Here is a 72089-nt window from a genome sequence, read left to right as displayed (position 1 = left end):
TCACCCTCTCAAAAAGCATTAATAATAGCTTTTAAAAAGTTCTTAAGTAGTTTACTTAAATACATTAAATACAATCAACCCCGGCACTTTAACATATCTTACTCCTGGCGGTTAAATTGTAAAGCCGAATGGCATTGGGGAGTATTGATCTCTTCATCCTGTCTGAGGAGCATTGCATCGATAGCAACCTGTCGCTGAAACTGCTTCTCTGTCTCTGGATGGTGCTATGTAGAGGATGTTCAGGGTTTTCCATAATTGACCGTAGCCTACTCAGCGCCCTACTCAGCCTACTATTAGAAGCTAACACACTGTTTTATAGTATATAATAGTTCTAATTTGTTTTGTATTTCTTTTAAATAGATAATTTGTTACTTAGTTAAACAATAGTTAGTCTTTTTTATACTTTTTTTAAATCTATTTCCATGACACTTCAGCAATTTAGGTCAGTAACTTAATTGGGCCAAATATACTGGTCCTGATGTGCCCCAATTAACCAAAATCAATTGTATTGGATTTGACACTTAGAACTACTGAATATTGCAAAAAAATCTTTCAAACTAATTCTACTACTGTGTGATGTGCAGAGAATTATTGGTAGAAGCGTTTTCATTATGCTTTAATGGGCTTTGATGTAATCAATGCACTTCTGAATGTTTATAAAATCATGAGCAAGTCTTCTGTGTCATGTTCCCTCTGTAAGGTAAAGTGTGTGCGGTTGGATTGCGAAAGCTAATCCACCATATGCTATTTTGTCAAACTGGTCTTTCCGCTTAAGGTCATGCATTATACTGGCTGTGATTACAAATCACTGAAGATTCGGTTCTATCGATGAGGAACATCTCAGATCAATTGATGTTTATAAATTTCTAGCTCTAGGTCACAGGAACAACGGGAAATGACATTTTAATGTTCTGAAGTGAGGTAGCTGTATATTTTCACAGATTTTTTTCATAGCTTTGGGAATTTTCGGATGAGGGGTACTGTCACAGTGTTAATTCAGTAAGTTATCTGGACTGTACCTTTAAGGTACACTGGTTTCAGATATTTCCTGTAGGAAACTACTCTAAATAAGTTCTAAGGTCCAACATTGTTAGGAAAGGAAGTTTGCATATTGATGGCATCATTCCAACCTTCTCTAAACAATTGAAATTCATCTATATTTAAACTATGCAAATATGACTCCCTTTCCTTTTTATATCTTTGACATTTTGGAATCTGGTTCTTGGTAAGGTGACCAGTCTGATTTATAAGTAAAGTCTCCTGCCTTTAATGTGAGAATTAAAAGATGGATTTCAAAATTACTGGCATAAAGGATGGAATGCCAACAGGATTGACCAAATAGTTGCAGGTTCTATCCCTGATTTCTGCTGGATGGATGTACTCACTGAGTTAAAACTAGAGAAATTTATCAGGGATGTCGTAACTGATTACAAATCAAAAACACCCCTTCCTCTTTCCTCTGCTCAAATGGAAATGCTCCTACGGATGATATAGATCTGTACAATGTTCACCAGCATCAAATAGCTTATTGTGGGCAAAACAACAGATATATTCCTCTGTAAAATTCTGGTAAAAGGTCGTTAGAACAAATCATTGACTTCAGTTCTCTCGTAGATGCTGCCTGCCCTGCTGAGTGTTTCTGGCATTTGCTGTTTATGTTTTCGATTTTCAGCATTTACGATCCTTTGCCTCAAAGGATAAATGACATGTGCAATGTAACTAAGCAGGAAAAAAACCCTTTCCTTATAAGGGGATTTTATGATTTTCAGCCAATCGAGAGCTGGCATTCATTTTCAGAGTTTAGGTGAGTCATTAGCCTCCAGAACAGAATCATCTGTTGAGAAATGAGAACGGCTCAGAGGTTAAAGTATTTCCCTCCAAGTCCTTTTCTTAAGACAATGCTTCCCCAGCAATGAATTGAGCATGAATTTGGTGTGTCATATTATTTACCATGTCAAATTCCTCAAAATTTTTATTATTCAATTTTTTTCATTTGGAATGACTAAAATAATTCGACCCATGACTTACTACAGCAGTCAAAGGCAGTTTCCTATGGTCACACATGTTTTGATTTTGTAATATTCAAACTGAATAATGAAGCAACGTCTTTCTTTGCACTTTATAGAGAGTTTGGGAATTTACCTTGACTTGCTGCCAATGGAGGTGGAGGCTGTGTGAAAATGAGTATATCTTCCAAGAACATGGGAAGCCAGTGTGGAAAATAACTGTACGGACATTATTTTGACGTTGCATGTCATCTCTAAAATTAGCGTAACTTCAGTGACTTGATATACCACTTCCAAGACGCAAAGAGAATTGTTAATTACCACAATGGCTGGCTTTGGCTGAAGAGATGGAAAAGGAAACGTGGCAGGAAAAAGAAGCACTTGAAGCCTGGGCAGGAAACGCCAATGAATGTTTTAAAATGGCAAACTGTTTTCTGCAATAACATGACTGACTTTTCCCTTACAAGAGATAATCTGCAGATGCTGGAAATCCGAGCAACACACGCAAAATGCTGGAGGAACTCAGCAGGCCAGGCAGCGTCTATGGGAAAGTGGACAGTCGACGTTTCGGGCCGAAATCCTTCAGCAGGAGTGTTCCCTTGATAGGCGTATGATACCATTAATTTCCCAAACATTTGTAATGTGGTTTTGGCAAGAGGGTAGGTGTGGTCACCACAGTAGTGGAGCGGTTAGCGCGACGCTATTACAGCTTGGGGCGTTGGAGTTCAGCGTCCAGTTCTGGCGACCTCTGTAAGAAAGTTTGCTTTTTCTTCCCGTGTGCATGTGGATTTCCTCTGGGCGCAATGGTTTCCTCCCGCAGTTAAGTAGGTTAATTGATCATCATAAATCGTCCCGTGCTTAGGCTCGGGTTAAATAACTGGTTTGTTAGTTGGCACCACTCAGTGAGCCAAGAGGGCCTGTTCTACACTGTATCTCTAAATGAAATAGAACTAAATTGAAAAGAGAACTGAGTATGCCTTGAACCAGGAACAACTTGGCATTGACTACAGATCACATTGATTAGGGTCATACAATTGAGGAACATGTGGGATGCCCATTACCCTCCTGCCTGCTCTAAAATGCAGGAATTCAAACACCAATGCATTGTTCATTTGGTGCCTAAACTAATCAGTGATAACGATAGTTGAACACAAGGAGAAACAAAACATTAAAATACTGCTGATACAAACACTCAGAAAATGATGAAATTAAGATCAGTTTCGTATGTGGTTTACTTATCAGCTTCTACTTTGCAGGGGAGGCTTGTCATTGGAGCAGTTGTTAATGAGTGGGATGGTATTTGTCCTTGACTGAGCACACAAAGATCATCAGCCACTCCCAGCCCAGAACTCTGCTGATTGTGGAGAAGTGCACTCACAGAGCCAAGTCCACGGAATAAAGAGCTGACAGTAAAATAGGTTTGAAACAAATTGCTTCAAATGGAATTTTACAGCCCATTTGATTAATAGTAGAACATAGAACATTAGAGCACGGTTCTATGTTCTACTTTCCTATGATTAGTCAATGGGTTGGTAGGTTAATTCCTCATTGTAAATGGTCCCTTGATTTGGCTCAGATTAAAGCGGGGGGACGCTGGGAGTGTGGCTCCAATGGCTGGAAAGGCCTAGTTTGCATGGTACCTCAATAAATAAATAAGATCCGTATTACCTACTATCCTTTGAAAACTAGACGCTTCTTTTTCATCAATCCTCTGCTGGGAATTTCTAGCCATAAAACCTCAGACTTTTTTAATTCATTCTTCTGTGTTCCTTCTGTCTCCCCACATACTGAGGAGTGTGGTCGTTTGAACACCTTATCAAATAGATCTTCTTGGCCACCACAGTGCATAGAAGCTGTTTCTCTCTTCCTAATAACCAAGGCTGCCATCTCCTGAACAGTTTTATGATAAATGTGACTATAAATAAAAGACTTGAGACATGTGCAAGTTATTGTAGCTTTGCATAATAATTGGAAGTTGGAGAGTAGTAATAATTAATAGAGCATTTTCCATACATATATTGTAGTTCTTTATAATGGTATAAAGTGCAAACATTAAAATAAAATATACAATTAAAATTACCATGAAAATAAAAGACAAAAAGATGTTTGTTAAAAGCGAGGTTAAATAAATAGATTTTGAGCTGGTGTTCAAAAATGTCAACTCAGTCTGAATCTCATAGTTTTAGGAGTCCCACAGTTTAGAAGCATAATTCAAAGTTCAAAGTAAGTTTATTATTAAGGTAGATATCTGACACCATATGCAAACCTAAGATCTGTTTTCTTACAGGCATACTCAGTAAATCCAAGAACCACAAGAGAATTAAGACCACCCACAAAAGGGTAAGGCGGACAACAAAAACAAGATACAAAAGACACCAAATGATGCAAATAGAAAAGAAAAGAAGAAATAGTACTAATAAATAAATAACAATAACTATCGAGAATGTGAGCTGAAGAGTCCTTGAAAGTGAGTTTATAGGTGGTGGGAACAGTTCAGTGATGGAGCAAGAACCTGGTGGTTGAAGGGTAGTAACTGTTCTTGAATCTGACGGTGAGAGTCCTGAGGCTCCTGTACCTTCTTACTGATGGCAGCAGTGAAAAGATAGCATGGCTTGGTTGGAGGGGAGGGGTCACTGATGTTGGATGCTGCTTTCCTGTGACAGCGCTCCAAGTAGATGTGCTCAATGGTGGGGAGGACTTTACTCATGATGGACTAGGCCGTATCCACTACTTTTTGTAAGATTTTCTATTCAAGGGCATTGGTGTTTCCATTCCAGACTGTGATGCAACCAGTCAATATATTCTCCACCATACATATGTTTGTCAAAGTTTTAGATGTCATGTCAAATCTTTGCAACTTCTGAGAATGTGGAAGCGTTGCTCGTCTCTCTTTGTAATTGTACTTAAGTGCTGGACCCAGGACAAGTATTCTGAAATGATAACGTTGGGAACTTTAAAATTGCTGACCTCCTCCACCTCTGGTCCCCTAAGGTGGACCTGCTTATGACCCTCTGGTTTGAAGTCTATAATCAGCTCCCCGGTCTTGCTGATATTCGGAGAGAGGTTGCTGTTGTGGGACCACCCAGCCTGATTTTCAATGTTCCTCCCTCAAAAAAAAAAGACCTGCCAATTACCTTTCAAGGAAGATGGTTTAAATTTAAGAGGCCACCAGAAGAAGACCTGAGAGCTCATACAAGGGTTATAAAACAAAAATATTTCTGTGATGTACTCTAGTCCCAGAACATTAAGAGCTTTAAAAACAAGTAAGAGAACTTTAAACTCAATTCTAAAAGATACAGGAAGCCAACGCAGAGTAGCTAGTATAGGAATGATATGTTTCTTCATCCTGGTCTAGGTTAAAAGTCTAGCAGTGGCGTTCTGAATGAGTTGAAGTTTGTAAATACATTGCTTTGCAAGGCCAGTAAAAAGTGCATTTCAGTAATCTAGTCTATTCGATATAGAGGTGTGAAGTTTTTGTTTGGTATCATTACATGTCAGAAATAAACGTGCCTTTGCAATATTTCTTAAGTATACAAATGCTGCTCTGAACATTTTCTTTATGTGGGGTTTAAAGTTCAAAACGGAATCAAGGAAAACACGAAGGCTAGTTCTGATTTTACAAGGGGAGCCAAGTTCCCAAGTTTACCTAGAAGTTTATCTCATTTCGCTTTGGGACCAACCAGAAGTATTTCAGTTTTATCTTCATTTAGTTCTAGATAATTATTGCTCATCTATATATTTATTGCAGCTCCACCAGAAGTCAGGGGAGATAGTGTGTTATCATCACCAGGATCAACTAAGATATACGTTATGCGTCATCTGCATAACTGTGGAAATCAACTTTATACTCTTTAATGATGTCTCCTAATGAAAGCATGTATAAGGAGTGTAGGGGACCAAGATAGCTTCACTGAGCAACACCAAAATGTACCTGGTATCTATTAAAAATTGGCCTCCAAGACAGACATAAAATTTTTTTGCTCTAAGATATATGAATGAAGCTCATTAAGGGCACTACCAGAGAGGCCAACCCAGCAGTCAAGGCGACCTAGGAGCATGTTGTGACCAATTATGTTGAGGGCAGCACTTAGAACTACTTTGTAGAATTGGAACGGAGATTCTGTTGGAATCAGTGCCAAGCCAAAGGTCACTGACAATTTTGTTAAGGACCATCTCTGTGCTGAGATTCACTCAAGATCCTGACCAAAACTTTTCTAGAATATTATTCTCATTCAGAAAGTTGTTAAGTTGGTTGAAAATGACTTTCTCAAGAATCTTGCCCAGGAAGGTAAGATTTGATATAGGCCTGTGGCTCACTATCAAGTCTTGGCTTTTGTAAGTAGGGCAGTTTGCACGGTATAATTTTCACAGTACTGACAAGATGGTGTTGTTTTCTTTGATACTCAACAGATTAAAGAACTGCTGGTGTTTTAGGAAACAAAATTTGTTGGTTTGAATGGAAACCATTGGATTAAGCACTCACCAAATGCTGCCAAAGCTCTGTAATTCCATTAAAGAGAAATTAGAGATTAGCTTTATTGGTCAGATGTACATGGAAACACTGAAACATGTAGTGAAATGCGTAGTTTGCGTCAGTGATATCACAGACTGGGTACGCAGTAAGAATGGAACATATTAATGGTTGCTGTGTACTGTATAACTCATTATTTTAATAAAATGTAACAGTTTATCTTATCGTATGTCAAATACAGAAAAATGCAGTGAAATTCCTTGCTTTCATACTCACATTAATCATGGTAATAATAAATACTATAAATAGAGTGCTGCAGGTTAACACAAGTAGCTGCTCCATCCAGTAACATCCTCAGCCATGGCTCTGGTCTTCATTTCAGTTTCTGTTGGAACAGATCACCCAGAGGAAGCCCGCATGGTCACAGTAAAGCTCCTGCCCCTCCTTCCCAATCGTACTAGTGAGAAGAGAGAGTGCTCTGGTTGGTAGAGGTCCTTAATGATGGACGCTGCTTTCTTCTGGAGCTTTCTTCCGGGGAGCGATTTTTCTGCGATGAACTGGGCGGTATCCACCATGTTTTGTAGACTTCTCAGTTCTTGTGCATTGATGTTTCCATACCAGGCCGTGCAGCAAAGAGTGAGGATACTCAACACTGTGCTTTCATAGAAGTTTGTCAAAGTGGTAGATGATATGGCACATCTGTGCAAACCTCTAGGAAGGAAGAAGCACTATATGCCTTTACCTTGTGCCTCCTTTGTAACAGCACTTACACGCTGGTCCCGGGATAGATCCTCCGAAATGATAACACTGAGGAATTTAAAGTTACTGCCCTGACCCTCAGATGTAGCAGGTACATCCAGTTGTGTTTTAGGACTATGATTATTCACTGTATAAATTTTCCATCCAATTTAGAATAGGTACTTTTTGCATCAAGTAGACTTTTCTAACTTCGTTTTGGGGATTGTTTTTCACTGTGAGGGTTCCTGCTAATTTGAGGGCTGCTTGCTGCTTTTAATTAGACCACTCCAATTCAGTGTTGAGATTTGCACCCATTCTGTGCTTGACGTAGTTTCCAATCATTGCATTAGATTGATGAGAATTGCAGTCACCAGTTATCCCTGGAATAGCAAATACTATAAGGAATAATGAAATAACAGCACTGCATAACTCAAACTTTGACCTGCTCTTTGTAGTTGCACAATTAGCGTGAATGAGTCAGAATGGCATATTTGACTGTCTAAAACAGAAATAAATCTGCCCCTCCCTATCTTTAGATTACGGCTTCACCCAGAACTGCAAACATTCCTAGCCCTCCTCACAGGTCACTCAGAGGACATTTTTCTATTTTCACTTCATCATGAGCTGATAGTTTCTGATGACTCTCCCAGGTCAGAGTGCAGTGATAAAGAGGAAAGGAATTCAATTATGAGTTATTGAAATTCATCTGCCCATCCATTTGGGTGTAAAGATTGATAAAGAAGTCAATAAAATGCAGAAAAAATCTGGAGAATGGCAACTGCTTGTGAGAAAGTTTTGCTTCCAATTTTCATGCTTGTTACTCACTTTACACTTTGATTGCACGTGACTTGGACTACATACATATGAAGGTCCTTCTCATTATATCTAATGCTACAAATGACTCATACCAACTATTGTTTTATTACAAAGACACAGTGCAAGAAATTCCTTTAGACAACTCTAAAACAATTGTTGCATGGTTGAAAACCATGATAAGATGGCGACATGCTCAGTCGTAGTTGGCTTCTATGGGGCCAATCAAAGGTGTTATTGCCTTTGTGAAACATATTTTTCTTGATTGCAAGTACTGCAGATCTACCCCATCAGTGAGTTACTCATTGGCAGAGAAACTGAAGAAGTAGATTTGGTGCAGACCGTGTTGCTGTCTGCTATGGAGAGCCAGTGCGCAAAAGCGGTTTTGCAGTCTAACAATGTGGGATTGTCTTAGTTGCTTTTCTTGTGATCGCAAGACCCTGACGGACATTGGTAATGTGGAACACTGCGAGTCTGTTTCACTTTTTATTGGTGGGACTGACAGCGTGGTTACTGGATAGCCTCAGTCGTAGCGAGGACCGTAGCAAGCCTCAAGCCACAGCGGCACCTGTTTGCAGACATCCAGGAGAGAGTTGGTCTGGAGTCGGGGTGGCGTGGCATCAATACTGACACCAGTGCTGCTCTCCAGTGTTCGCTCGGTGGAGGCAAACTGTATGGTGTTCATCTGCAGACAGCTGCAACATTCATGGACACAGGGAGTTGGACTATATTTTTTTATGTGACTGTACTTTACTGCTGTCTTATATGTGCTACACGTGCCTTGTGCAATGTCTGACTGTTGGTACTGTGTCTTGCACTTTGGCCCTGGAGTAGTGCTATTTTGTTTGGCTGTATTCATGGGTATTCATGTATGGTCGAATATAAACTTGAAAATCACATTGACAAAGAGTGGCACAAATTCAGTGTGTCTTAGCATCACTTGCTAACATAATGTCCTCAACTTTGTGCTTGCAACCAAATTTTTTGCTGTCAAAATTACTCAGTGGACATCAACAATAGTATAATGCCCAGAAACAACCCACACTGAGATTTCTCTGATAAAACGGACTCTGGATCTCACAATCTACCTTGAACCTTATTGTTTATCTACACTGCATTTTCTCTGTAGCTGGTATGCCTTATTCTGCATTTTGTTACTGTTTTGCCATGTTCTACCGCAATGCACTGTACAATGATCTGATCTATATGAACAGTATGTAAGACAAGCTTTTCACTGTATCTCAGTACATGTAACACTAATAACCCGTCTCCAGTTCCATTCCATAACTCATTAACTTTTCTTATTATTAACTCACTAAATTAACTGAACCCATCAAGTTTTAATTCATTGCCAAATCTTGTCCAGTCATGATTTTTTGTGACATTGGTCAGCAGCAGTCAACATTGTCCTAACAGAGACTTCCCTGGTGACCTTTTACCCACCTCACCTGGAGATGGCCTGGACGGCTTCTGTGGTATGCTTATACACCAATTTTCCTCTCAACGGGTAATTTGTGATTGACTAGCCTCCGTCTCACTGAACATGGGAGGATGCCCCCTATGATCAGGAGACACTGGTGCTGTCATCTGCAAGTGATCAGTAATTGACATTACCGGAAGTGGCTGGGAAAGTGCGTGTGCGCGCCCATATGCCTTTTAAAAGCTGGCTGATGAAGCTGCTTGGCTTAGTGCCATTAGCTGCAAGTTCAACTGCAGCCTTTCAGAGGTATACACTGTTTCCGAAACAGCATGGTCTTACTCAGGCGAGCCTAACAAAACAGTTCAAAATCGTGCTGAGCAACTCTGCAGTTTCCTTAAGAAAGTGCTAGCAAGATCCTCCGTAGCATTTTAACGTCGAAGGTTCAGCACAAATATCAAGTCTGTTGGTTTTATCAGCACTCAGAATTCTGAGGCTTTTGGGAGTGGTGTCATTTGGTTGGTCTGCAAATTATTTGAAACAAAGAAAGGAACGATGAGTAAAAGAACCGAACTTAATTCTGGTGAATAGATCTTAGTCTCAGCTCTGGTCGGAGTGAATATTCTCTTTAGCAATGCTACAATGAGTGCAGCAGATTGGGTGACACAGAATGAGCCAAGTCATCTCAATTAACATGGCGATCTCAGGTGTCCCTTCCACCATTGCAAAAACAATAAAGTCAATGCTGCAGGCACAAACTTTCTGATGACAGTATCTTCCGAATGAATTGAGCCAGTGTCCTTTCAGACTCTGAAGTTCCTATTAGAGGGTGCCAATTGACAGAACTTGAAAAACAATTGATTTATCAGTTACACCCTTATTAAAATATGTAAGAGATTACTATTGCTTTAGATGGGGATAAGCACTTTAAAGGTATCATATCCAATGCTATGGTTTTTCCTTCTCTCTGGTGTCCCTGTCTTTTGTATCTCAAAAACTTCACAAAACTGTAGGGAGTGTGATGCTCTCATCTGACTGTGAAAATAGTTTAGAGGCATGTATCTATAGCACCTAGCGGTTACCAAATGACCAAGGCCTCTAACTTGCAACTTGGTGTTAAGCATGCCACATTCACAAAGTCACCCATTTACCTGGTAGAGCTGTTTTGGCTAACTTCATATTTCATCTTTTCTCCCCATATTGCTTTTTAGTTGCTTCTGTTGTTTTATTTAAAGCTTCTTAATTCTCTACCTTCCCACTAATTTTTGCTATGCTGCATAGCCTCTCTTTTGATTTTATGCAGTCATAGACTTCCCTTGTCAGCCACGGCTACCTCCTCCTCCCTTTAGAATGCTGCTTCTTCTTTGAACATGTCTTTTGATGGAGCTGGCTGAGTTTGCAACCCTCTGCAGATTGTTTTGATCCTGTGCAATGGCTCCTCCATAACAGATGGTGATGCAGCCAGTTAGAATGCTCTTCATGGTACAAACGTACATCTGCAGAAATTTTTTGAAAGTCTTTCATGTCAAGCTAAATGTCTGAATGGAATTCAGCTGCTGTCATGCCTTCTTTGTAATTGCATTAATATGTTGGGCCCAGGATAGTTCTTCATAGCTATTGACACCTAGGATCTTGAAACTGTTCAACAGTTCCACTTCTCATCCCTTCGCGAGGACTGGTGTGTGTTCCCTCAGCTTTCCGAAAGTCCACAATCACTTCCTCGGTCTTAGTGACGTTGAGTGCAAGGTTGTTCTTGCGGCACCACTCAACCAGGCGAACTAACACACTCCTGTGTACCTCCTCGTTGCCATGTGACATTCTGCTGAAAATAATGTGCCATCGGCATATTTGTAGATGGTGCTTGAGCTGTGCCTAGCCAGACAATTGTGGGTGCAGAGAGATTTCTGTGACGAACAACTCGTTCGTCTACAACACGTTGGTATGTCTTTTTAGCTTATAGGAATTGTATCCGTGTTTTGGAAATCCTTTGTGTTTCAGAATTTGTTTGTACTTTGGAAACCCTTTATAATATAGAAACCCTTTGTGAGTTTTTAATGTGTTTTAAGAATTTTATCTAGGGTTAGACATGTATCATTAAAAATAAATGAATTGTTTTTAAACTACTTTGCTGACTGGAAGTATCCCCTTGGTATGGAGGGAGGACCACTACTCAGATAATGGGCATTGGCAGCTAAACTTGCCGTGAGGGGTAAACAGGGAAGTGATCGAACCTTTGAAGAATAGGTGGCTACGGTATAACCTCCCTCTAGTGAGGGTAGCTCTAGCTATCTGTATCAGATAGGGCTCGGATTCATCGTTTGAGTTTAGAACTTCACAGACAGGAAGCACAATACCATCACACTTTCACAATTTAATTTAGTCCCTAGCTGCTTAAATTACCCCAGCAGAACGTTTTCCTTGTTCTTCCTACATTGTTGGCACCACATGGACCACGACAACTGGATCTTTCTCCAGCCACTTCAAATTCCTCGCCAGGTTAACTGAGGTGGCTTGTCTTCAGGCTGCAGGCTGTCAACACAGCTGCCAGGACTTTCTTATCCCCGTGACAGAGAATTCTGGCTTTTCCCTTAACTATACTATTTCTAATTACACCACCATTTCTCTTCTCCCTCTGGAATGGCTCCCTGAACCACTTTCTGGTTGCTCATCCTTACGTAAGAACATAAGAATTAGGAGCAGGAGTTGGCCATCTGGCCCGTCGAGCCTGCCCCACCATTCAATAAGATCATGGCTGATCTGGCCATGGACTCATCTCCACCTACCCACCTTTTCTCCATAACCCTCAATTCCCCCACTATGCAAAAATCTATCCAACCTTGTCTTAAATAGGCAGCCTCCACTGCTTCTTTGAGCAGAGAATTCCACAGATTTGCCACTCTCTGGGAAAAGCAGTTCTTCCTCATCTCTGTCCTAAATCTACTCCCCTGAATCTTGAGGTTATGTCCCCTAGTTCTAGTCTCACCTATCAGTGGAAACAACTTCCCTGCCTCTATTTTTTTTTTATCCGTTTCATAACTTTGTATGTTTCTATAAGTTCTCCTCTCATTCTTCTGAATTCCAGTGAGTACAGTCCCAGGCGACTCAATCTCTTTTCATAGTCTGACCCCTTCATCTCTGGAATCAACCTGGTGAACCTCCTCTGCACTGCCTCCAAAACCAGTCTATCCTTCCTCATGTAAGGAGACCAGACTACACGCAGTACTCCAGCTGTGGCCTCGCCAGTACCCTGTTCAGTTGCAGCATAACCTCCCTGTTCTTAAATTCAATCCCTCTGGCAATGAAGGCCAACATTCCATTTGCCTTCTTGATAGCCTGCTGCACCTGCAAATCAACCTTTTGTGATCCACCCTTCCTACAGCCCCCACTCTCATCCTCACATGCAGCAATAATTTCATCCCGGTTACACAAACTGAGGGCCAAGGCTCCTCCAGTACGACCTCTTGGATCCTGCTACCTGCCTCACTCACAGTTACACCCTTTTGTCCCTGGCCACAGATCAAATTTGAAAAAGTTAATCTAGAGGGTGTGACTGCGTCCGGAAATATAGTGTCCAGGTAACTCTATCCCTCTCTGAAGTATTGCAATGTTTGAAGCTGAGATTCCAGGTCATCACCTTTGAGCCTGAGTTCCTCAAGCAACCAACACTTTGTTGAAGATGTGGTCATTAGGAACCGCAGTGGAGGTCAACAGCTCCCATATCATGTAGCTGCAACATTTCACCAGATCCTGAATCTCTAATCTATTTAGTTAGCTGTAAATTGGTAATTTTTTAGGTAACTACTTTATAGAAAAATCTCCTTACCCATCTTTATGCCTGCTATTCACCTATGCCTCCTTGCTGAAGCCTCTCCAGACAAAGCCCCAGAAATCAGACTCCAACACTGGCCGAATCAAAATGGCCACTCCAAAAAATGGCCTCCGGTACCATGGCCCATTCAGATCATTGTGCCTATATAGGGTCTCTGCAGCAGCAGACTAATTATGCTGCCTCACTCTGTCTCCACTTTTAACCCTCTATTATGTTCTACTTTATGCTCATTTGCTTGTAAAAGAATGCAGTAATCTCAAAGTCATCTTTTTCAATGCACTAACTTTCCTCTCATCCTCTCAGTGCAAATTTTTAATATGTAGTCTTTCAGTGAGTATAAAATTAAATTCAATTCATTCTACCAAGACATCTTATTGTGCTTAAATAAAGAAGCATTTTCATTGTATTTCATAATTGCATTCTTGGATTCTGGGTGCACAAGAAATGTAATGTTCTCATCCTCCCTACACTCCCAGGAGCAAAGAATTTGATTTCCGCTTGACACTTCTATCATAGAGCAAGGCAGAAACAGGAAACTGTGGTCTAGGGAATGCTGCTGAAAATCTCTAGGAGCAAACCTACAATTTTACACTGTAAAAAAAAAGCAGAGTACATCTGGTACAAGAATGCTACAGTTTTTAAGAGGATTTACTAATCCGAGTGACCCCCTCAACAGACCCTCGGTCAAAACTTATCTATGTATAACATATGAATTCATTAGTAATTTCCTATGAATGTGCAACTCAATTAACTCACTCCGTGATTGCACAAACTAGAGAAGAGGCCTTCCTTATTTGGACTTTGTCAGTAGAATATTTGTTCCTGTTCAATGAATCCAGTCAATCTAGTCAAGAATGCAGACAATGAGCCAAATATAACAAAAAAGGCACCACAGAGAGTCAGCTACATTGCCACATTCAATTCAAGAGAGTCAGCAAGTGACAAGATGTGGTGAATAGCTGAAAGAAAGTTTTGCATTGGTCAGACCACACTTGGGGTATTGTGAGCTGTTTTGGGCCACTTGTCCAAGAACAAATGTGGTGGCATTGGAGAGGGTCCAGAGCAGGTTCACAAGAACTATCCCGGGAAAGATAGGGTTAATATACGAAAAGTATTTAATGGCTCTGATCTCATTGAAATGTATCGAATACTGAAAGGCCTAGATAGAGTGGACATGGAGAGGATGCTATAGACACAAGAGATTCTGCAGATGCTGGAAATCCAGAGCAACATGCACAAAATATCGGAGGAACTCAGCAGGTTAGGCAGCATCTATGGAAATGAATAAACAGTCAAGGTTTCGGGCCGTGACCTTCATTGGGACTGGAAAGGAAGGGGGAATTCACCAGAATAAAAAGGCTTGGAGAGGGGAAGGAGGATAGCTAGAAGGTGATAGGTGAAGCCACGAGGGTAGGAAACATAAAGGGCTGGAGAAGAAGGAATCTGATAAGAGAGGAGAGTGGACTATGGGAGAAGGGAAGGAGGCAGGGCACCAGAGGGCTGATAGGCAGGTGAGGATAAGAAGAGGACAGAGTGCGGAAATGAAGAGGGTAGGGGCAGGGAAAAAAATACCTGAAGGAGAAATCAATGTTCATGTCATCAGGTTGGAGGCTACCTAGATGGAATATGAGGTGTTGCTCCTCCACCCTCATTCTGGCAAAAGAGGAGGCCATGGACCATGATGTTGGAATGGGGATAGAAATTAAAATGGTTCGCCACCAGGAAATTCTGCTTTTGGCAGATGGAGTGAAGGTGTTTGACAAAGTGGTCCCCCAACTTATGTCAGGTCCCACCCATGTAGAGTAGGCCACATCAGGACCACCGGATACAATAGATGATCCTAACAGATTCGCAGGTGAAGTTTTGCCTACCTGGAAGGACTGCTTAGGGAATGGGGGTAAGAGGGGAGGTGAATGGGCAGGTGTAGCTTTTCCATCGTTGGCAGGGGTATATGCCAAGAGGGAGATCAGTGGGGAGGGTTGAATGGACAAGGGAATCGTGGAGGGAGTGATCTCTGCAGAAAGCAGAGCGGGAGGAAGGTAAAGATGTGTTTTGTGGTAGGATCCAGTTGAAGACAGTGGAAGTTGCCAAGAATAATGCGTTGGGTATGGAAGCTCATGTGGTAGTAGGTGAGGACACGAGGAAATCTATCCTTGTTAAGGCAAGAGGAAGATGGGGTGAGCACGGATGTTCAGGAAATGGAAGAGATGCGGGTGAGGGCAACATCAATGGAGCAAGGGAACCCCCCCATTCTTTGAAGGAGGAGGATATCTCTGATGTCCTGGAAAGGAAAGCTTCATCCTGGGAACAGATGCAATGGAGACAAAGGAACTGAGAAAAGGGAATAGCATTTTTACAGGAGACAGTGTGAGAAGAGTTGATGGGGGATAGAAGTATATAAGGACTTCTATGAAGTGAAAGTGAGATGGTCAGGATCAGGGAATTGAAAGTTGTTGAGGAGCTCGAGAGTGCGTGAGTGTTGTGGATGGAGGTGGGAAAAGACTAACCAAGGAGGATAGGATGGAGTCAAAGCATCTGGACGAGTTCAATGGGGCTAGAGCAGGCAGAGGCAATAGGCCCACCCAGACTGTCAGATTTGTGGGTCTTGGGTAGAAGTAATAACCAGTAGTGCGAGGTAAGGAAACTATAAGTTCGGTGGCAGTGGATGAAAGTTCTCCAGAGTTGATGTGGTTAGTGATGGTTTTGGAGACGATCTTCTGTTGGTCCGGAGTGGGGTCCTTTTCAAGATGAGGTCTCTGAAAGTTGTCGTCTGGCCTCAGCAAGGTAGAGGTCAGTCCACCACACTACAATAGCACCCCCTTTATCTGCAGGTTTGATGGTAAGGTTGGGATTGGTGTGGAGAGAGTGGAGTGCAGTGCATTCAAGGAGAAAGGAATGCTGAAGTAGAGCTGATGTTTCCTATAGTAAGGGAGTCGTCAACCAGAGGGCCCAGCCTCAAAATAGGAGGAATTTCTTTTGCCAGAGGCTAGTGAACCTTTGGAATTCATTGCCACAGACAGCTGTAGAGGTCAAGTCTTTGGGTATGCTTAAAGCAGAGACTGATAGGCTCTTGATTAGTAAGTTTGTCAAAAGATAATGAGGAGAAAGGTAGAGAATGGAGTTGAGAGGGATAATAATCAGCCATGATGGAATGGCGGAGTAGGATCGATGCTCTGAGTGGCCTAATTCTGCTTCGATGTCTTATGGTCTTATGGAAAGCTATTGGATTCAACGCAACAACCTCTGCATGAAAAAAAATACTAAAGTAATGCTGTTAAATTGATCCACTCTCTCAATTATCTGTGACAGTTTTGTAATGGTTCAGATTACAATCAGGGCAGAGGAGATATGTAGCATGTTGTCTACTTGAGTGGGATACATGGGTGGAAGTTGAATATCTAACTCTTTGGGTTTGCATGGAAATTGCTTAATGCAATAAGGCTCAAGAGCAATTGCTTTTCCATTGTCAAAATTCAAAGTAAACTTACTATCAAAATACATGTATGTTATCATATACAATGTCAAGATTCATTTCCTTGCAGGCATTCACAGTAGATACAAAGAAATACAATAGAATCAATGAAAGACACTACACACAAAAATGGACCATTAGGGTTTCCTCTCAAATATATGCAAACATTACATAATGGTACGATCAGTACAATTTCCTCTCGAATATGGTTGGCTTCGTTTCGGAAGGCAGTTGTCAAAATCATTTCAGTAGAAAGCCGTTGAATTCTTAGGAGGAAGTACTCAAGATCCACATACTCTGTCTAAACAAGTGTGGCCTTGAGTTCATCAATCAGTTCTATAAAGACAAAATATCCTCCATAGCTTATGTGGCTTGGCAGACTGGGGGCAGGGGAATGGCAGTGAGAAGGGTGGGGTGAAGGCTAATGGGCCTTGGGAAGTGCTCGACAGCAGAACTTAACCAGGAAAGTAAAAGCTCACAAAAAGCATGTGATAATGATGAACATGGAAGAAGGCTGCACAGAAATAATGAGACTATTTAGTTACTGATTTATTATTATTTTTATTTTATTTATTATTTTCTTTCTCTGCTTGATTATGCATTGCATTGAACTGCTGCTGCTAAGTTAACAAATTTCACGTCACATGCCGGTGATAATAAACCTGATTCTGATTCCGATTAGAATTTTGTATTAGAACTTCCTTCCTCCTTTGGTCAGGGTCGACCACGGACGGTGCGTCCAAGCTATCTAAGTCAATACACAAGTCAGTATGCAAGCCAGTGAAGTATGATATGGACTGCAAGCTATTGCCCATTCAGCAGGCTCCTTCTCTCCTCACAACAATGGACAAACAATGTAAAAATCAATGACAGGTGAATGAAGAAGATTTTTTTAATTTATCAGGTGTGTCATCTAATTTTACAGGTTGTGAGAGATTCTATCATCTGTAAGAACCATGGCCCTCTAATCATAGTTTTCAGCTGACATCTGGACACCACCTGTTCTTCTGAAGTCTGCAGTAGGCCAGTGTCCTAATACATGAAAAATATAAGCCATCCTTTTTCCGATAGTCTGAGAGTCACAGAAAGATACGTGCTGCTAGCTGAAGTGGTGGATGCGGGTTTGATTTCAACATTTAAGAGAAATTTGTATAGGTACAGTACACGGATGGGAGGGGTATGGAGGGTTATGGTCCAAGTGCAGGTTAATGGCAATAAGCAGGATAATAGTTCAGCATGAAATAGATGGGCAGAAGTGCCTGTATCTGTGCTATAGTGTTCTATGACTCTATACAGCGCAAACACAAGCTCTTTGGATCACCAGTTCTGCACTAACTATAATCCTTCCTTAATTTCATTTTTTATTCTCCCAATATTTTCTTCAATGCACTCTAACCATCCACCTCTCCCCCCCCCCCCACCAGATTCCACCCCTCACCTACACAATAGGTGCAATTTACAGAGGGTAATTAACTTACCAATTTGCACATCATTAGGGTGTGGAAGGAAACTGGAAGGAACCCACAGAGGAAAGAGGTTAGACGCAGTTATTCCCTGTCAACCATTAGGCTCCCTAACCAGTGCGGACAACTTCACTCACCTCGACACTGAACTGATTCCACAACCTACACACTCACTTTCAATGACTCATGTTCTCAGTGCTATTTATTTACCTATTTATTGATTATTGTATTAGACAGTTTGTCTTATTTTTCACGTTGGTTGTTTGTCAGGTTTTGCTTCTGTGTAGTTTTTTCCCCCACTGATTCTATTGTATTTATTTGTTCTACTGTGAATGTGAATCTCAGGGTTGTATATGGTGACATATACCGTACATACTTCACGAATAAATGTACTTTGAACGTTGTTTTTGAGCACAGTTGCAGGAAGAACATACAAATCCCACACAAGCAGCAGCCACGCTCAAGGTTGAAGCTGGGTCTCTGGCACTAAACTTGCTGTGCCACAGAGCTGCTCATCTATGCCTTTTTATTGGGCATAAATGTCCCTATTTAAGGAGGTGGTAGAGTCTGATATATTAAATTTTAATGTATCAGCCTCGACCAGCACCCTCGGTACTGGTCCACTCACCTGCCACTGCCTTTGTTGAAAAAATACAGAGAGTAGTGGATTACTGGTGCCAATTTAAGTCTCCTGTGGAGGGACATTTAAGCAACTCTTAGATAAGCTCATGGGTGAAAGGAAAGTGGAAGGTTATGGTCTGGAAGGATGGAAGAGTTAGATTGGTCTTGGAGTAGGATACAACACTGTGGGCCGAAGGGTTCCATTGTTCCATGTTCATTGCTCTAAAGCATTGGTGCTGATCACGTACCAGCCTCCATTCAACTTGATTCAACATATGGCTTCCAGAACCACATCAACGGAAGATCCTTCACCTAGTGGGTATATAATAAAGAAGAGGGTGCAGAGGAGATTAACCAGGATGCTGTCTGGATTAGAGAGCATGCCTTATGAGAAAAGGTTGAGCGAGGCAGGGCTTTTCACTCTGGAGCGAAGGAGGATGGGGGGGGGGGAGGGGGGGAGTGTCTTGATAGAGATGTATAATATGCTCAGAGACAGCCAGCGACCTTTTCCCAGTGCAGAAGATGCTAATACAAGGGAACACACTTTTAAACTGATTAGGAAAAGAGTAGGAGGATATATTTTTACACAGAGAGTGGTGGCGAGTGGTACCCACTGCCAGGGGTGGTGGTAGAGGGAGGTATGTTAGGGACATTTAAGAGACTCGTGGATAGGCACATGAATGAAAGGAAAATGGAGGACTATGTGGGAAGGACGGGTCAGATTGATATTAAAGTAGATTAAAAGGTTGGTAAAACATTGTGGGCTGAAGGGCCTGTACTGTGCTCTACTGTTCTATGTTCGATGAATCTAGGCACCCACTTCACTATGTACCATTGTAGAGATGGGTGGGGTAGACTTTTTGCATTAGTTGAGGATTGAGGTGAGAAATTGTGGCGAGGGTTTTCACACCAATCAGAGGAGGGCTTGGCTCTCCTGATGTCCACTCAACCTCACCAGGTCAACTGCTTTCTGGTCATTCAACTGGAATAGCAGTTGCAGATTTTAGGCTAAATTATCCAGCCCTGAAATTGTTATTTTTACGTAAGATCTTTCTTTTTCAGGCAAATAAATCATTTTACTAACTTCATCCCAACTCTAGGGCACACTAAAGCATGCCAGACCCACAGCATATCTGCTGTTCCAGTTAATGGATGATAGACAAGTCACTTGTTTGCTATGTGAGGGATCTCTAATCATCGATGGAGCAGTCAGCATTGTCTAAGATTGTAGTGGTGGTTTTCCTCTTCAAGTCATCAACAATCTGTTATACGCAAGATTTTATATCTGCATTTTCAGGCTGACCATGCATCTCACCGGGATGATATTAACAGCATTTCCCAAGAGCCATCTATTACATTTGGTTTCTTTAAAAGGTTTGATTATGGGTTGAGGGTGAAAGGTGAGACGGGGAACATAAGGGGAAGGAAACCTCTTCACTCTAAGAGGGTGGTGAGAGCTGCCAGCTCAAGTGGGGGATGTGAGCTCGATTTCAACGTTTAAGAGTAGTTTGGACAGGTCCATGGATGGGAGAGGTGTGGAGGGCTGTGGTCCCGGTGTAGGGCGATGGGACTTGGCAGTTTTAATGGTTTGGCACGTTCTGGATGAGCTGAAGGGCCCGTTTCAAATGCCGGAATACTACACACTTTTGGTGGGAAGCTAAATGGCCACTTAAAGGACATTTCTTACAACAAGTTAAACCCTATAACCTTGTCTGGTGCTGCTACTAACCTGGTGATGAAACCTTCACCCTTGCCTTTGTTATCTCCTGGCTTAACAATTCTAACCCACTGTTACCTTTTTCTCTTATTTGTAACCCTGAAATCATTGCCACCGGTCTCTTAATTAGAATCAGCTTTAGTTCACTTAACATTGCCTTGCTTGCTGCTCCACACAGGGCAGGATATTGATATTAAAATTCTCATCTCATCCCAGTTTTTTTTAAATTCCTCCACACCCTAACAATCTCCCTAACTCTGGAGAAATCCCTGCCTTAGAAGTCTCTGTTGTAGATTTAATATATCAGCAATATTGTAAATATATTGTTTGATTATAAAAGTGGACCTCCAGTCAAGATGGTGCTAGTAAGCAACAATTCCTTGGACGACATCTTTCAGATAGCAAATCTATCCAATTATTTCTCATTTCTTATGCCTTCTGCTTGTTCTTTTTGTCTTTTTTTGTGTTACAGGAACTGTTGGAGCCAGTGATGTACAGTTTGGTACTCGATCGACGGATCCAGCACTATGTTGTGTCCAGAGAGCTGCCTTGTGAAGATGGGGGGCTGAAAAGGTCTGAGAACACAAGCTGACTCGTGGAAAAGACCAGAGACGAGGTGCAGGGTGATGAACGATTCCATCTCGCAGTGGCGAGGAAGATCGAAGCAACGAGGTGAATTCAGAGGGAGTCAGCGAAGGCTCCCAACTGAGATGGTCAGCAGCTGGTTCAGCACACTTGGCTCCGGGTTGGTGGTATTTGGCCCCGAGTCAGCGGTATTTGGCCTCAGGTCAGCAGTCACCCTTTACTGAAGGCCTGAGTCCGTCTGGCTGCTCTCCTCGTATGCAGATGAAAAGACATTTCCCATATTCTGAGATCTATGCGATTGTTGGACTTTCTATCGGTTTACTTCAGCTTTCTGATGTTTTCTTTCTTGGTGGGTGGGCGATCTGTTAATGTTTATGTGTAAGAGCTGGGGTTGGGGGTTTGGTGCTACTGTCGATGTTCCTTTCTGTGAGTCAGGAGGTTGGGGATTGTTATGTGTAGGGGTTGGTGAGCGTTATTGTGGCTGTTTTTTGCTGCAGGGAAGGGGGAATTTTGGGGTCAGCAAGTTTTGTTTTTCATGCAGGGGGACTTGATGTCTTTTTTTTTCCATCAATACCCATGGTTTTTCTGTACTTAATGGCTATCTGTTGTAGACAAATATCAGAGTTGTATTGTACATGCATACTTTGACAATAAAAAGAACCTTTGATTAAGCATTCTTTGTTAAAATAATTAATGATGGTACTATGTATTCATCATGATGTTACCACATCATATGCACACACACTGCTTTAAGTAAAAAATGTAGTTAGAATCACATTTCTGACTCCCGTCTTTTCCTTTTAATTATTGTAATGTTTTGGTGTTGGAAAATATAACAGTGGTAACGAGGAGGTTTAAACAAACCCAAGATGACTACCTACCTGAAGCGCAGCAAGACGTCCAAATTTTAAAAATGCACAAGAAACAGTTGAGTTTAAAAATCAGTCCAGTAGGTCTCTTCGACAAAGCAGACAGTCATGGTTGACTTAAGAAAAGGGAGAAAACAGAATAATTCACAGGTTCACATACAGTGGGTGATAACATCATAAAGAAGAGTAGAAATGGCTGGCCACATGGGAAAGATTGGCACATTTGATTACATAACAGAAAACTAGATATTATATTTTAGATAAGCAGTATTTTAAAACAAATGAAATAGCCAATGAAAAGCCAGTGCCAGCTTTACTTAAGTGCATTGGATTTAAAGGCATGCAGTTTACTTCAAAATTGGCCTGTTCCAATTAAACTAGCCAAAATGAGCTTTGCTAATATCATGAAAGCATGCAAGAACATTTAGAAACAAAACCATTGTTGATTGCAGAACAATTTAGGTTTCATTAGTGGAATCAAAAGCATACTTGCCTGAATTGAAGAGATTATCTGAGTACTGTCAGTTCCATGATGGGTTTAATGATGCACTGAAAAAATGGTTTAGTTCGTGGAATCTTACAAGAAAGCACTCAAAAACTGCTCTTAACTGAAGCGCAACTCACATTTAACAGAGTAGTTGAAATAGATGTTTCAATAGAAACAGCAGACAGAGATGCAATTGAGTTACAGTCGGGAATGAAAGTGAGTGTGGACAAAATTGCAATGTCTAAGCAAAAACCAGCCCAGCTGAGCAAATTGTGTTACCATTGGGGCAAGGGCTCAAATGCACCAGACCAATGCAGATTTAAAGGTGAAACCTGCGGAAAATGAAACAAAGTCGGACACATACAAAGACCACGTTGGGCAGACAAAAATAAAGACGGACAGCACAGGGAAGGAAAAAGGCTAAAAAGTCAAGTTGCAGTTACAAAGGGAGCACTAATCTGCATGCTGTTGATGAAAATTCTGTTAATGATGAGGGTGACACAGGACTGGGTGGCCTTGAGATTTACAATATGAAAATTAACCAGAGACAAGCAAAATGGCTTATCCCAGAAGTGAATTTATTAAACTGGAATTGGACAGTGGCTCAGCTGTTTCAGTCATTCCACAAAATCAGTTTGAATGCCAGTTCAAAGATACTGAACTCAAGTCTGCACTTATCTAATTAAAAACTTATACTGGAGGAAAGATAATTCCTGTGGGAATGAAATTTGTAACAGTGAAATACAACAACCAACTAGCCACATTAGGTTCCTATGTGGTAAAAACAGGAGGACCAACATTGTGGGGACATGATTGGTGGAGATAACTACAACTTTATTGGAGATCCATCCATCTCTATGCCACATCCTCTCTAATAGAGTCAACTGAAAGTGAATTAAGAAAGTTAGTGGTTGATGTCTCCATGCGGTGCACCATGAACCATTGCCCAACAGGTGTTGGTGCCAACCTCTGTGCCTCTGGTTGGAAAGCTTGTTGGACCAAGAGAGGGCCATGCCACTCAGAAGAACTGTGAAAGTGACAAAAGCAGTTGTCTGACTACAACAACTTTTGTAGGCAACATATCTGAGAAAGTTTTTGATATGTTAATCAGGCAGTTACTTACAAAGGAAGAGAGTTCAAGGACCTTCAGGAAAGTTGCAAGTATTCCACTTTTCTGAGCATAATAACTGGAATCTACTCTGAGCTATTTACACAAACTTCAAGTGCAAGACTAAAAGCTACTTGTAAAAGTTGATGCACAGACCAAAGGCCAGTTAGATAAATGAAAGGCCAAAAAGAAAGGAGTCAATGAAGATATGAAAAAAATATTCATCAGATGATGTTGTGGATGGGGAAATGAAGAGGAGAGATCAGATCGCAAAGGGAACAACAGAAGGATTAATAACAGAAAGTTTGTGTAGGGGAGCTTTTTGCATCCAGTGACCACAATGCCATTAGTTTTGAAGTAAATATACAAAAAGATAGGCCAGGTCCATGGGTTGAGATTCTAACTTGGAGAAGAGCCAATTTTCTGGTATCAGAAATAATCTGGCAAATGTGGATTGGGACTGGCTGTTTTCTGGCAAAGGTGTACTTGGTAAGTACCAGGGCTTCAAAAATGAAATTTTGAGAGTACAAAACTTGTATGTGCCTGTCAGATTAAAAGGGAAAGATAACAGGTGTAGGGAATCTTGGTTTTCAAGAATCATTGAGCCCTTGGTTAAGAGAAGAGAGGAGGTTCTTAACAGGTCGGAACAAATGAAGTGCTATAGAGAACAAGAAATGCAAAAGGGCACCTAAGAAAGAAATCAGGAAGGCTAAAAGAAGGCACGAAGTTGCTCTAGCAGATAAGGTGAAGAAGGATCCTCAGGAATTCTGCAGATACGTTAAAAGCAAAAGAATTGCAAGGGACAAAACTGGTCCTCTGGAAGATCAGAATGGTAGTCCATGTGTGGAACTGAAACAGATGGGGGAGATCTTAAATGAATTCTTTGCATCTGTATTTACTCAAGAGATGGATACAGAGTCTCTAGAAGTGAGGTAAAGCAGCATCAACTTCATGGACCCAGTACAGATTACAGAGGAGGAGGTGTTTGCAACCCTGAGGCATATCAAAGTGGATAACTCCCAGGGCCTGACAAGGTATTCCCTCGGACCCTATGGGAGGCAAGTGCAGAAATTCCTGGGGCCCAAGCAGAGATATTTAAAACATCCTTAGTGACAGGAGAGGTACCAAAGGATTGGAGGGTAGCCAGTGTTGCTCCAGTGTTCACAAAAGGCTCTAAAAAGAAACCAGGAAATTATAGGCTGGTGAGTCTAATATCTGTTGTGGGGAAGTTATTGGAAGGTATTCTAAAGGACTGGATAAGTAAGTTTTTGGATAGACATGGACTGATTAAGGATAGTCAGCATGGCTTTGTGTGTGGTAGGTCATGTCTAACCAATCTTACAGTTTTCCAAGGAAGTTACCAGGAAAGTGGATGAAGCCAAGGCAGTAGATGTTGTCTACATGGACTTTAGTAAGGCATTTGACAAGGTCCTGCATTGGAGGCTGTTCAAGGAGGTTCATTCACTCGGCATTCAGGATGAGGTAGTAAATTGGATTAGACATTGGCTTTATGGGAGAAGCCAGAGTCGTGGTAGAGGGCTCCACAGCCATTAAATCTTTAGTTCTGAATGGGGCAATTTTAAAATTTACTATGCTGTGGATGTCTACATAGTAATTAAATATAATGCATTATATTTATGTGTGGGGGAGAGGGAAGGGAGAAAGGGAAGGGAGAAAGGGAAGGGAGAAAGGGAAGGGAGAAAGGGAAGGGAGAAAGGGAAGGGAGAAAGGGAAGGGAGAAAGGGAAGGGAGAAAGGGAAGGGAGAAAGGGAAGGGAGAAAGGGAAGGGAGAATATGGCTAAGCAGAGGAGTGTTGTGTATTTAATATATCAGTAATATTTGAGTAATATTGTAAATATATTGTTTGATTAAACATTCTTTGTTGTTTAATCATTATGGGTTATATGTATGAAATACATGAAATACATGATGCTACCATGTCATATGCATACGCCTCGTTTAAAGTTAAAAAACAAACCAAGGCTCACATCTCTCGGGCTCCCATCTTTTTTCCTTCTATTCATTTACTGTTTTGAAGTTACAAAACATAATAGTCTCTGGGAAATCTGCTTCAATTCTAGCTGCTTGAACGATGTTCCCTCTAATTTGTAATGACCAGCATGCACAAAAATCCTGTGCTGTGCAACTTTTTGCCTAGTGACGATAACATGTCTGCACTGAATTTTATATAGAGAGGTGTTCATTTTAATATCTAGCAAAAACACTGTCAATAAGAACTTTGATCTCCTCTGGGTCTGATTGTTTTCACTTCGTTCGTCTGCACCCTCACAAAACATACGTAGCAGGCTTGTAGTGGGTAATGAGGGATTTTCTCACCAGAGCTTTTGCACACCATCCGTTTGTGATTTCCTTGCTAAATGATGCTTTAAAAAGTCAAGCTTCCAAATCTCAGCCCACTTCTCTCACTTGCAAATTCTCCAGCAACTTCTGCATCGTGTAATATACAGACTGTGGTGGAGGCCAAGTCCATGGGTACATTTAAGGCTGAAATTAATAGTTTCCCGATTGGTCAGGGCAGCAAGGGGTATGGCAAGAAGGCAGGTGTATGGGTTTTAGTGGGATCTGGGATCAGCCATAATGGAATAGTAGAGCAGACTCGACGGGCGGAATGGCCTAATTCTGCTCTAATGTCTTACGATCTTAATACAATAAGGTAACACCAGTTTCTGTATTATACATAAATATTTCTCGTAGCTGCACGTTCCTGACCTCATGAACTTTCAGTATAACAGTGTCTACTGTTTCATTAACCATTCGGCTTTAAATGAACTAGCAGTTCTTTTGCACTTCACAGCCCTTGCTTCTTTGGAATTTGACATAGTGAACCAATAATTTCTTCAATAAATACAGTATGAATAAGCCAGTTCTAAAAGCTGCAGACAAATCATCACAAACTCCACATTGTCAACACTGTCCATACCAAAAACCAGAAAAGGACATGTGATTGTGTATGATCATGAAACATACTTAAGATGCCAACGAGGTAGATGCTGACAACTCTGTGTACAGTTTAAATTCATTTGTGTGCTATAGAGGGAATATTGAGAGCCTTGAGGCAGCTTGAATGTGATCACCACACCATAAATGAGCATGCCTTTATTGCCCAAGTTGCAAACTCTGGAACTCTTTTCTCAAATCTCTTCACCTCTCCATCTCTCTTTCCTCCTTACACATACCTCCTTAACCATGTTTCCCGACAACTGCCCAAATATCTGAACTGATTCCACAACCTATGGCCTAACTTTCAAGGACTCAATCACGCAAGATCTCAGTATCACTTACTAATTTATTATATTTTTATTTGCACAACTTGGCTCCTTTTGTATATCATGTGTTTGTCTTTGTGTATAGTTTTTCATTGGCTATTTTATTTGTTTGTTCTACTGTGAATGCCTGCAAGAAAATGAATCCAAGGTAGCATATGGTGATATATATGTACTTTGATAACAAATTTACTTTGAACTTTGATGTGGCCCAGCATCAAATTCCTGCACTTTGGAACATTGTAAATTAAAGATTCTGGTACCCCAAAAATCTGCTGTTACTTATTTATGAGGAAAAAAAGTCAGAATGCTTAAACTTAATGAGCAAAGCGTCAGTGGAGCCAGTGCAGATTGTACCCAGCTACGAGCGCAATACGCTGGCAGGGTACTTCTCAACATATCAACCTTTAGGTACATGTTGAAAACCCATTAAAATGATCCACGGAATCCCTCAGTCACTTTGTTAAGACTGTCACCACATTGTTGCTCTTTTATTATAAATATAGTTAAAAATGTAGTTTTGTGTTCCAAATTGTTCCAAAATTAAAGCCATAAAACTTCAATTTCCACAGGATTACACTGTATTAATTAACTAAAATAAGAGGGGCTTAATGATAACAATTATATGCACTAAATAAAAAAAACATAAATACCCCTATACAGACAATATAGGCCTGTTTGCAAAGCTATCTGTGTCACCAAGTGAATCATACTAGACACAAGAAATTCCGCAGGTGCTGGAAATCCAGAGCAACACATACACACTACTGGAGGAACTCAGTAACTCAGGCAGCATCTACGGAGAAGAATAGACTTTGACCTACTGATTTCCACCAGTGTTTTGTGTGAACCATACTAGATACACTATGGGAACAATCTATATATCGAATTAAAATACAAATGTACAAAGCCCAAGGAAAATTATTCACATACGAGGGAGAAACCTTTCTAGTATAATCAGAGGTCATACTTTGAGTCATCTGATTGCCCATGGCGTTAGTCATTGCAATCAGACGACCTATTTTCTAACTCAGTGAAATGAGATGGGGTAATGGGACAGGATGTGAGACATAATGAGTTAGAGCTATGTGCCAGGACTTCAACATCTTACTATTTGGAGACCAAAATGAGGGGTGGTTTTAAGGACATAGGGTGTTCTACTGTGCCTCACTGATGTGGTTACTTACCACAAGACATGATTGATTGTGTAAGCATTATAGTTGAGCCTGATATTCACATATATACAATTGCTTATTCCTTGCTCCCCGATTCTGTGTGATACTAGTGGGGGTACATGCTATCTAATCAAGGCTCAAATAAAACTTCCTGTGCAAAATTTTCAGTTAGCACCTAACTAGTACGAGTTTGACGAAATATTTCTCCAGTTTTAAATGCTAAAAACTGAAGCCCACAGGACAATGCACAACTTATTCCTGAACACAAGAGATTCTGCAGATGCTGGAAATCCGGAGATTCGGATTTCAGCAGGTCAGGCAGCATCTTATGGAGAGGAACAAAGGGCTGAGGTTTCAGGCCGAGATCCTTCACCAGGACTAGAAAGGAAAAGAGAAGATGCCAGAATAAGAAGTGGGGAAGGGGAAGGAGTACAAGCTGGAAGGTGAAAGGTGAAACCAGGCGAGGGGGAAGGTAGGTAGCTGGGAGAGGGGGGGGGGAGATGAGGCGAGAAGCTGACAGGTGATAGGTGGAAGAGACGAAAGTCTGAAGAAGGAGGAATCTGATAGAAGAGGAGAGTGGACCATGGGAAAAAAGGGAAGGAGGACAGGCAACAGAGGGAGGTTATAGACAGCTGAGGGGCAGAGAAATGGTAAGAAGGGAGCCAGAATGGGGAATGGAAAAGGAGGAGGGGTAAGGGGAAAGTTAGAGAAATTGATATTCATGCCGTCAGGTTGGAGGCTACCCAGATGGAATGAGGTGCTGCACCTCTATCCTGAAAGTGACCTCATTGTGACAATGTAGGAGGTCATGGACTGATGAGGCAGAAAGAGGGACAACATACTTCTGTCCTAGAATGAGACTACAATGTCAAGTACTGGATATCAGCCAATGCTTATATAGCGAGTTTTAAAGGGGTGCCATAGGTCAGATTACAAATTGAAAGGGTGGATTCTTAACAAAGAGCCTAAATTACAGTTAATAATAATTTCTGCAGATAGTCCTCCAAATTTTGCTCTACGTATCTGTGAGATCATGCATAAGGAATAGATCTACAAGTTAGTCACATGGTCTACTGAGATGGAATCTGTCCGTTAATATTCCCATAGTGAGGAACTGTCCACTTCATCTGCATCTGCCTTAAGAGTGCCTGCTTGGTTTCCACGCAGATATTTTCCACTCTTTCCTTTGATAGCCAGTCGACCGTGATCTCTGAATTCTAAGTAAAAGTCTTCAGGAATGATGCTGTCAGTGCAGATTGTCCCAGTACTGGATACATACCAGAACTTGCCATCAGAGCCTATGGAGAAAGAACATTAGTTTAAATTTGTGATGGGACGGAACCAACCACACATAGCCAGCACTTCACTCTTCACAACATTGTAAGTCTCGTGGCTCACTGTGAATTTTTTCCCTCCAGCAATTTATTGAAACAAGGAGGCATATCTCTAATCAAAAAGTTAACATTCATTTTCCGCTTTTAACATCTGTCATTGGTGTATCTTCAAGGTCTCCTAGTGCTTCACCCAAGCCTTTTCATCAGCCTAGACAAGAAAATCCTTGGACTTCTTTAGCTGGAATGTAAAATTGGGTGGAATGTTTAGAGATGATTGCATAACAAACAATAAAACCTATTTATCTCCCCCCTCCTTTTCATTCTACCCCCTTCCTTCTTAGTCCTGATGAAGTGTCTCAGCCCGAAACATAATTTGTTTGTTCATTTCCATAGACGCTGCCTGGCCTACTGAGTTCCTCCAGCATTGTGTGTCTTTTCCAGATTTCTGGCATCTGCTGGATCTCCCGTGTTTACTACTTATCTCCAACACCTCCCACTTCTGATGAAAGATCATCAACCTTATTAGCTGGTCTGCATCTGAAGAGAAACATTCTCTCACCTGTCTTATGCACTAAACCCTCCGTTAACCAGATTGGATCTCACAAGGGTACTTGTTGAATAGAACTGACTTTGCCCTCAGCAGAAAAGCTCTGCCTGCTGACAGTCCTTCTGCGGGTAAGCACCATAACATGGGATGGTCAGAGCAAGCACCATCCACAAAATTACTAAAAAACAATATTAATACTCAGCTAAACTTCAAAACCTGCCTTAGCTGCCCAAAGTTGTCAAAAACCTGGAATATTTCTAACTGTTTGGGTTTTAGATTTTCATTTAGTCAGGAACCCTCTTTGGACACAGAACTTCACATGGATTTAATAGCTATATTACTGTAATTGCTGCAATTAATCCATATTCCACAAAGAGCAACTCATGCTTGCATATGATAATCAAAAATAAAAAACAACAGAAGACGTAAAACAGAAATGGTAAAACATTCAGGTCAGCCTACATCTGTGGAAAGATCAGGTTTAAGAGTCCGAGGGATAGCCTTTGACCTCAAACACTGACGCTGCTAGAACTACTGATTGTTACCAATACTTTCCTGCTTTATTTCACGTTCGGATGTCATGAATATCAAGAATATCAGATACAATGTCTTTTACTTCCTGCCCAAAGGTACATCGGCAAGTGTTCAGCAGGTCAATGTGGCAGCAGATTGTACAGAGTATGGTGTCCCAAGCAGCTCTGAGGTATGTAACTGACTGATCTGTTATTGGCCGAGGACTGAATGCTAACCATCACACATGAAAACTCAGAATGAGAATAGAGTTTATTATCACTGACATACATAATGTTGAAGTGTTGTTTTGTGAAAGCAGTACAGTGCGGTACAGAACTCCACTGTTGCCACAGTAGAGTAGCGGTTAACATTACACTATTACAACTTAGGGCATTAAGGTTTGGAGTTCGATACTGGAGTCTCTGTATGTGCGTATTTTCCCTGGAAGATCTGGTTTGTTCCCTGTTCAAAGGCATACCATGCAGGTTAACTACCCACTGGAAATTGTCCTGTCATTTGGTTAGGGTTAAATTGGGGTTGCTGGGGCAGTACAGCTTGAAGGGCCGTAAGGCCTACTCCGTGCTGTATTGCTAAATAAAAACCAAATACATAAAAAGTTACTGTAAATTACAAGAAAAATAAATAATAAGTAGTGGAAAAAGATAGCAGAATAGTAAAGGAGTGTTGCTGGAACGTTCAGAAATCTAACAACAGAGGGTAAGGACTACTCCTAAAACATTCAGGCTCCCGTACCTTCTCCCTGATGGTAGTAATGAGAAGAGGACATGTCCTGGATGGTGACAGCCCTTAATAATGGATGGCCCTTTTGTGAGGCATTGCATTTTGAAGATGTGAGGAGGACTAGCCTGACGATGGATCTGGTAGAGTCTACAACGCTCTGCAACTCTTTCTGATCCTATGCAATGGTGCTTCCACAGCAGACAGTGATGCAACTGGTAAAATGCAAATGTCTTGTGTTTGCAATGTGTTGCTGCTGCAAAATAACAAACATCACCTCATCCAAGTCAGTAACAATAAATCTGATTCTGATGCTGCACTGCCTGAAAATGTATTTCAGGATCTACACTGTCAGTTTAAAATGCTAATTAGATATTATCTGAATGGTGGCTGATTAGGAAAAGGGGAGATTCATTGTACACCAGTCATTGAAGGTGGGCATGCAGGTACAGCAGGCGGTGAAATAGGCAAATGGTATGTCGGCATTCATAGCAAAAGGATTTGAGTACAGGAGCAGGGAGGTTCTACTGCAGTTGTACAAGGCCTTGGTGAGACTGCACCTAGAATATTGTGTGCAGTTTTGGTCCCCTAATCTGAGGAAAGACATTTTTGCCATAGAGGGAGTACAGAGAAGGTTCACCAGATTGATTCCTGGGATGGCAGGACTTCCATATGAAGAAAGACTGGATTGACTAGGCTTATACTCACTGGAATTTAGAAGATTGAGGGGGGATCTTATTGAAACGAATAAAATTCTAAAGGGATTGGACAGGCTAGATGCAGGAAGATTGTTTCCGATGTTGGGGAAGTCCAAAATGAGGAGTCACAGTTTAAGGATAAAGGGGAAGCCTTTTAAGACCGAGATGAGGAAAAATTTCTTCACACAGAGAGTGGTGAATCTGTGGAATTCTCTGCCACAGGAAACAGTTGAGGCCAGTTCATTGGCTATATTTAAGAGGAAGTTAGATATGGCCCTTGTGGCTAAAGGGATCAGGGGGTATGGAGAGAAAGCAGGTACAGGGTTCTGAGTTGGATGATCAGCCATGATCATACTGAATGGCGGTGCAGGCTCGAAGGGCCAAATGGCCTACTCCTGCACCTATTTTCTATGTTTCTATGTTTCTATAACAATTTGATCTTAGCTTGAAACTCAGAAAATTTGTTTGGGATCGTAGTTAAAAAGCAAGCATATTCTTCCACTGAAAACCCGACACTTTTAGTCAAATTTTAAGCTGCAGGCAGAACTTGAAATTTATCCAAAAGCATTCTCACAGAATCCAGGTGCTCACCTTTAATGTGATAGGCTCCATTTTCAAACTCAAGCTGAAAGATGTCATAAGCTGATCGATTGGCATCAAGCGTGCTAGAACCTTTGTGGTAAGAGACAAATCCATGATCTCCTCGTAGTACCAGGATAGGTCTATTAATCAGTCTCAACGTAAACTCTTCATCTTCGCCTAATGCCGCAGAATAGACAAAATTATTGGTCTACAGTTTTGCAGTGAAATACTATTAGTCATTCTGAGAGATACAGCCTCATTGGCTACATTACCATTTGAACTTTTCATCAACCACCTAACTTAAGCAGAATTGTAGGAGGTTTCAAAACTATGCAGTTAACCATCAATAAACAGATTGACTTACATTTGAATTTCCTCTGTTTTAAGTGTTTTTAAACAATATCAGCATTAATTATTGTATAAATATATCTGTTACCAATACAATTTATGGCTAAAAGTGTTCAACCATGAGACTTGGAAAGAGTTTTTGATCACCAACGACATACCTGAATACTGAATCCTAAATTCCTTGCAGTGAAATATCTGATAGATTTTACATTGCACTCACTCAAAATAACTTGTCTGTCAGTGCATCGGTTTGCTCTTCTTACACCCTTCAATTGCACCTTAATTAACAATTCTCCCGGTGGTAAATGGGAGGTAGTTTAGCATAAGTCACTTGCTAGAACATTGAGGTTAATGAGGTCCCGGTCTTGATTGCTTTAAAAATTAAATTAAAGATTTTGAGATTAATTAGTACCAGTGGCTACTTAGTCATCTGTGAAACCATGTATTGATTGTGACTGTATAAAAAATATGTAGATTGGATGTGATCAATGCACACTGTTGGCACCAGGAGATAATTTCTTCTAGATTCTTTCACTGTAGACAACATACTGTTTATTAATCTCCCTGTGGAATGTTATTGAGAATACCGTTTATTTTCACTGAAATATATATTCTCCAGTGTTTCCATTAGGAATACATTTGTCACATGGACAATGAAATGCATTGACTTACAACAATGACCAACAGAGTCTGAGATGTGCTCAGGGCAGCCCACAAATGTCACCATGCTTCCAGCGCCAACATATCATCAAAGCCCCCCGCCATGCAAGTCGTGCCCTCTTCTTGCTACTGCCATCGGGAAGGAGGTACAGAAGCCGTAGATCCCACGCCACCAGCTTCAAGAACAGTTATTACCTTTCAAATATCAGGTTCTGGAATCAGTGTGGATAACTTCACTCACCTCAACACTGGACTGACTACACAATCTTTGGACTTACTGCCAAGGTCACAAACCAATCTTCCATCCTTGGACTCACTTTACATCGCAGGCTGTCGGAGCAGTGCTGCCAGGATAATCAAGGACACGACCCACCCAGCCAACACACTTTTTGTCCCTCTTCCCTCCGGGAGAAGGTTCAGGAGAATGAAGATTCGTACAGCCAGATATGGGAACAGCTTCTTTCCAACTGTGATAAGACTGCTGAACGTATCCTGACCCGGATCTGGGCCGTACCTTCCAGATATCTGGACCTGACTTGCACTACCTTACTTTCCCTTTTCTATTTTCTAATTATGATTTACAATTTAATTTTTTTTATTATATTTACTTCGATTTGTACTTCAGGGAGCACGAAGCGCAGAATCAAATATCGCTGTGATGATTGTACACGCTAGTATCAATTGTTTGGTGACAATAAAGTAAAGGTCCCTACAACTCACGTCCTCAGTCTTATTTATTTATTAACATTACTATTGTGTCCTTTTTTAATTTGCCCAATTTGTCTTTATTTGCACATTGGTTGCTTGTTGCTCTTTGTCTGTGTGTAGTAGTCCCATTGATCTATGGTGAATGCCGCAGGAAATGAATCTCAGGGTTGTGTACGGTGACATATATGTACTTCGATAATAAGTTTACTTTGAGGTTTGAACGCGTTTTAAAGTATATTTATGTAGCATCTTTCATTTGCCCTCAAGAATATCTAAAGGCTTTTTTTTTTAAAACCAATGAACCTTTAAAATGTTGTTACTGTTGTAATGTAGAAGGCCAAGCTGCAAAGTTACACAAGGCAAACTCCAACTAGCAGCAATAACTGGGCGAACAGGTTTTGTGGTATTAATCGAGAGATACCAAGGACAAGTACCCTAATTTTCCTAAAATAAAGTGTTGTCTAATCTCTTATATTTATTTCAGAGAAGACATGGCTTCGGCTTAATGACTCATCTGAAAGATGCCTCTGAATTAGCTACACCACCAGGAAATGAGCTTAGCATTTTTTGTGTGTGTGTGTGTGTGTAGTCTTGTCAGTCTCCTCAGGCTCGTACACATTTTCAATTTGGAATTCTATGTAAGCTTTTCTAAAAAAAATCTTACTATACTTAACATTTTTCTGTCAAACTGCACTGCGTAATATTGTTTTCAAACGTGTTTGCATATTCATGAATTCTAAGCCATGACTTGATTGAGACAATTAACCTGATCAAGCTACAAGCATGGTTAGAATAGATTGATTTTGGAATTGATGTTGATAATTAGTGACAGCGATCAATCCTACACGAGTCTTTGTGCAGGGTCTCTGCTTCTTGTTTAACTCACCAGCTGACTCACTCACTGCGGCAAGCTGTCCATTTCTCTTTGTACAGATGTACTTGCCATTGTTGGCCTTAAGTGCAATTCTTCTCCCACGCCACACTATTTCAAACAAACAGCTGGCATCTCTGGAATTGAGAGCAGAAAAATCTGTGAAAAAGCTGTGCTCATTGCTGACATCTACCCCTCACCAGATCCCCATGTTCAGGCAATTGCTTTATACCTGGAGACTGAAGATGAAGTGTACCATATTTCTCTGCCTGATTTTGAAGGGATCCAGCTGCACAGATACTTCCCCCCGCTTTGCTACAACACAAACTGCGGTATAAGCTGCACGACTCTAGCCGTCAAAATAGCACAAAGTAGAATAACGTTACCCAGAAAAGAAACTGTGTAAAACACATCGAAGGAGAGGTAATATTTTAATCCCAGTGAGCAAACAGCAGTAAAGAGAAGGCGAAAATCATGTCAGAATCAGGTTTATTGTCGCTGATGTAGGTCGTGAAATTTGTTGTCTTATGGTTTAGTTTCACCAAAGGAGTGGGAATGCTTTTGCTCCCAGTGAGAGAGTGGAAATGATGAATGTGGGATCAGTCAGGTCACAACTTGCTGGCACGAAACGGTCCTTGCTAATAGTACAAGTGTACCATTACACTTGCTACAGGGAGACTACAATAATAATTTGGGGGTGATGTTTCTCATAGATGAAATAAATAATGATATCAGATCGCATGGTCTTTAGACCATTAGACACAGGAGCAGAATTAGACCATTCTGCCCATCAAGTCTGCTCTTCCATTATGCCTGATTTACTGTCCCTCTCAACAACATTCTCCTGCATTTTCACTGTAATCTTTGACACCTATACTAACCTATCAAACTGTGCTTTAAATTCAGCATACTCAATGACTTGGCCTCCACAGCCTTCTGTGGCAATGAATTCCACAGACCCACCATCCTCTAGTGAAAGAAATTCCTCCTCATCTCTGTTCTCAAGGGACATCCTTGTGCTCTGAGGCTCTGCCCTCTGGTCCTAGACTCCCACATATCCACTCTATTTAGGCCATTCAATAGATCCCCTCTCATTCTTCTAAAGTCCACCAAGTACGGGCCCAGAGCCATCAAACACACCTCATACATGAACCCTTTAGGATCATTCTCTTGAACCTTCTCTAGATGCTCTCCAAATCCAGAACTACACTCTTTTTCTCCTGTTGCCTTTGTTATTTTCATTTCTATGGGATGGTCTGATGTTGTGAAGGTCACTATGTAAAGCCAAGTATTCCTTTTTATTGTGATCCACTTTGCTTACAACCCTATACCTTTGCAGCCCATTCTCCTACCACTACTGCTCCCTCTTAGCATTGCCGCTGGAACTGGAAGTCATCATCCCACCAGTTCTCCTTTGCCAGTTTTCATGCATCCTTCTTTCAAGCTTCAAGTTAAACCAGAAGTAGGTGTCTCAGACACTTTAAGTTGTCAGTCCATTCCAAGCCAGCTCATGATGTCTGCCAATAGTCCAGTAAGCTCACTTCTTAACCCACTATCTAAGATTTTTCAGCCATAAACCGTATTTGGACTCAACTCTTCAAGCATCCTTTTTATCTATTCCAAATTTGCAGGGCTGTCACTTAATCATAACATTTCTCATCTCGTGAACTGTCACCTTCAATTACTTCAATCCTTTCTTTATTTTCAAACACGTCCTGTCATGTTTTGTAACTCCAAAACATTAAACTAATTAAAGCAAAGACACAGGAATCCAATTAAGCGAGGTGTGCATTTGTCACGTGGTAGCGCCATGATGTATGCATTGCACTTTTTTTACATATAGCCACAATGTATTATATAAATAATGAATGCTTAATCAAACAATATATTCACAAGATTATGTAAATATTACTGAAATATTGAATACACAACACTCTCCTTGCTTAGTGATAAACTGCAACTCAATAGAGAATGCATTTCAACTATATACACAGTATACCATATATGTCAAACTCAAGGCCCGCGGGGCCAAATCTGGCCCGCGGTGGAATTATCTTTGGCCCGCGAGATAATATCTAATTACTATTAAAGCTGGCCCCAGTAATCGAAGCGCCTATGGCGTATGATATGGCTAATGCTGAGTTTATTCAGGTACCAGGTTTTCAGGGTTTTTAGTGTTTATTTGGCAGTCTTGCTCGGCAGTCTTCTTCATAAGAAACGGAATTTGTAAAGTGAAACACTTTGTAGTTATAGCAGAGACTGAGACACATGAGAGCAGGCTGAAAAAACGGAGGCAACGAAAGCTGCGTTCGCACGCGTCCGACTGATCCGGCCCGCATGAAGCTGCATTTTGCTCAATCCGGCCCGTGACCTAAAATGAGTTTGACACCCCTGCAGTATACCATACAACTATATACAGACATCCATAGCATAGTAAATTTTAAATTGTCCCATTCAGGCCTAAAAATTTCATCTCTGTGGAGGATTTCTTACTCTTGTGGGATAATACCTTTCCTGACATTCTGTTTGGCAGGTGAGACTTGTGGCTGTGAAACGGTCTCAGGTTCTGGGACCTCCTCTGTAGTGGTTTTAAGAGTTGCCTCTGAGACTGCAGGAAGTGGTTTTGACAGCAGTAGCCACATTTCTTCTCTAGAAATTGACTCTGCGCTCTTCAACTATTTGAGGTGTCGCCTCCAGATGATATCAGATGCAATCTCCACTGTATATGAAAGTAGTCTAGTTCTGCCCTTAACCTTCCCTAGAATCCACTTTCGATCACCTCTGTAGTATCTCGCCTGGACCCTGTCCAGGATTGAAACATTGAACTTCCTGGTTTGAGGAGCCTTCAATCTGTTTCAGCTGTTTGTCTTGCATACTCCTGAGATTGGGTTTGAGGAGATCCAAGCATGAACGCAAGGGACAACCCGGGAACAGCGTAGCTAATGAGTTGTTGGTGGTGGAGTATGCAGCATTGCAATATGCAAGGATGAAATTGGCCAGCTTCTGAATCAGTGTTAGTGTAGCGTGTTCTGCTGACATTACTCGCAGTGCATCATTTGGACTCTGCACAAACCTTTCCGCCAAGCCATTTGTGACTGGGTGACGTGGTGTAGATGTAATATGTCTTAGACCATTCATTTTTCAAAATGACTGAAACTGTTCCACCACAAACCATGGTCCATTGTCACTGACTTGAGTGTTCAGTCCTTGAGAAGAGGCTTCTTAATACATCAATGTGCACTGCTGTAGTGGAGGGTACTGGGAACACTTCTGGCCACTTTGTAATGCATCCACTGCTACAAAGAAATTTGTGCCCATGAATGGTTTGGCATAATCCACAGGAATCCTCTGCCAGGCCCTTCCTAGGGACAGAGGGGCACTGTTCTTGGCACCTTCTGGACGTGTTGACAGCCTGCACAGTGCACGGCAGGCTACTCAATCCGCTGATCTATCCCAGGCCACCACACAAAGCTTTGAGTCAATGCTTTCATTTTAACCATGCTTACGTGACTGTCATGTAGTTCCACCAACACTTTAGACGTAGCTCCTCCAACACTTGAGCTCACAGCTTGGATGGTGCGACAACTCTAAATCCCCACATAAGGCAAGCTCTGTCAAGGGAAAATTCATCTTGGCGCTGGTAAAAATGGGGAAACTGGAGTTTCCGTTGCACATTCCAGCCATTTAGGGTGGCCACGTTGACCTGAGACAGTGTGGGATTTTTTTCTGGTTTCCCTTTGGATAATCTCTGCTGTAATAGGGAAACTTCTGATTTGCATTAGTGTATCCATTTTTGTAAATTTTTCAGATACAGGTAGATACCCACTTTACAAAGGTAGAGTGTTCCTATGAAACCTTTCTTAAGCCGAAATGGCATAAAGCGAAGAACCGTTAATTTGCATCGGAAAAATTTTTGTAAAAGCGAAAATCCCCTTTGTAATGCGAAAACAGGTTATTAATGTAGGTCTTTTGTAAAAGCGAAGTGGCATAAAGCGAACATTCGTAAAGCGGGGGACACCTGTATTTCATTTTCCAAGGGTAAATGGGATCATTCCCATGATTAGTCATCCTCTTGAGTACAATCTAGTAATTGTGTCCTTCCAAGACACAGAGCCCATCTCTGCATCCGTGGAGCTAAAGATAGTGGAGCACCCTTCTGTGTATTGAAAATGGACACTAGTGGTTGATAATCAGTAATAACAGTAAACTCTCTCCCATGGAAGTACTGGTTGAAATGTTTTACACCCCAAACCAGACTCAAGGCCTCTGTCATTCTGCGTGTAATTTTTATCTGCAGTGGTAAGGGAACGTGATGGAAAGGCTATGGGGCGTTCACTTCCATCACCCGTAACATGTGACATGACTACACCTATACCACAGGCAAGCTTCACTGGACAATGTGGATCATAATGTGTGATTACAGTTCATTTACCTGTTTTCAAGCCACCTCGCACTACTTTGCCCATTGCCATTTCTTCCCAATCTGCAGCAATGAGTTCAAGGGGTGGAGCACAGTAGCAAGGTTTGACAAGCACCTGTTATAGTTGACAAACGCAACTGTGACACATCCTTTGGCCTTGGAGCATCCACTTCTGCTTGAAGTTTCTCAGCACACTTCTGTAAATCTTGTGCCTTTATAGTGTCATCACAGTTAGTGATGCTTGGTTAAAGAATTCACACTTGTCACATTGCACTCTGAAGCCACAATCTTCTGAACTTTTTTAACGCTGTCTTGACGCTTTGGATACTTTCCTTATCACCCTTACTGGTATTAATGATGTCATCCGGGTAACACTGAGTGCCGAAGCACACTTGCAGCACCTGATCCAAAGCTTTCTACCAGAGTGGAGGTGCAGTCACTACACCAAAAATAAGTCTACTATAGTGATAAATTCCCTTCTGAGTGTTTATGATGAGAAACAATTTCGACTCTTCTTCCATCTCCATCTGTAGATAGGCCTCAGCGAAGTCCACTTTGCTGAAGTCTTTCCCTCCAGAAAGGTTTGCATAACGATCCTGGGCAGGGGATATTGATCTACTTTCATTACTGGGTTGATGGTGACCTTAAAATCACCACAGATCCTGACAGACCCATTCTTCTTAGCTACTGGGACTACTCGCATTGCCCATGAACTCCATGCAACCTTGGAAAGAATTCCCTCAGCCTCTGTGTGATCTAGCTCATTGGCTATGTTATCATGGACGGTACAAGGAACCAGATGGGTTTTGTAAAACATGGTTACAGAATTTTCATTTAATGCTATTTTACCCTTGATATGTTTGAGTTTTCCATTGTGATCCTTGAACACTGCTAAGGTATTATCCAGTATCTTCCTTGATTCATTGCAGGGGATGTGGCATGCAAATGGTGGATGGAGCTCCAATCAAGTTGTGCTTGTCTCAGCCATTCATAACCCACAATGCTGATACTCCAATTTTTACCAAATAAAAGCTCAATGTGGCTTGTTCATTGCTGTATTTCACTGTTACAAATGTCAGTCCCACAGGAGTTATCTTTTCTTCAGTATTAGTTCTTCACTGGAGATCTGCAGGCTTCAGCTTAACACTTTTGAACTGCTGTTCAAACTCATTTTGTGGTATGAATGAAACAGCCAAACCAGTGTCCAATTTCATTTTAATTAATTTGCTGTTCACTTCCGGTGTCAGCCATATTGCTCGTCTTTTGTTAGATTTCACATTTTAAATCTCAAGGCTACACGGTCCTGTACAACTCTCAACAATATCAGATTTTTCATCGAGATCATGCAAATTAGTGTTTTTTTGAAATGGCAGTTTGACTTTTTGTCTTTTTCCCTTCTCTGTGCAATCCATTTATTTTTGTCTGCCCGACATGCTCTTTGTAAATGTTCTACTTTGCTGCATTTCCTACAAGTTTTACCTATAAATGTGAATGTGAGCCCCTGCCACAAGGGTAACACAATTTGTTCGGCCAGGCAGCTTTCTGTTTAGACATTCCAATTTTGTTCACGCTCACTTTCATTTCCAAAGGCAACTTATTTGCATCCCACGCTGCTGTTTCCACTGATACAGTGATTTCAACTACTCTTTTAAATGTGAGTTGTTCTTCATTTAGGAGGCATTTCTGAATGTTTTTTTGTAAGATTCCACAAACAAAACAATCCTTCAGTGCATTCAACCCATCGTTGAACTGACAATACTCAGATGATCCCTTCAAATCAGCCATGTATGCTGAAATGGACTCCCTTTCCTTCTCATTCCACTTATGAAACCTACAGTATTCTGCAACCAACAATCATTCCAGTTCCAAATGCTCCAGCATTACTTTCATAATAGCAGCAAAGCTCATTTCTGCTGGTTTGTTTGGAGCAGTTAAACTTCGAAGCAAACTGTAAGCCTTTAAACCCAATCCACTCAGCAAAACTGGTACTCGTTTCTCATTGGCCATTTCATTTGCTTTAATCCACCGTTCAATTAGCTCAATATATCTGAGCCAGTTACCCGATGAGCAATTGAACATGTCTATCTTTCCAACGTAGCCAGTCATTTCTGCTCTTTCTTTAATGATTATTATTACTATTTATGAACCTGTGATTTCTTCCATTTTCTGCTCTTTTTAAAAATAAACTTGACTGTCTCTGCCCGTGCTACACTATTGTTTTTAAACTCGCTGTTTATTGCTGCACTTTAGCAGGTTAGTAGCTGTTTCAGGTTCGTTTTTAAAATACATCATTGCCGCTGTTGTGTTTTGTAACTTCAAAAACACTAAACGAATTAATTGAAAGACATAGGGTGTCCAAAATAGGAGCCTAACTTTTTGTTTTACTTTACGTGAGGCAAACAACTATCACGTGGTAGCATTATAACGAATGCAATTCACTTATTTTTGCATATAATCACAATTAATTATTTAAACAACCAAGAATGTTTAAACAATATTTACAAGATTACACAAATATTAATGAAGTATTAAATACACAACCCATCCTAAACTTCAATCACTTTTCCGAAATGGCAAACATAAGCAATGTTTCAGTGCAGATAGCTATTGTTAAACGACCTTATTAGCAAGGAATATTAAAAGTGTGGCCAATTTAAATGCATATACAGTATAGTTTCTAAATTGAATTTTTGTAAGATAACTCACACTTCAGTGGCTGTGGATTGGATCCCTCCATGAGCCACCAATGTCCAGAAGTTTCCTGTGTGTGTACGCAAGATGCACTTCTTGGTCTCTTTATCAATTTCCATCTGGTAGGTTTCCTGATGCGTTTCTTCATCTTGGTTAGCTGAGATATTCATACCTGGCAACAAAACAATTAAAATAATATCACGTTGGTGCCTCCTGGGTATTTACTGGATGACAATTAATCACAGTATCTTGTGATCTTATATAAAGAAGAGACAATTTGCTAGGATGATTTAAATTTGAATAAATACATGAGAATAAAGGAATAGGTAAAATCTTAATTGGGTGTTTTAAAGGTGGCCAGAGAATACTCTTCTGGAGCATAAATACAGACCTGTCAGAATAAATATTCTATATATGTACAATTCATTTTAACAATTCAATGATTAGTTCTTAAAACATTTTGTTTGCAACTCTCTAAAGTGAATGCAAGCCAAAACTCAAATTCTAAATCATTCATTTATCACATGTGCATCGAAACATACAGTGAAACGGCCGTTTGCGTTAGTGAGCAACACAACTTAAGTAACAGTTAGAAACAACCCCAGGATGTGCTGGGGGCAGCCCACAAGAGTCTGCTCACATTCAGGTGCCAACATAACATGCCCACAATGTTCCACAGAACAACTCAAGCAATTACAACAATATAACACAACAAGCAACAAAACAACAACAGCAAAACAAGCCCCTGTCCTCCCTTCCACTCACCCACTCATATGGTCCTCCAACCACAGGACAGGCCTCTGGTTTGAAAATATAAACGCCAGCTCAGGAACTCCAGACAGACCATTACTATATTGTTTTACTCAAACCCTTGTACGCCATACCCATCTTGATCATCCACAGAAGCCTTTGTGAAGCATAGCGCATCATATAACAAAAGAACGCAAATGCATGATTCTATGTAATCTTCATTTAATATTGCTCATGATATCGTCCACATTATAGAAAACGTAAGAGTTGATAGGCTCTTAGTAATAGTTATATTTTAATTTTTTTTAATGCATCTGTCTTTCTGCTCTTTGTTCCTCCATCTCTGGCATAAATGTTTCTTCACTGACTCTAATGAGTTCGCTTAGAAGATTCTTCAAGGTTGCACAGATGGCTACACTGGTTAAACCAGTGAGTAGTCATGGCAGCAAATTAGGAACTAAATTCTGGTATTATTAATGAAATATTATTAAACAATATCACAAAGCAAGGGAAACCCCTAGATTTTTCACCACAAGATTTTGCGACGTTAACACTAATTAACCATTTTTATCCATCCAACTACAGTCAGCACATCTTCAACAAGGGCATTTTCCCTACCCTTCCTGAGTTCTGATATACTCTTAGGCCCATGGATAGAATAATGGAATAAATTTAAATCAATTGGGATAAAAAGACTTCTCAGTATTATTTACTTATTTATTCATTATTATTATTTTGCATTTACACAAAAAGTCTTCTTTTACACGTTGGCTGTCAATCTTAGTGTGTAGTTTTTCATTAATTCTGTTCTGCTGTGAATGCCTACAGGAAAATGAATCTCAGGGTGGTATGTTGTGACATATACAGGTCCATATGTGCTTTGACAGAAATTTACTTTGAAATTCTCAGGACTCACCAGGAACTCTGACCTCTCAATATCAGTTCCTACCAGCAGCCCAGCCAATCACTGAACAGCAGAGACTGCACAACCTCCTCAGTATCTCAATGGCTCAGTGCTTTACTCCAAACTCATCACCTCGTCCTCACTAAGAATTCATCATCATCATTATTAAGTGCCATGTTGGGCAATCGTGGTCTTATCCATCACCGTGATGGCTCTTGGCAAACCTTTCTACAGAAGTGGTCACCTTCCGGGCAGTGTCTTTACAAGATGGGTGACCACAGCCATTATCAATACTCTTCAGAGATTTTCTGCCTGGCGTCAGTGATCACAAAGCCAGGCTTGTGATATGCAGAAGCTGCTCATACAACCACCCACCACCTGCTCCCATGTCTTCATGTGACCCTGACTGGAAAGCTAAGCAGACGCTGCACCTTGCCTAAGGCTGACCTGCAGGCTGGTGGAGGGATGGAGCACCTTACACCTTTGGTAGAGATGAATCTCCACCCCACCAGCCACAATAAGAATTATCCCCAATAATTCTGCAACATTTCCAGATATTCATTCCAATGGCAAAGCTTCGGACATAATGAGGCACTGATCTAGCCCCTGACTTTCATGCTGACTTACCAGCACATACGTTATTAAGCTTATGTTATGAAATGATTCTGCTGTACACTGAGCCATTTCCATGTGGATTCATGTTACAGGCTCACGTGGAGCAGCTTGTTCCAACAATACTTATTTGATTATCTTAAGCCCTCGGCAACCTGACTGTATGAACACTGAATTCTCCGGTTTCAGGTAAACTGTTCCTCCTCCCCACTTTCTCTCTCCTCCTGAAATACCAAGATCCCACACCCACCCCAGTGCCCCCCCGCCAGTCACTGTTTCGTTCCCTTCCTCCACCCACTCCCTCTGCCCATCAACGACACACCCCTCCTACTGGGTCCCCTCCCCGTCTTGTACTATTCCCATCTGGCCACCCCACCTCTCCTACTTGGCTTCGTGCTCCACCTTCATTTCCTATCAGATTCCATCATCTGCAGCTCGCTTTTTGTCCCCACCTATCATAGAACAGAAATCCACAGCACGTTACCCTTTGGCTATGTAACCTACTCTAGCAGCTGCCTAGAATTTCCCTACCACATAACCCTCTATTTTTCTAATCTCCATGTACCCTACCACTGTCACTGGCAGTGTATTCCACGCACCCACCACTCTCTCTGTGGAAAAAAAAAACTTACCTCTGACATCCCCCTTGTACCTATTTCCGAGCACCTTAAAACTATGCCCCCTCATGCTAGCTTTTTCAGCCCCGGGAAAAAGCCTCTGTCTATCCACATGATCAAGCCTCTCATCATCTTATACACCTCTATCAGGTCACCTCTCATCCTCCGTCGCTCCAAGGAGATAAGGCCAAGCTCACTCAACCTATTCTCATAAGGCGTGCTCCCCAATCCAGGCAATATCCTTGTAAATCTCCTCTGTACTCTCTCTACGTCCTTCCTGTAGTGAGGTGACCCACTTTCTGTTGTATTTCCACTCATTCCCCCCACCCCATCACCTCTCCTTTCCTGTTTATACCTAGCACTTGCAAGCTCTTGCCACATCTCTTTATCTCTCCCCTTTTAGTGCAAGTGAAAGGTCTCATCTCCAAGAGAAAAAATCAAATATTCATTTCTCCCCATCGATGCTGCTTTTCCAGCCGGGTGCCTCTGTCCTTCTGATTTTTGCTTTGGATATTTTATTTTACATTTGTAATGGCACAAAGAAGGCCGTTCAGCCTATTGTGTTTTTCCATACCCTGCAACTTCTCTCTTTCACACAAGATTCCTTTTGCTATCAGCCTCCACTAAGGGGCAATTTGCTGTGGTCAATTAGCCTACCTGTACATCTCTGCGTTAAGGAAGGAAACCAGATTACCCAGAGGAAATACACATGGTTTCAACAACAGATTAACTCTGCCGAAATTTGATCAACGTAAATTTATACTACATTAAATAACACCTCAACAGCTGTTAAAAAAAATTCTTTGATTTATTTTAAGCATTGTGTTGGTGATGGTATGTGGGAGGCAAAAAAAAACATCAAATCTAATGATTTTGAACAGAGTGAGTGAGATTAAATGAATATTAAAAACAAACAAAGGTGTGGGAAGTTGTCTTGGGGAAAACACAAATGGCCAATATCGCACTGGCTGCCGGCTGTGTTCTCTGTACACTCAGCAACCAGTTTAATAGGTACACCTGTTCGTAAATACAAATATATAAAAAGCCAATTGCGACAGCAACTCAACTCATGTAGATGTGGTCAAGAGATTCAGTTGTTGCTCAGACCAAACAACAGAATGGGGAAGAAATGTGATCTACTGAATGTAATTTTGACCGTGGAATGATTGCCAGTAGCAGACGGGGTAGTTTGAGTATCTCAGAAACTGCTGATCTCCTGGGATCTCAACAGTCTCTAGTGTTTACAGAGCATGGTGTGAAAATCAAAAAAAAAACATCATCCAGTAAGGAAAAATGCCTTGTTAATGAGAGGGAGGGCAGAGGAGAATGGCTAGACTGGTTCAAGCTGACAGGAAAGTGACAGTTGTTCAAATAACCACGTGTTAGAACGGTGGCATGCAGAAGAGCATCTCTGAACATACAACACGTCAAACCTTGACAGCAACAGAAGGCCACAACATACACACACAGTGGCTGCTTTATCAGGGTACAGAAGGTACCCAATAGTGTGGCTACTGAGTGTATAATATTAATACATAGGAAAAGGACCTTCATCCCATGATGTTTGTGATTCAAAGGTTCATTTATTATCAAAGAACACAACTCTGAAACTCTTCTTCTCCAGATAATCATGAAACCAAGAAAGAAAAGAAAGGCAGCACGATCATCAACCCTAAAATCCCTCCTGCCCACATAAAACAAAATGGAACAGGCACATCGACCACCCCGCCTCCCCAGATCCCCCTCCCACACACAAAAGTGAGAAAAATCAGGCAAGAAACACAGAATATAAAAACCATAAGACTGAAAAAAATGTCCACGGCCAAAATGCAGGAAACCTGGGCAACATTTTCCCTCTCCGTAGCAGAGTGATCTCACCAGTGATAAAAGGCAGTCTCCCGATTCTGGCAGCAGAACAATCCCCCAGCGATAAAAAGGCTGGCAGACGGTGTGTCGATCTCCCTAGTCACTTTAACAGGTGAACATAGAAGCTTTAATCGGCAAAACGCAATTGAATATCAGCTTGCAGCCTTCTCTCGACACTGACTCTGCTTCCCAGAATCAACTCTGAGACTGCAAAGCACTGAAACACCCAAACTATCTCCAAACTGCAAATCACAGGCTCCAGCATTTCCAGAATCACATTCAAGATGAAAACAAACTTTAAAGACCTAAAAGAAGTGAAATACATGGTTTCATGATCTATCCAGATGTCATTGACCGAAGGAGCGTTGTACGCAGGCGCCATCTTGACCGGATGTCATCCCATCCAATGATGAACATGATGCTAAGTTAAAATACTTCAATGGGTAGTATAGCAGGTGGAAGATATGGCACCATTACTTTACTGTTATATTTTAAGTTAAATATATTATTCCCATAGATATCCGCATAGTTCCTGATTATTCAGCAAACGTTATCAAATGAATAAAAATATCAGACAGACAACACCGACTGTGTGAACAGTACTTGTGCTTGGGTAGCTGGGCCTAGGGTTGAACAATTGTCCTCGGTGCTACACTTCAATTTAAGTTCGAATCAGCACTTTGGCCTAAGCTAGAGCGTCATCAGCACAAGTCTGATCAACCGTCTTCAGAACATCATCAAGACCGTGGGTTTCTACCATTAACTGAGGACCCCAGGTTGGGAGCTCCTGATCTGGACTGATGTCTACAATTTGAAGGGGCAATGCACAATTGTTGGTGCTAACCTTTCTGATAAAATATTAAACTTCAGTCCTAACATAGGGATAAAAAATTACGGTGCAACTACTTAGACAAGGAAGGGGTGAGAAAGTGGAATGAGAGGAGGAACTCACTGACCCTTCCGCCCTCACACTCCTTACAGACTATCAGACTGGGGTTACGATCAGTTGTGTTGGAAGACGGACTGTGCTTGTGGAACTTTGACCCAGGAGAGATCAAAACCTCAAAAGAAGAGAAGAAAATTTAGGGGTAGAAATAACTGCCAGTGAGCAACCCAAACAATGAAATGTTAACTCTCACCCATTTTGTACTTACGTGGCCCATGTTGTTTCTTAAGGGAGTAATTCCATTATCCTGTTCTCCTTCTACTTATTTCCCTCTATCCAGACAACTGATCTTCTTTCAAACCTGCCCATAGATTCCCCTTCGATTCTTTCTGGCGTTCACCTACGCTTCTGTTAGCCAAATAACCAACCAGCAGGTCTATGGGTTGTGGGAGGAAATTGGCACACCCAGAGAAAACCAAAGCAGCCACAGAGTGAATGTGGAAACTCTGCAGTTAACATCTTAATTCCAAGTCAAACGCAGCCCCGGGAAATGTAAGTCAGCATCGCTAACTTCCCTACCACCTTGCCAGTCCAGTTCAGTTGGAAAAACTATTGTACATTTTTCTTTTTCTTGCTGAAGACAATTGATTTACAAATGCTCCCACTGATTATAGAGAACAGATTACTTCTCAAGACCATAAGATGTAGGTGCAGAATTAGGCCATTTGGCCCATCGAGTCTGCTCCGCCATTTCATCATGGCTGATCCAACAACTACAACACTAACGCCATTGCACATTAGATTCTGCCAGAGAGACTGTGATTTGGTCTTTTTCCTGATCATCCACCCTGCAAAGCCATGGCAGCATAGCAGTTAGCGTGATGGTATTACGGTTCAGGACATCGTAGTGCAGAGTCCAATTCCAACATCATCTGCAAGGAGTCTGTACGTCTTCCCTGTGGAATGCATGGGTTTTCTCTGGGTGCTCAGTCCAAAGACGTACTTGTTAGTAGGTTAATTAGTTATTGTAAATTATCCCACGATTAGGGTTAAATCAGCAGTTGCTGGGCGGAGTGTCTCCAAGGGTTGGAAGGGTCTATTCCGTGCCATGTCTGTAAATAAAAGCAAGTCTACATTCTTTGCTGGGTCTGAAAGCAGTTTCTGGGACTTGATGGAGCATACAGGAAGCAGGTGCAATAGGTGACAATTGAAAGAAATGCTGCCTTCTGATTTTGCTTCTAACTTGTAGATTAAACTCATAGTTCCAGTCATTTACAATTCAAAAATCAGTGATGTATTTTTAAGAGGTATTTAACAACATTTTGAAGTATTGTTTCCCCTGGCTTCCGCATTGACCACATAGATAGCTAGGATACAACACCCATGGTTGACTCTGACCAACAGAAGGCCTCAGAGGTAACATGGAAATGGCATTCAGTGGTAAAACTAACTTCCAGTTGCTCCCCGTTCATTTTATCACATAAATCATAATGGTTTAAGATTTTTTTAAAAATCACTTCTTGAATAAAGCTGGGTTGTGGTTAATTTTGATACTGTTCAGCTGTGTGAGGTGATTCTGATATACTTGGTAAAGTTGGGCCACCTTGTACTGTTGCCAGCTGGCTTTTCTCACTAACACAGTGATTTTGAAATTAGAATGAGATAACTCTGTTGTAAAAATGTTGTTCTTGTGGATAGTGATGCAGGAGAGAAATCTCAATGACCATTTACCTGAGAATTATCATCCAAACCATTTACCTGAGAATTATCGTCCGTCCCCACGTCCACTCTTCATCCAATGTCCCACCCACATCACTCCCCAATCAGAGCCCCACCACCACTGAAGATACACAGTTCCAGATCCTGTGCATCTCCCTTCTGCTCAGAGATGACCTCCCTCGCCTGAGCCTTCATCATCAGCAATGTTTGGCGCAGCATCGGCCAAAATCCCAATCTGACCTTCTTCCAGTGATGAAAGCAAATAAAATGAAACATCTACTAACTCGGATTTGGTTTCCGGCAAAGTTATGCTTGGTTAATAAAGTTTTCTTACTGTTAAATTTTCTTGAAAAAATGTTCCAAGCCTTTTTTGCACTTTGATATTTATTTTAGATGTATTGGTCAACACCTAACATTCAAGATCACTGATATGCATATCTGGTTATTTTTAAAAATAATAACCTGAATTTATTTTGGCTAGACAGGCCTGAATGAATTACAATTGTCTGTATACAGTGACAGTGCTACCAGAGAGAGTACAACAATTCTCTGGTCCAATAAACCCAATGACTACGTTGCTTTAAGTGATGCCAATAATTTAGACAGAACTACCCTCTACTTACTGTATTTCAATGGAGAAGTTAGTCAGGGTAATCAGGAGAAGCTGCTGTAGTTTGTATGTCATCCACTGCTCACGTGGTTTCTTCTCTCAGCATATCCACTGTTTTGCATACGTTAGCCTATGCCCACCCCACTTCCGGCTCATAGGTTGAACTGTTTTTTTATCATCAAAAAACACTCTATTTAAAATGATAAAGACTGATAGATTTAGTGGCATCTTTTCTTTCAAATGAATTTCCTAAAAGTAAGGAGAGATAGTATTTGTTAATCCATGCACTAATGCCATCAGCTGGCAGAAGTCTTATTCATGCACATATGCATGTAAGCCCATTACCTTCAGACAGAATCTGATGCGAAAGGCAAAATTATAATCATTTCTGTCATGAGACCACATTAGAATCAGAATCTTTATTATCGCTGACATGTCATGAAATTTGTTGTTTTGCGGCAGCAGTATAGTGCAATACACAAAAAAAAACTACAAGTTACCCAAGATAAGTTCTCTTCACCCTGTTGCCACCAGCTAGGTAGCACAGGAGTTCAGGACTCACATCAACAGGTTCAGGAACAGTTATGACCCCTCAATCATCCAGCTCTTGAACCAAAGGGGATAACATCACTTGCCCCATCATTGAAATAATCCCACAACCTATGGACTCACTTTCAGGGACTCTTCATCTCACGTTCTCAATATTTACTGTTATTTCTTTCTTTTTGTATTTGCACGGTTTGAACGCCAAGTTGGTATGGTCTATTATTGATTCCATTATGGTTATTATTTTATTATGAATTTACTGAGTACGCATGTAAGAAACTGAATCTCGGGCTTTTAAATGGTAACATATGTACTATGATAATAAATTTACTTTGAACTTTAAGTTACAATAAAAATATTAAAGACAAGATGGTACTGCTGAAATAAAGCAAGGGAGGGCTCCTTTCTTATATTAGACACAATGGCAGTAGTTGGCCCGTAAATCAATGCGTTATTGAAGAAACATTTTTACATTGGAAATCTCTTTAATAGCTAAAGGCTGGTAAAATTGTGAGCTCATTCTGCGTTCTGCCACTGCAGAAAAACCCACTGCACTCTCATCTAGAACAAAGACACAACACACTCAGAGCTGCAGAGGCATTATCAGAAAATAAACAGACGTGGCTGGAGGAAAACACTCGGAGAGTGACAGGTCTCGGATGGAGAGCAGCTGGGAGAGATAGCATGTGCTCATTATTCAGAGATTGAGAACAGAAGATTGTAAAAGGTATTCCATTATAAAATGCATAAGAACTGCTGGAGGAACTCAGCAAGACAGGCAGCATCTAGGGAAGGGAATAAACAGTCACTGTTTCAGACTGAGACCCTCCATTAGGACTGGAAAGGAAGGGGGCAGAAGCCAAAATAAGTGGGGGGAGAAAGAGGAAAGGGTACAGACTGGCAGATGATGGTGATAAGTGATACCAGATGAGAAAGAAGATGGAGGTGGGGGTAAGAGAGAGGGAGGGGAAGCTGGAGGGGATAGGAGGAAGAGGTAATGGACTTAGAAGAAGGAATCTTACAGGGGAGGACAGTGGACCATGGAAGAAAGGGAAGGAGGAGGGGAACTAAAGTGAGATGAGAAGCAGGTGAAGAATTCAGCCTTTTACCTCATTCACCTATCCCCTCCAAGATTTATTTCATCACTCCCCCCGCTACTCATTTGGTCTCAACTATCACCTTCCAGCTTGTACTCCTTCCCTTCCCCCTCTTTATTCTGGCTTCCATCCCCTTCCCTCCCACTCTCGATGAAGGTTCTCTGCCTGAAACATCCATAGATCCTGCCTGACCTGGGGAGTTCCTCAGGCACTGTGCACGGGTTGTTCAAGATTTCCAGCATCTGCAGAATCTCTTGTATTTCATTGATATAATTCACAAGTAACAGGCAGCTTACTGGAAACCCCACAGCAAAACAGTTTGTTGCTTTGAAACCACAAGGAAAATATAACCTCTTATCCTAGATACTGTGTTTCAGGAGTAGTACACGTCATAATGATGATTAGTGTAATCTGCTCCACATCTCTAAATGTGTGCATCTCGTCCTCCTAACCTGAACTAAATCCTGGCTTTATGCCTGCTGGGAGCCGGTTAAGTGTTGACAGAACTCATTACTTGCCTTTATTTAACCACACAAATTCAGCTTTTTGCAACCAGATCTCCAAGCTCCTCTGATAGCAGAAGTGAATGACCTTGACCAGGAAACAACATTTCTGTATGCTTCTTCCAGGAATCTCAACAGTTACTTTTGTTACGGTTGAGGATAAGAATTGAGCTTAACGAAAAAGGGAAAAAAAGTGTTTTGCCTAAGTAATGCCTTGGGAATCTAGAATAATGCACATTTGGTTTAGAGACGAGAACTCTCATTGTCATTTAGGAGGTATCGTGAGCTTCTGCACTCCTTCACTCCATGGGAAGCTATTTTTCTAATAATTAGTTTAATAATTTGATGGACATAGTAACTTAGTCATTAGAATAATGCAATTACACCACCAGCAACATGGATTCAATTTTGCCGCTGTCCGTAAGGAGTCGGTACGTTCTTGCAGTAACCGCATGGGTTTCCTCCAGGTGCTCCAGTTTCCTCCCACGTTCCAAAGACGTACGGTTTTGAAGATTAATTGGTCACATGCTATAATCAGGCAGCACGGGCCCATTGGGTCTTAAAGACTTGTTACCGCGCTGTATCTTGAAATAAAATAAAACAAACTTATTTTGTTTTAAGGTATTTGGGGAATCCATGGCTGTCAAGATGAATCCCAAGCAGGGTAGGCCCAACCCTTGACCCACATATTACAGTTCAGTTCTGGGAGGAGCCTGATAAATCAGTAAGCTCTTCATTTATATATTTAAGGAGCTTAATACCTTATTTAGCTGGCTATCAAGATTATCCAAAAGTTGGCCTAATTAATTTCCTGGACAAATGTTCTTCAACTGTTTCATTTGGTTTTGACATGAAATTAAGACTAACTTCCATCATTGGGTGCTGGGTGCTCAGTTTAAGAGGTATGTGCTGAGGCTTTGCATTCTGAATTTTTTTTAAAAAAATGACACCTCATGCAATTGGAAATACACTTGTGATACGGATGGTAATTGTTTTGAAATAGGAAAGTGAGATAAGGGAATATTGGTAGAAAATGACAAGCAGTATGCTACAGGATTTGAGGGGTTGCCTCAAGCTACATATTAATGACTTGGATGAGAAAGAAGGTGGCTGCTCATACACATTTTTCAAAAATACTAAATAAGGACTTATTGTATGTTAAGAAGGAAGATACAAGGAGACATGTGCAGACTAATTAAACAGAACAGCAGTGGCAGACAGAGTTTGTGATGAAGTCACTTTGCAATCTGAGAGGGATATTACAATTCATGAATAACAAGTGGCTTCTTGCTAAGCCTGTTACAATCTTCAGCTGTGCAACACAGGAGATAAACATCAGTTCAAGTGAACTTCAGACAGTTTTGGGCACATAACCACTAGAACTGTGCTTTGATATTAGGGAAGTGGTGTAAACTATCTTTGTACTTTGAGTTCAACACTTATAAAATTACAAAGAGATTCAGAAAGACGGTCATTTGCCTTGCTCAGTGAATTGGACGATTAGAGGGTATACCCCTCTCCGCCACTGAGCACTCTCAAAGGAAAGCAGCATCCACAATCAAGGACTCCCACCACCCAGGCCATGCTCTCCTCTCACTGGTGCAATCTTAAAATAAGGTACAGGAGCCTTAGGACACTCATCATCAAGTTCAGGAACAGTTCATGCCCCTCAACCATCAGGCCCTTGAACCAAAGGGGATAATTTCACTTGCCCTATCACTGAAGTGTTCCCATAACCTATGGACTCAGTTTCAAGGACTCTTCATCTCTTGTTCTCAATAATTATTGCTTATTTATTTACTTTTTCCTTTTTTATTTGCAGCTTGTTGTCTCTTACACACCAGATATTCGTCCTAGTGGGCGAGGCCTTTCACTGATTCTATTGTGTTCCTTGGATTTATTGTGTATGGCCACAAGAAAACAAATCTCAGGGTTGTACATGGCGATATACATGTACTTTGATAACAAATTTACTTTGAACTTTGTATAATCTGAAAACTGGAATTAGTCCATTTTAGGCTTGACATTAGACAGGATAAAGGGAGACTATAAAATAGGTCTGTACTCAGTTACCAGGGTTTATTCACACAATGTTTGGGCATGTACTCAAGAGTTTCAAAGGATGTGAGATAATTTTATTGAAACATTGATTGTTCTGAGGAGAATTGACAGGATAGATGCTGAGAGGAAGGTTTCCCTTAAGACCAACCCCCCTCCCAAAGATCTGCCTGATCTGAGTTCCCTCAGCATGTTGTGCATGTTCTCTTAAGGAGTCTAGAACTAAAGACCATGGTTTCAGAATAAGGCGGAGATGAGGAAGAATTTCCTCTGTTGTGGAGTTTGGAATTCTCTACCTTTGAGGGCTTTGAAGATCAAATTGTCCAACATATTCAAGGTTGAGACAGACAGAATTTTGGATAACAGTGGAGTCAAAGGTTAACTGGAATAGACAGAAAAGTGAAGAGCAATATGTGATCAGCCATGATTTATTGAAAAGCAAAACAGGCTTTCGGGCTCTTCTGGCCAATTCTTTCTCCTATTCCTTATATTCTTATTGTCATAGGAAAATGCTCAGAATTTTCCATTTCAAATGGGGGCATGCAAATTAGATTATCAAAATGTTTAAGACTGAAACATTTGCAAGTAATAGGCTCAAGGGTCCTGGCAGATAAATAGAGTTGGTATACATGTCAGCCATGGTCTAGTTGCTGACACCCTCTTTGGAAACATGAATACTTGTCATCAAATAGTTAATTTGATAAATTATTCAGTGTAAGATGACCCCGTGTGTGTTTAATAAAAGGATGTGTGCTCACAGACTTGTTCATCCCTGTTCTACAACACTGTCAGAGTAACTGCTTCATGGTTATAGAAATGTGTTCTGCCATGTTAGCAGTAAAACTGATTTGTTTGTGTTGCGTTCACTGTCCTTCTGAAACATTTGCAGTGTTTGAAAGAAAACTCGGCCCTGCATTTTTAGCACATCAAGGATCAACTTTATTCACCATTTCCATTTATGTTTATTAGTAATTTGCTGTGGTGTGTTGGCACACGCCACACACTAATGTCATTAGACTAGCCATTAGTGCGAGGAATGTTACTGTGACACATAATGGGCTCAAAAATTATTTTTTTGCAGAAGTTCATATGATCACTAAGATTTTGCATGTCAAGCACTGATGGAAGTAGGACTATGCACAGTAAAGAAAGTGCCCTTTCTGTGTACCTCTTCTACGCTGACTGTGATGTCTTCCTACACTAATCCCATTTGCCTGTGTTAAGTTCCTATCCCTCTACACACTTTCTGTACAAATACCTGTCTAAACACTTTAAATATTGTCATTTCCGCTGCCTCCGCTACTGCTCTAGTGCTTTGTTCCAATTATTCATCACACTCTGGGTAAGAAAATTACCTTCAAATATCCTTTATTTCTTTTCCCCCTCTTACCTTAAACCTGTTCTCTCTAATTCAAGATCTACAATCCTATCTACTGTTTGCACACTATAATTTTAAAACACTCTACAAGATTACCCCCAAATTCTTTCAAACAAGAATAGTGCCAGCCTATCTGACTTCTGCTTGTAACTCAGCCCTCCGTTCTAGGCCACAGCTTCGCGCTCTTTCTCTACTGCTACCACATCCTTCCTGCAGTGTGGTGACCAAACTGAGTACAGCCAACCAATGTTTTGCACATCCATAACACATGTCCCAATTCTTATACTTGAAGCCTTGGCGTAAGAAGGCAAACATGCTAAGTGCCTTTTAAACACCCTATCCACCTGTGTTGCCTCTTCCAGGGCACTTTGGGCTTGAACTTCAAGGTCACTTTATAGATTCATGCCTCTCAGTCCCTGCCGCTTACTCTATATGTCCTGTCAGAATTTGACCTCCCACAGGCATCTGGGTTACTTTCCATCTGTCACACAACCTTCCAGCTATTCTAGGTCTCGCTACTGCCCAAGACAGCTTCCATCCCTAAATACGATTCCATCAGTTTCCACGTCATCTGCAATTTACTAATGGGACCTCTTGCATTCTCATCCAATACATGCTTAATAATCTTCAAAAATAAAGCTGACAGAGTAAACTTATTGGTTATCTATCTATGGAAAACAGAGTTAACCTGGTCTGTGGCAAAGACTGGTTGCTGGAGCTCTCCAGGCATCGCACAGTAGCACAAGAGTGTATTATTGTCTATCTTAAACACTGAGCATTTCTCTGCATTCGGTCTAAGAAACAACCATTAGCCAAGGGCAATGTGACGAACTATCGAGTGTTCCATGGGCAGGATGGTTCATCAAGGCTTTGTGGCAATTTTGAAAACAAGTGAAAAGGCTCCTCTTTTACAGGTACATAAAAAAGCAATTCTGGTCTTAATGAAGGCTCTCAGCACAAAATGTCAACACTTTATCCTTTCTATGGACGCTGCCTGACCTGCTGAATTGCTCCAGCATTTTGTAAGTAATTACTCTGGATTTCCAGAATCAGCAAAATCTCATGTTAAAGTATAGTGTTAACTCTTTTTTAATAGTTCTATTCGCACAGCAGCTAAGCATTGCAGAATGGTCCAAGGCACTTCACTGGAGCAGCTTCAAACTAAATCCCGCCCACCCCCACCCCCCAAGTCTAAAAATGGCATTGGGGTAGCTGAACAAAAATTTGGTCAGAGAGGTGAACTTTAAGGAGCATCTTGAAGGAAAGACAGGCAGGAAAAAAATTTAGGCAAGGGATTCCAGATTTATGGCTGGTCTGCTAAACATATAGCCCTAAGCAGAGCAGCTGTTTGCTCTGGGAATATTCAAGAAACCTGAATTGAAGGAGCACATAGATTTCCAAGGGCTAGAAAAGATTACGGAGACAGAAAATGAGATGACATCAGATATTTTAAAAATACCTGACAGAATATTAGATCTCTCTTGAGTTTTCAAAATCTCCGATGTCATCATGGATCCAGCCTAGGTCCAGCACAGAAGCTGCAAGTGAATCAGATTGGTGTGAGTTAAGAATTTTTCCAGCAAGCGTTTAGATTTCCTTAAGTCTGTGGAGGGCGGAGTAAGGATAGTCAGTCAGGAATAGTCATGGCTAGAGGTAGCTAAAGGCAGCTGCAATCTTTTCTCCAAGTGACTTGCAAACAGTCAGGTGGAAGGTGGAATTATGCAGCTGTAGTGATAGCACAACGTGAATCACGTGCTTCTATTTTGTGAAGTTGGAAAGCGCAACATTTGTAGGGCAATTGAACTGGGACAATCTTTCCGAATGTGTTGCTCCCGGATCTTCTGTTCCTGCTGCATTTCCCCAAGCTGCACTTGGGGACAGGGACAATCACTCATTCAGGGGAAGCAAGTAGCTTGTCACAAGGTGGTCCTCACACGTGACCTACCTCCTACCACAGAGCTCACTGGAGACAGGAAAAGCCAGTTTACCCTAGTGCCCAGCATTGCTGTGGAAAGGGAGCAATCACATTTGACTAAGGTGCTTCGCCGTATGCAATCCTTTACATAGGAAAAAAGGAAATTAAAACAGAAATATAACCATGCAACATGATACAAAGCAATCCTCAACTCTCAGAGCCACTGCACAGGGCAAATGACGTTCCTTAAAGTCCCAGTGAGCAGATCAGGTGGGCATCAGGCAGGGAAAACTGCTGCTCACCAACACAGCACGGGAGTACAGGAATTTAAATAGAAAAGTAATCCAAAGAGAATCCTATTAAAGAGACGTGGAGAACAGCAAGGGATTGAGTACATTAGTGGAAGGTCGTCACAGATCATTAAAAGGAAGCCAAGGGTGAAATTTGCTGAGGAGTACATACGCCAATGCAGATATAAATGCACGTGATTGACACAAAGAAAATATTGCTGATGAATTGGAGGAGATTTGTTGCTGTGCCTTGAACTGTTTTATCAATTTGAAGGCTTTCATCTTATTTAGAAAATCGGCAGTCGTGGGGGGGCGGGGAGTGATGACGGAGAAGGCAGCCCATTCCTGTTTGTAGATGACCCTGGTTTTATAAGCACTAGAGCATGGGGGAGCTTAATTAGAATATTTAAATTGTGATTAACTAATACTATTAGGAACTACAGAGGAATGTGTTAAATACTGCAGCCAAGCCTATCCTCAAGCTCAGCTTTTCCACCTGCTTGCCAAATCTTGGGAGGTAGGTATTGTTTTAAAATGCCTTGGATAAATAAATGAGTCTAAATCTGAATAAATCTGGATATCAATTAAAATGTAAAGGGTTCCTACCAACACGATATCAAAAAAATCGTGAAGCCCTCCGCTGGTCAGGATCGATTAAGTACTATGTGACGAGCAAGCCAGGGCAGTACAATATGGGGGGGGGGTGGGGGCAAGCTGTTGCCCATGTCGGAGACTCCACCCCCCCCCCCCCCGCACAGCTGATGAACCCAAAGGAACAAAAAGGATCAAAAAGTACAACAGAAAAAAAACTTGAACAACTTAAAAGTGGAATGAAGAAAGTTTAAGTATAAAAACTTCTCTTAAAAATGTCAGAATACTGGAGGAGGCTCATGAGAATGATCCCGGGAATGAAAGTGTTAATGTGTGGGCAGCATTTGATAGCTCTGGGCCTGTTGTTGCTGGGTTTACAAGTATTGGGGGGGGGGGGGGGAGAGGGTTCTCATTGAATGTTGAATGGCCTACACAGAGTAGACACGGAGAGGCTGTTTCCTGTACAAGGGGAGTCTAGGACCAGAGGGCGCAGCCTCAGAATACAAGGGCATCCCTTCACAACAGATAACAGGAGGAATTTCCTTAGCCAAAGGGCACTGAGTCTGTGGAATTCACTCCTGTGGATGCCTGGGCACAGTTAGATAGATAGATAGATAGATAGATACTTTATTCATCCCCATGGGGAAATTCAACTTTTTTCCAATGTCCCATACACTTGTTGTAGCAAAACTAATTACATACAATACTTAACTCAGTAAAAAAAATATGATATGCATCTAAATCACTATCTCAAAAAGCATTAATAATAGCTTTTAAAAAGTTCTTAAGTCCTGGCGGTAGAATTGTAAAGCCTAATGGCATTGGGGAGTATTGACCTCTTCATCCTGTCTGAGGAGCATTGTATCGATAGTAACCTGTCGCTGAAACTGCTTCTCTGTCTCTGGATGGTACTATGTAGAGGATGTTCAGAGTTATCCATAATTGACCGTAGCCTACTCAGCGCCCTTCGCTCAGCTACCAATGTTAAACTCTCCAGTACTTTGCCCACGACAGAGCCCGCCTTCCTTACCAGCTTATTAAGACGTGAGGCGTCCCTCTTCTTAATGCTTCCTCCCCAACACGCCACCACAAAGAAGAGGGCGCTCTCCACAACTGACCTATAGAACATCTTCAGCATCTCACTACAGACATTGAATGACGCCAACCTTCTTAGGAAGTACAGTCGACTCTGTGCCTTCCTGCACAAGGCATCTGTGTTGGCAGTCCAGTCTAGCTTCTCGTCTAACTGTACTCCCAGATACTTGTAGGTCTTAACCTGCTCCACACATTCTCCATTAATGATCACTGGCTCCATATGAGGCCTAGATCTCCTAAAGTCCACCACCATCTCCTTGGTCTTGGTGATATTGAGACGCAGGTAGTTTGAGTTGCACCATATCACAAAGTCCTGTATCAGTTTCCTATACTCCTCCTCCTGTCCATTCCTGACACACCCCACTATGGCCGTGTCATCAGCGAACTTCTGCACATGGCAGGACTCCGAGTTATATTGGAAGTCTGATGTGTACAGGGTGAACAGGACCGGAGAGAGTACGGTTCCCTGCGGCGCTCCTGTGCTGCTGACCACCGTGTCAGACCTACAGTCTCCCAACCGCACATACTGAGGTCTATCTGTCAAGTAGTCCACTATCCAATCCACCATGTGAGAGTCTACTCCCATCTCCGTTAGTTTGTGCCTTAAGATCTTGGGCTGGATGGTGTTAAAGGCACTAGAGAAGTCAAGGAATGTAATCCTCACAGCACAACTGACCCCCTCTAGGTGAGAGAGTGATTTGTGCAGCAAATACGTGATAGCATCCTCCACTCCCACCTTCTCCTTATACGCAAACTGAAGAGGATCCTGGGCGTGCCTGGTTTGTGGCCTCAGATTCTGTATTATCAGCCGCTCCATGGTCTTCATAACGTGCGACGTCAAGGCAACAGGTCTGAAGTCATTCAACTCCTTTGGTTGTGGTTTCTTCGGTACCGGGACAATACAGGATGTTTTCCACTGTCTGGGTACTCTTCTCTGCTCCAGGCTCATGTTGAAGATGCGCTGTAGTGGTTCTCCCAGCTCAGTCGCACAGGCCCTCAGTAATCGTGGTTGATAGGTTCTTGGCTAATAAGGGCATCAAAGGTTACAGGGAGAATGCAGGCGAACAGGGTTGAGAGATAATAAAACAGTCATCATGGAATGCTGAAGCAGATCTGATAAGCTGAATAGCCTAATTCTGTCCCTATGTCCTATGGTCTTATGGTCATTTTAAAAGTGAATCTGTAAAAGGGAAGTGGAGCCAATTATATGGAAACACATGAAAATCTGCAGATGTTGGAAATCCAAAGCAACACACACAAAATGCTGGAGGAACTCAGCAGGCCAGGTGGCTTCTAATGCAAAGAGTAAACAGCCGACATTTCGGGCCGAGACCCTTCTTCAGGACTGGAAAGGGAGGGGTGAAGTCAGAGTAAGAAGGTGAAGGTGTAGGAGAGTGGGAAGAAGGTAGCAGGTGATAGGTGAAACCAGAAGAGGGGAAGCGGGTGAAGCGAAGAGCTGGGAAGTTGATTGGCTAAAGAGATAAAGGGCTGGAGAAGGGGGTATCTGAGAGGAGAGAACAGAAGACCATGGAAGAAAAGGAAAGGGAAAGGAGCACCAGAGGGAGGTGATGGGTAGGTAAGAGAGGGAAACAAGAATGGGAAATGGTGAAGCGGGTGTGTGTGGGGGGGGGGGGGGGGGCAATTACCGGAAGTTCAGGAAATCGATGTTCGTTCCATCAGGTTGGAGGCTACCCAGACAGAGTACAAGGTGTTGCTCCTCCAACAAGTGTAGCCTCATCCTTGCAGTAGAGGAGGCCATGAACTGACATGTCAGAATGGGAATGGGCAGTAGAATTGAAATGGGTAGCCTCTGGGAAATCCTGCTTTTTGTGACTCTTCTGACAACAACATGGAAAGTAATGGATATGTCTACCATGGACAAGAGACCCATACAGGTCAGCTCCAATCACACTTGAGTGACAAGGAACTTGACATTTTCCTTTGCTGTCACACCAAATGTGGGAAATTGGCCAAATGCAAGGAAAGACTAGGCAAAATGTTTATTGAAATATTGCAATTTCTGAGGAGGCTCGAGAAAAAAAGATCTAGGAGAAATACAATGAAGATAAAGAGATGACTACAACAGAAATAAGGAGGAATTTTATTCCTCTCAGAGTGTCATGAATCTTTGGAATTCTCTACCACAAAGAAATACAGAGGCTGAGTCTTTAATATATTCATAGCTGACAATTTTTTTGAAGTATATGACAGTTGAAGGTTATTCAGAAAGGCAGGAAAGAATAAAATCAAGCTCAAATTAGCCATTACTTCATTGAATGGTGGAACTGGTCTACTTTTGTCCCTATTTATTTGGTCACTACATTCTTCACATAAATGAGCCTTGAAGGTTGCAGTAGCCCAGTATAAACAATCAATCAGACCTATTGCATCGTCCAAGAATGCTGAGGTTTGTCAAGCTTGATTATCCCTTTGAAATCCATCTGGCTATATCTAGCTGTTGTCTCTTTAGCATGGTTAACTGCAATCTCATCCTTAATTGAGTACTCTGAAATTTTCCCTACCATGAGTCCCAATGTAGCACTCAGCTCAACAAAGAAATCAGACGATTTGGTGAATGAGGGTAAAAGACATAGAGTTAGCTATGTGGATTACTGTTGTGTTCTTAAAGCCCTCCTTTCCCCCTCCAAAATTCTGCATCAGTTCTAAACTCAGTCCCAAAATTTCTAGTGCAAAGGTGTGCATTGAAACACAATAATTTCATATCGCCAACACCAACCACCAAAATGGGTGGTTATATTAGCAGGTAATGCAGCTGAAGGTTTGGTCAAGGAAATAAATTAGCACACAGTTCTGGTAGATAACTTTCTATCACCCATCACCTGTGATCAGTACAGGTCACTTTCTTCCAACATAAAGGCTTCTCCAAAATTTCAGGTGGTCAAACCTAATCGCAATCTTGTAGACACTTGAAAACTATCTGATTCTGATACCGAAGGAATATCTGAACGTTGGGGCTAAGGCACATTGACAGTTAGTTTTATACCTTCTTGGCTTGTGCTTATGTTGTCAGACATGTCTGGCAACCAACTTGGAAACTGAGCAGAGCTTCCCTCTTAGCACAGTTGGACAGGAGGCAATTATAGCATCACACCCAATTTTGGTGGAGATCAGTGCATCAATTAGGGTGCCAGAGTAAAGCTAATGCAATCAAAATGGTTGTTGGATGATAAATTAGCAGGTTTGAATTATTTCTTTATTAGTCAGACAGAGGATTAAACCACAAGTTAATACAACAAAGAACAATTTGTAATGATGTGTTATTTTATCATTACATGTGTCCCACAGCATTGAAAATAATCAGACAAAAATTGTTGCCAAGTTAATAAAACAAATACAGTGGCCACAGCAAGTAATGTGTGGCTAAAGACTTGGTCAAGGGATAGGTTGGTGCACTGTTTTGATTATTATTTTGAGGAAACTGAGGTTAAATGAGGCGGAGCTCAGGTGGGTCATGCTAAACTGTTGTCTCTGTTAAAGTATATGATTCTACTTCACTATAAATGTTCCTGGTGGGTTGTTAATGATATATCATAACAAGATGAACTCAAAGGTCTCAAATAAAATTAACTTTGGAGAGTTAGCAGAAAACATTGTTCTCTAGGATGCTTAGTCGTATCAGCCAGGGATGAATTTTGAGCAATAACCTCCTCATTAGAAATATTTTCATTAATGTTATAGAAGATGATTTTTGTGATTTTGCATTTTTGCACCCTAGATTACTCATGTAACTGCTTTGTTTACAGGATTGATCTGAAATCTGCTCTTCTTTTCATGAAGCAACCTTGGAAATATCCAAAACCGATAGTGAAAAGCAACAAGACAATTTAGAGATCCCTTTACAATTCAAGACGTGTTTTACACAGTACTTTTGTCCCACAATTAGAATCAATTTTAATATCACTGGCATATGTCATGAAATCTGTAAATAAGCAGTGCAGAAGGAGAGCAAAAAAAAAAGTGAAGTTATCCATTCAGAAATTGGAATGGCAGACAGGAAAAAGCTGTTCCTAAATCATGGACTATGTGTTTTCAGACTCCTGTACCTCCTCCTTAATGGTAGTGTGGTGAACTAGATATACCTGTCTGACTGCTCCTGTGGCTCCTCCCACAGACCCTGCTGACTGCTCCTGTGGCTCCTCCCACAGACCCTGCTGACTGCTCCTGTGGCTCCTCCCACAGACCCCCCGCTGACTGCTCCTGTGGCTCCTCCCACAGACCCCTGCTGACTGCTCCTGTGGCTCCTCCCACAGACCCCTGCTGACTGCTCCTGTGGCTCCTCCCACAGACCCCTGTATAAAGGCGACTGTGGGCTGCTGCTCTCCCTCATTTTCCAAGGGATGTAGTGCTGTTTATTCTTCCAGTCAATAAAAGCCGATATCTCGCTTCCTAAGTCTCAGCGTGAGTTATTGATGGTGCATCAATTTTATTGACTGGAAGAATAAACAGCACTACATCCTGGGGAAAATGAGGGAGAGCAGCAGCCCACAGTCGCCTTTATACAGGGGTCTGTGGGAGGAGCTACAGGAGCAGTCAGACAGGTATATCTAGTTCACCACGGGTAGCAATGAGGAAAGGACATGTCCTGGGTGATGGGGGTCCGTAATGATTGATGCCACCTTTTCAAGGCGTCGTCTTTTGAAGGATTCCTCAGTACTGGGGAGGTCAGTGTTCCTGATGGAGTTGGTTCAGTTTGCAGATCTCTCAGCTTTTTCCAATCCTGTGCAGCGGCCCCATCATGTTAGACATTGATGCAACAAATCTGAATGCTCTCCACGGTACATCTATAGAAATGTTCTCAAGTCTTTTGTAACGTACCAAATCTCCTCATGCTCATAATTAAATATAGTCACTGCATTGCTTTCATTGTGATTGCATTAATATGTTGAGGTATGTGGGGCCAGGATAGTTTCTCTACCTCTTCAGTGATTTTGATACCCACTCAGGAACTTGAAACCACTTACTCTTTCCACTGCTGGACTAGTCTGTGTTCCTTCAAATTTCCCTTCCTGAAGTCCACAATCAATTCCTTGGTCTTACTGATGTTGAGTACAAGGTTGTTGTTGCAACACCGCTCAACCAATTGATCGCTCTCAATCCTGTACTCCTCCTCATCACCATCTGAAATTCTGCCTACAATAGTTGCATGATCAGCAAATTTATAGATGATGTTTGAGCTATGCCTATCCACAAAGTCAAGGGTGTAGAGAGAGTAGAGCAAGGGGCCAAGCAGCTCCAGTGTTTGACTGGCGATGAGGAGATGTTACTTCCGATATGCACTGACTGTTCTGTCGATGAGGAAGTCAAGGGTCCAGTTGCACAGGGAGGTACAGAGGCCCAGGTTTGGAGTTTGGTAATAAGCACTGAGGGAATGATGGTGTTGAACTCTGGGCTCTAATTAACGAACAGCCTGACATAGGTATTGCTATTATCCAGGAGGTCAAAGGCCAAGTGGAGAGCCAGTGAGATTGCATCTGATGTAGGCTTAATAAGTGGATAGGCAAATTTGCAGTGGGGCAGGTCCTTGTTTAGACAGCAGATTATTCTGGCCATGACTAACTTCTCAAAGCACTTCATCACAACAGATGTGAGTACAATTGGTCGACAGTCATTGAGGAATTGGTTGGATTGTTGCCCTTATGAAGCAGGTCGAAACCTCCATCTGCAGCAGTGAGAAACTGAAGAAGTTCTTGAACTTCTTGAACCACCTTCCAGTTGGTGGGCATGTTTTCACTGTCCTAACAGGAACAGCATCAGGGGCTGATGCTTCATTATAAATAATGACTGAGTATATCCAGGTAAAATTCCTCTAGTCATTTCTAGGAATTGCTTTTGGATTATAAATTAAGTTTAATTTTTAATTGTAAACTATTTCATACTAAGACTGGTGAGACGTCCTTCTGATATTAAGGTTGAGGTCAACTGTTGGGTCAAATTCTGCAAGTGATAGTGTTATGACTCTTCGGCTTGTACCAATTGTCTGAAAAAAGTTCTGCTCTCCTCAAAGGTAAAGTGGAGCTCAAGTTCTTACTGTGCAGTTACTCATAACCATATGATTGTGAAGCACAAAAGAAGTGGGACAGGGAAGAGAAGGGGCAAACTTTCTAGCAATATGATGAATACGTATATTAAGATGAATACAGTGTTTCTGAGTTGAACCCTTGCATGAAAGATTGAATGATGGAAATCGGTGGAAGATGTGGCAGGCACAGAGGTATGGTGGGAATGCAATGCCAAGAAGATGCATGGGCAACTAGAGACAAGGCTGACACTAGCAAAGGTGGGTTCTAGAGGTATCAAGTCTATTTGATGTGGAGCGTTCATTTGTTCCAAACAAAGGCATCAGCATTTTTGTTCACACTGAAAGTGGATTCATCGACTGTTCAGAAATCAGATGGCGGAGGTGAAGAAGCTGTTCCTGAAATGTTGAGTGTGTGTCTTCTTCCTCCCTAATAGTAGTAATGAGAAAAGGACATGTCCCGGGTGGTGAGTGCCCTTACTAATGGATGCCATCATTACCTTTTGAGGCATTACCTGCTGAAGAATTCAGATGATTTTTACCAAATTTTCTTAATCAAAATTTTGGCTCTACCCAGAGATCATTTCCACATGGATCAAACTTCTCTGGAAGTTCAACCTAAATGCCCATCTTTGAATACAAGTATTAGGGGAACAAATGGTAAATAGTTCTGGGAGGAACATTTGTTCACTCTGTTGGAGAATTGTCCTTTCACCACCCATGAGCAAAGTTCCCCGCAAAGTTTTCCCAAACTCCAGACTCCAAACTTGAGAGACCATAAGACACAAGAGCTGAATTCTGCCATTCAGCCCATCGAGACTTAAACCTCTTACAATAAAGGATAAAAAGAAACCATGCCAATTTTTTAAAAGTATTTCAACCAAAGGTTAGGTTTTACTTGGTTATTTATTTCCTACTTTATTGGATTATCTCATCATTCAATCTTTGAAATACCATAGTAATACAATGTACATTTTAAATGAATGAATCAGAATTTATGAATCCATTAGAAACTAGACAATCCAATGATTTCTGTTGTTGAAATCCTAGATTAGGGCAGGACCTACCCCCCCCCCCCCCCTCCCCAGCCAACCAACTCTTAGTGAAATATTCTATTCATCAAAATCTATTACCAAGATATCAACCATGTTCAGGGTGCTATGGGAAAGAGATCAAAGTTCAAAGTATGTATATGTCACTATATTCTACCTTAAGATTCACTTTAATGCAGACATTCACAGGAAAATAAAGAAATACAATAGAATTTATGAAAAATTACATAAATAAAGACTGAGAAAGAATCAATGTGTAAAAGACGGATTGTGCAAATACTGCAATAAAAAAGTAAATAATACTGAGAATAGGAGTTGTAGAGCCCTTTAGAGTGAATCTATAGGTTGTGTCGTCAGTGCAGAGTTGTGGTGAATTAAGCTATCCATTCTGATTGTAGAATAAAAATTGTTCCTGAACCACATGGTGCGGGAGCCAAGGGGTCCTGTACCCCCTGCCCAATGGTAGTAGTGAGAAGAGCGCATGGCCTGGGCAGTGAGGGTCTTTGATAATGGGTGCTGCTTTCCTGTAAATGTGATCACTGATGGGAAGTGCTTTGATGGACTGGCCTGAATGTGGCAGTGTATCTCACAGGCAAAAACAAAGAGACTTTAATAACTAAGTAGTATAGATCAGGTTGTTAATAGGCCTGCTGCTTCATTTCAAACTGCAAGCTTTGGGGAAAATTATGTCATTTTTCTATAAATTAATATTCAAGTCAAGATCTTGCCATTCTATTCCATCTGTCTGCTTTGTAAAATAGCAATGCAGCAACGAATACATTAAATGAAAATAATGAAGAGGTGATTGGGCCTACTTGAGATGCAATTAAAAATGTTTCCTTACCTCAGAAGCGGGATTTGTTGTTTTCATCCCTGCACACTGTGGTGGTTCAGCGAGTAAAGGTATCAATGAATTCATAACAAGAGTAATATGCTCTTCATGAGGCGGAATTATTTTTCAAATGAATCTTTTAAATTAGTAAACCAGCAAAAGACCTCACCTTGTCTGATGGACACCAGCCGGTCATTAGAAGCTCGTAAAACCACTTGGGGATGACTCTGCTCCAAGTCGAAGAGGTCGTCCTTCCCGGGCTTGGAGTTTCTACCAGATCTTAGAGTACCAAATGGCCCCAATGCACTCAGATACTTCCCCTCATGGTCCTTGAAGGCGATTTTTCCCGCTTTAAATTCCAAAGTGTAGCTCGTGCCCAAATCGCGCTTTGTAATCAACTTTCCATCATTCCGGAGAAATCTGTTGTCGCTGGTCTGAATACTATACTTCTTCTCCTGATAGACCAAGGTGATGAGGGCGTCCACGCCCCAAGGAATGTTGCTGTCAGCGGATAGCTCGTCTTCCTGCACCGAGAGGTGGGCGTATCTTTTCCGACTGACACTTAGAAGGTTGGCTTGAGGGTGACTGGCCAGGTGAATGGACCAAAGTTCAGACTCGGTGATGGTCTGGGCAAAACACGAGAGACGGTCTTCAGTTCCGCCAAAATACCGCTTGTGGGGTTCGGACTGCAGAGACCATCTGCCATCGGCGTGTGCAATCACGGTGAACCTGCAATCCACACTGGGTTGTTCGGCCTCACACGACACATCGCCGTCTTTATTAGCCAACAAGTAGCGCCCAAGGTGACTCTTGAAAAATACCACGGAGTTGTTGCCGTCGTCTTGTTCCAAAGTCCAGATTTGCTTCTTCTTTAGGCTGGCACCAGATGCGTTGACTTTGAATCCAAACGCTTCTGCTGTCAGGTACTTATTATCACAATTGATCAATCCAAACTGGATTTTTAACGCTTGGTGGGTTCCGTTCGTGGGCATTTCGTTTCCTTCGGGTTACTGTTTTCTTCGGATGGGGAACAATAAAATTCTCTTCCAGTGGAAGCTCAGAAACACAAACAAAACAGGCACTTTTTACTCGATCTGTTTCTTAAAGACCAAATAGCCAAAACATCCAAATCCTGTAGAAGTATTCAGTGACGTCAGCTTAAATGCCCAGGCATCTATCCTCTATAAAGCCTTTAATAGCAATTAACCAAAAAGTACCTCAGCAAATTATTTAAAAATGATCAAGACTTCGGACTTCAAGATTTGCTTTCGAATGTCGATTTTTTTTTGTATGAAAAAAGATGTATGTATGGGCTGCTGGAGACTTCTAATTATTAACGCCGAGGATTATAAACTCGCGGATTTTAATAAAATTCCAGTGCTCTGTAATTAATAGCAGCGCCTTGATGGAGCAACTGAGGGAGTTTTATGTCACAACACTGGTCCTTTGCACGTTTCCTGTCCTATCCTTCAGTCCCTATGGATCTATTCCTTCAGATGTATAGAGACGCGTCTTTTATCAGATTACCGTCGGATACCAGCGTGTTCAGCCTCTAAGAGCATCTCTCGAACCCTGGTCGCTCTGAATTATTCCGCAGTCTTTCAGGTGTAAACCCGGATGAAACGCGATAGCGTACCTTGCAGTGAAGTTGTGCCGGTGTCCCCTTTCTCTTTGGTTGGAGTGTAGAGTTACTCAGTTCTCTGATTCCTTCTCTTCGGGTCACCTACAGCCATCTCCAGTTATACGGTATAATCCTCTTAGCAATTACCCCGGAGACTCGATTTATGCTTTAATCCTTTTATCCCGCAGTCTTCCAGAACACCTTCCTCCATCTGCCTGGCCTCTTTCTTCCGTTGTCTCCCTTCCTAGAAAGGGCCCGAAACAGAGCAAAAAGCAGCTATGAAACAGATACTCAACGAAAGAGTCGGAGTAGGTGAGGGGGATCATTGGGATGTTACTGCCATTCATGATAAGCTGACTATTACTGCTCGGCGTCCATCTGCTGATTTTTAATTCACTTGTCTCCAAAGTCTGTCAGCTGTACAGTTACTTTCTTTCATTATAGCTTCCAACAACGCACGTAAATAAAACTGATAATGCTGATATCAATCAGCCTTCGGCCTGCGTTGTAGTTGGAGTTCCACCTGCTAGTGGAGCAGTGGGTGGGTGGCGATGGGAATTGTGATTACAACGTGGAGTGAAGTGCCGCTGCCCATCGCCTGCTCGACAGAACCGCTGTCCATGTCCAATTGATTTGGTGGATCGATTTTATTTGACTGTACTCTCCCAAGGTTTTCAAAAATCCAGTTTAAATTCAGCTTTAAAAAGTAACCTGTTTTTTACTGGCATTCTTTATCTTAAAAACGATGAGCATGTTCTCCAAATCTGTCCCGAAGCCTTTAATTATACTGTGATACAATGGCCACCGGTCTAAACCCGACCCTAAACAGAATGCAGAATCAGGTTTAACGTCATTGATATATGTAGTAAAGTTTGTTTCTTTATAGAACAATTTAGTGCAATACATTAACAAAACTATAAGTTACAACCAGAAAAATTAAATAGGTAGTGCAAAAAGAGCAAAACATATTGAGGTAGTCTTCATGAGTTGGTTCATTGTCCAATCAGAAATCTGAAGACAGACTGGAAGAAGCTGTTCCTAAAATGTTGAGTGTGTGTCTTCAGGCTCCTGTACCACCTCCCTGATGGCAGCATTGAGGACAGGGGCATGTCCTGGACGATGGGGCTTCTGTGGTAATAGCAGCATAATAGATGCCACCTTTTTGAGGCATCCATAGATGTAGTATGATAGAGTTGGCTGGATTTGCAACTCTCTGCTGCTTTTTTCCCACCCCGTGCAGTGAACTCGGCTTACCAGATGGTGATGCAACCAGTTAGAATGCTCAACACGGTACGTTCGTAGAAACTTGCTGGAGTCTTTGGAGACAAACTAAAACTCCTTAAAATCCTAATGAACTGTAACTGCTGACGTACCGGATTTCTAATTGCATCCATATGTTGGGCCCAGGATAGATCTTCAGAGATGATGACAGCCAGGAACATGAAACTGCTCACCCTCAGAAGGCGGAGGCAGATGTACAAGATGGCAGGTGATAGGTGAAACCGGGAAAAGGAGAGGGGTGAAGTAAAGAGCTGGGAAGTTGATTGGTGAAAGAGATAAGGGGCTAGAGAAGGGGGAATCTGATAGGAGAGGGCAGAAGATCGTAGAAGAAATGGAAGGAGGAGGAGCACCAGAGGGAGGTGATGGGTAGGTAAGGAGAGAAGGTGCGAGAGGGAAACAGAAATGGGGAACGGTGAAGGAGGAGCAATTAACAGAAGTTTGAGAAATTGATATGCACGCCATCAGGTTGGAGGCTACAGAGGCAGAATATAAGGTGTTCTTCCAACTTGAGAGTGGCCTCATTGTGGCAGTAGAGGAGGCTGTGGACTGACATGTCGGAATGGGAAGTAGAATTGAAATGGGTGGCCACTGGTGCTTTTAGTGGCAGACAGAGCGAAGGTGCTCGATGAAGCAGTCTCCAAATCTACATCGGGTCTCACCAATATACAGGAGATCGCGCTGGGAGCACTGGATACAGTAGATGATCCCAATAGACTCAATAGAAGTGTCACTTCACCTGGAAGGATTGTTTGAGGCCCTGAATGGCAGTGAGGGAGGAGGTGTAGTGGCAGGTGTAGCAATTGTTCCATTTGCAAGGAAAGTTACCAGAAGGGGGATCATTGGGGATGGACTTCTGTCCTCTCCTATCAGATTTCTCCTTTATCTCTTTCACCAATCAACTTTTCAGCTCTTTACTTCACCCCCTTCCCCTATCCTGGTTTCACCTAACACCTGCCACCTTGTACTTCTTCCCTCTCCCGCCCCCACCACCACCATCTCAGTCTGACTCCTTCCCTTTTCCTTTCCAGTCCTGATGAAGGGTCTTGGTCCAAAACATCAACTGTTTACTCTTTTCCATAGATGCTGCCTGGGCTGCTGAGTTCCTCCGGCATTTTGTGTGCGTTGCTTTGGATTTCCAGCATCTGCAGATTTCCTCGAGTTTGCGCGTCTGCTCACCCTTTCCACGTATGATTCCTCAATGAGTACTGGTGTGTGTCCTCGAGTTCTCCTTCCTGATGTCCACAATCAATTTCTTGGTCTTACTGGTGTTGAGTGCAAAGTTGTTGCCATAACACCACTCACGCAGTGGCATATGCCTCCTTGTCGCTATCTGATATTCTGCCAATGGCAGCTGTGTCAACAGCAAGTTTATAAGTGTTGTTTGAACATAGTTTTGGCAGGCAGAAAGAACAGAGCAGCGAGCTAAGCACACATCCCTGAGGTGGAGCAGTGTTGACTGTTGGCAACAAGGAGATGTTATTTCCAATAGATCTACAGTTTGTCGGCTGTAGAAGGTGCCAGAGTCATGCCTGCACTTGTTCTCATGCAACTCTTCAGAAAGGGGCAGGAGAGAGTTTTCAGTGACATAACTCCATCTGATTTTAACTTTTCCAAGGTTCAGAATTAAATTGGGCTGCTTCTTGTCATGGTCCGGTCCGTGAAAT

General features: G+C 41.6%; 1 protein-coding gene across 1 annotated transcript; it reads right to left on the bottom strand.

Annotated features, from left to right (window-relative positions):
- Window positions 1–26906: 26906 nt before the first annotated feature.
- fscn2b (fascin actin-bundling protein 2b, retinal) lies at window positions 26907–69613 on the bottom strand. The gene is made up of 5 exons (XM_073026136.1): window positions 67693–69613; window positions 42181–42337; window positions 35070–35191; window positions 32477–32644; window positions 26907–29353 (listed from the first exon to the last, which is right to left on the bottom strand). Exons 1-5 carry the CDS (start codon window positions 68513–68515, stop codon window positions 29148–29150), a joined length of 1476 nt encoding a protein of 491 aa, XP_072882237.1. The 5' UTR covers window positions 68516–69613; the 3' UTR covers window positions 26907–29147.
- Window positions 69614–72089: the final 2476 nt, after the last annotated feature.

The sequence above is a fragment of the Hemitrygon akajei genome, chromosome 22 (assembly GCF_048418815.1).
Source record: "Hemitrygon akajei chromosome 22, sHemAka1.3, whole genome shotgun sequence".
In the NCBI taxonomy this organism is placed as follows: Eukaryota; Metazoa; Chordata; class Chondrichthyes; order Myliobatiformes; family Dasyatidae; genus Hemitrygon; species Hemitrygon akajei.
This window is presented reverse-complemented; position numbering and strand designations above follow the sequence as displayed.

Excerpts from the sequence above, each read along its gene's own strand:
- fscn2b (XM_073026136.1), bottom strand. The coding sequence starts at position 68,515 with ATGCCCACGAACGGAACCCACCAAGCGTTAAAAATCCAGTTTGGATTG. Across the intron at positions 32,645-35,069 it reads CGCAGTGAGTGAGTCAGCTG|GCGAAGATGAAGAGTTTACG; the intron begins GTGAGTTAAACA and ends CTGCGGCATTAG. Across the intron at positions 29,354-32,476 it reads TGGAGCCTATCACATTAAAG|GCTCTGATGGCAAGTTCTGG; the intron begins GTGAGCACCTGG and ends CTTTCTCCATAG.